Consider the following 72,089-nt stretch of genomic DNA (forward strand, 5'->3'; position numbering starts at 1 on the left):
ATTTGTATTGATTTCAAACGCTGCAAAGTTAGACCAGCAGCAACCGAAATTGAAATTTTACTTAAGGAACGAATGCATCTAGACGTTAATTATGTAAGTGAGATTCAATTCAACAAGACGTCTAACTCTGTGTACATTATGTTTAAACGTGAGAGAGATGCAACTGCATTCGCTTCGGTTAACAACGAGGTGCACAGTGTTGATCATGACAATGTTAAATATAAAATCCCTGTTTACATGGTGGACAATACCATAGAAGTACGCGTGCATGAACTTCCCCCGCAGACCAGCGATCTGTTCGTTCGGGAAAATATGTCGCCGTACGGTGAAGTTCTTTCCATCGAAAGAAAGAATGGCGGAATTTTTTCCCCGGTATCCGGAATGGCGTGCGAGGGGTACGTATGCAACTAGGTAAGGCAATTCCATCTTACATCATTTGTGGTCAAGGTGGAATAAATCCGTGTAGAACGCTGATTACCTATGAAAATTAGCTGATTACATGTCAGTTTTGTGAACAACTTACCCACTATGGCAAACCTTGCAGTGAAGCTTCGAAAAGGACATCTTCAACCAAAGACAAGGTCAACCGTTCAACGACGGAAACTAGTGAGCGCAGTACTCCTGTTTCACCATCAAACCAACCGGCAACCGCAATCAATTTACAACAAAGCGCATCTACAGCAACTAGCAACGAGCCCAAGGCAGCGAATAACAAGGATTTAATTCTTGATTTCTTGATAAATTGGTTCTGTATGGCTTTTTAGTATCTCGACCAGTATGAAACTATACTAGCAATAAAGTGATATGCTATGCGAAATGAAAAAATAGATACTAACTTAATTCATCGATCACCAAATGCACAGCCGAAAGGTCGAGCAATTTAGGAAATAAATTGTTGCCTCAAAAACAACAAATGGCATCTGTATTTTAGACACAAAAGGAGCATTTGATTCAGTTTCCATTGATGTTCTTTCAGACAAGGTCCTCCAACATCGATTTCCAGCGGTTATAACTAATTATTTGCACAACCTTTTGTCAGAGAAGTGCAAGTATTTTTCGGCCATATTCAGAATTAGCTACATGGGTCTCCCGCAAGGCTCATGTCTCAGTTCGCTCCCCAATAATTTTTACATGAATGACATTGACAGCTGTCTAGTAACCCCATGTACACTAAACTTACGTTGTGTACGTTTTGTTAGTTCTAGGTCAAAAAATTAATTTAGGATATATCGTTTATGAGTTCCCGGTACCGGAAGTACCGAAAATAATGATCGAAAATCTCCGTCATTCAGAGCGAGCTGTCTCAGCATGTATAATTTGAAGAAAACAAATTGATGGCGTGGAATCAGGCGCGTACCCAGTACACGCTGGTGTAAGATTCTTGTCTACAGAGGGGATGCAAGAAGCGAACATCGCACAAAAAGGAAAGCGCAGTGTCGAATAGACAGAATTTGAGTGTGTGCTTGTGGTTAAAGTAGCTGGTGCGAGTGAAATACAATACTACCCAAAAAATCACTAAAGAATAATTTAAGGTACATCTGAAACAATTGTGCAGCAAATCACCAACTTGCCCACGTTGCACTAGCAGTTATGAAAGCTCAGCAAAAATTTTCACATCGTCATGTAAAAACGAAGTAACTAAAACAATTGGTCAACTTATCAAAAATTTTCCAAATGACTGTCATAATTGTATTCGACTCAATATATGCCGAAATGGCTGTTTATCTCTTGTGAAGAAAAAAAATAGTGATATTATGCTCTTCGCAAGACAAAAAATGGTAAGCCGAATTGAAAACCTTGCAGAAAAAACAATTTTGCAGCCGAGTCCGCATAGTCTTGGTTGCCTCATGCAATATTAATTCAGTGTGTGTAGATTTCTTCATTTTTAGAAACACAATTCAAAACTTGCAAATAAGTTGTACCAGATTTATCTGCTTGAAATTAACGCAAAACTAACCGACATGAGAATATTATCATAAAAGTTCCAGAAATACAGCATTACATATGCAATGAAAACAAAAAACAATGAGATAATTTGTATCCGGTTTTTATCTCGCGAAAAAAATGAACAGACCTGAAATCACTTTTTAATGATATTGAAAGAAAAGTTAAGTTCATCATAGTTACTCTCCTATATATATAGTACCACTTGACCAATTTGTTTTTGCAACTAAAGCATACCTACAGTGCGTATCACAAAAGTCGGGTTCACAAAGATGAATGACTAAATTATATTGTTGTTTAAGTCAATTGGTTTGATGAATATAAAAACATCTATTTCGATAAAAATAAAAACAAAAATTTCTCTGGAAAAATTTGTAGCTTAAACTAATTTCAATAACTTTGATCCTTAAAGAAAACTCCAGTGAGCAAACACATCGGAATCACATCATACAGGCAAATCTATCGGAAGTCTTCTGCTCCGCATCGATCGAACCAATCCAATACAGGAGAATGTTTAGATGGTGTGCTTTTTGGGAGGATAGAAAAATTGCTCCGAAGCGTTCCTCCCAATTCTCCCGGTTCGCTGCGCACGTACGACGCCCAAAATGAGCGAATGCAGCCGAGAGCAGCAGCAGCAGCTGCGAGTCGAAACAAGTCAAGTCACTAAAATCGTTCAAAAACGTAGAGTGCCCGGGGATGTGTGAGTGATGTTTTTTTTCGTCCTGCCACCTTGTAGTTGTTTTTTATCGAACGTGTTGTTTCCGATCGTAGTTCGAATGGTGAAATACATAAATTTGTAACCCCAAATCCCGATCGATATTGCACTCGGAGGGGAGAAATGGTTCTGTGCATTTTTTTTTCGCTCGTGTTGCCAACTGCCAGACGCTTTCACCACGGCAGAACCAAGGCTGACTCGATGGACGTGATCCGGGGTGAAGATTCTACCTTAGCATAAGGGGTGTCAAGCGTGGTGCATCGAAGGGTGATTGGAAATCGGATTTGATGTGTTTTTTTTTTATTCCCTCATCATTGGGAAATTTGGGAAGGGATCGATTTTTTTCTCCGATTGTAAGCTTTGTGTCTTAAATAGAATATTGCGTAATCATTTTACAAGGTCTAGCAAATGATGAATGTGATTTTTGCTCGTCCAACAAAACTCAGACTGGACTCAGTTCGATGGCATTCGGTCTGGGCGAGCGAAGGCCTTGATGACAATTGCGTTTTATTTACTGAAAATGATACATCACATGGATTGAGTGTCGCAATCGTGGATGGGACGGAATAAATTTTAATTCCCAAGTTGAAAAGTACTCGCCTACTGTGTGCACTACGGCTTTCAATCCGACGCACCGCCGTTCGTCTCGGACAAAAGTAGGTTTCGCTAATATTATACGTACACACTTACGAAGTACAGTTAAAAATCGTGATATGACAAAATATGTCTTTTTTCCACCAGCCTGCTTTGTCACTGCGATGTGTGATGAGTAGCTTTGTATGACGAATGCGTTTTGACTTCTTTTGTCCCGGATTCTGACGGTCGGTTCTCATACACTAACACGGGGACACAGCTCAGGTAGGTATGCGGGTGGCGGGCCTGAAGCTATTCGTGGTAAATTGCCTTTGAAAATGAGAATTGGTAATTGGATTTGTTCGCTGACGGGCTAGTAAGCATACGAATTAAACGGATCCAAAGCTGCATACGAATCAAATGGATCCCACTGCTATAGGAAACAGTATGAAAATAAAAAAAACATTTCGAAAAAGTGCCCTATAGAAGAAAATCGATAACAAGGGAGCGAAAGTCTCATGAATCCAACGCATGAAGCATCGCAGACAAATTTTGATATCTTCAAGCTAAGATGAGATCTTAGTTGATTCAATTTGCATAATTTTCCAATTATCAGTAATCCCAAATACATTTTTGTCTATGATTTACAGATACAGAGACTTGTCACTGCTTTTTGGTCGTACCCTAATTTACAATGCAGGATAGTTTTCTGAATTACTTCAAACTCTAATAGAGTCTGAAAAAGTTAGAAATTAAATAACTTGAAAAATGTTATATTCATCAATTTAGGTTCAAATGTGAACTGCTAATATAATTTAAATAGATGTCTCTGCTGTTTTGTTTATTTGTAATAATGCTTCAAGAAAGGACTCTACCACAGTGACAAACACTTATGTTTATTTTAAGTTTTAATATTAATTCCTATATTATTTTTCGAAAGGATCTCAATTGTAATTGGAACTGTTATAACAGTCTTAGACTTGAAGATTGGTTTCAGATATATCTTTGTATTTAATATATCTAAATAAATGGTATAATTCTCAAAGAAGAATTACGTTGACTACAGACTGCTTTACATAAAATTTGGCCGCACAAAATGGGTGAAGACTGTCCCAGAAAGTTTGGACGCACTTTGATTTCGCTGTAAATAATTCACAGCTCCAGCGGGCTTTTCCCGGCTCCAAACAAATAAAATAAAATAAAAATAAAAAAAAATAAAAATTATAAAAAAAAAAAAAAAAAAAGTGTTATATATTCACATGAATGGTGCATGAATTGGTTTTCCACATTTCTTCTATTTTCGATTGAAAATTACTTAAAATTTTTCTCAGATTATTCGTTATCCCCCGTATGATACATCAAGAATAATCAAAACACTACAAATTAAGAAAGTATCGAAAGCCTGTTAAAATTAGTTTAAATACTACATTTAGTTTAAATACTACATTTGAATTTATGTTAGTGAAAATCAATTCAACCATAATTGAGAACATGAAGTTAGCTGCGCTTTGAAAATTTGGATCGCTATATTCGGAATTTTCGGTACCGAAAATGTGAGCTATGAACTGAAACAGTTGCAAAACTATTTAAAAAGAATTGTAGTTTTCTGCACCTTCGAATTAAATGGCGGTTTGATATAAATGACAAGTCCAGTATAACTAATTACAGTTCGTATAGCGATTAACCGACATGACCTACAAATTGAAACAGTTTGGAACACAACTTAGAATTAATGTTACAATTTTCTATGATGGTTTGAAATTTTGAAAACTATTCACCTTGTAATGTTAAAACCGGAAGTCCGACTTGAATATTTTTATGGGACTATCAGACCTGTTCATTTAAGTTTGATTTCATGAAAATCTGATATGAGTTTATTTGGCCCTAGACTATCTTGATCTGCAAACTAAAGTAATTTATCAGAAAATTTAAAAAAATTCACTGCTCTTCACATGATTGCTTATGAAAAAAACTACTGATTGATTTGATTAATGAATTGATTTTTACTTTATCTATCAGATAGCGGGTTCATAAGTTTGATTTAAATAAAAATCGGAATATTGTGTCTGAAGACCTCTCAGTTGGACTAATTCGTAAACTTAACGGCGAGACCTGATAGCTAAGGATATATTGTCATCAATTACTTTAAAATCAAGAACGAAACGCACACTTTCAATTGCATTATATTATTCTTAGTTCAATATTCTAGTACATTCTTCCCTGAATCAGGAATCAGATCTAATTGGCAAAAGTTGCACGTTTCCCTAGTTATTTTCCACACTTCTTGGTTTGCCAAAAACTAACTTAAAAAAATCTTTTTCAATTCCGGTACTTAACTGTTAACTGTACTTGAAAAAATCTATCTAATTACCCCGGAATTCGGGTCTACTATAAACTGGTTAATACTTTTTACACAACTTATCTATAGTTCCTGCCTCGGCACTACTGTTGGTATCCAAGGTTGGTTACGGTTTTATCCGGTCGCGCAGGGAGCAGCACTCTGCACAATTTAAGTATTGAAATTCTCCGATTAATTCGGAAAAGCTTCCTTCGATACCTACGATAGGCTGACTGTATCAAATTGTATATATCACAGATATGTGTGATACATACAATTTATATGACATTTTCTGCCTAACCCTTAAATGGGAAGAAGTTCATTCTCAATAGTCATAAAGCACGGCCTCCGAATGTGGCCTGAATTCATAACAGTACACATCTAGTCAAAAATATTTTTGAGAGATACGTTAAGAAGAACACATATTTCAACTATTTTGAGAAAAATTTAAGGGCGCTACACTAAGATGGTAAGAATCGGTTGAACAATCTTCGAAACGAGTTACTAACATTATTTTCACCTTTTTGGTGTATATTATGTTGTATCTCCGGAATCAGAAGTCTGATCCAAATGAGAAGCTTTATATTGGACTGTAAGACCTTTCACTTGATTCTAAGTTTGTGAAATTCGGTTCTTCCATCAATATCAGCTCAATTAGCTGATAGTATCCGTCTTTTTTGTTATGATTTTTGTTATTTCAACAGCTTACCAGCCAGAAATATTTCAAAATTTGTTACAACATATTTCTGAAATAAATTACTCCAGTTGTTATAATTCTGTTATTCCCATCTGATCGGGAATAGTGCCACATTATGGCATCATATAATCAAATGGTGAGATAGCTAAGTCCTCACAATTTCCCATCTCATGCCTCCCCGTGTGTCTATGATGACATTTGGTCAATAGAACGGCGTCGACTGGGTGCTATCTCCTTCTGCGTTATTAGCAGAATGAGAGGGTGCTAATTGACTCATAAGTTAAAGCCCATCCTAAAGTGCAATGTTTATCATAGTATATTACAACATATAATTCTGTTGTTTATTAGATCATGTATTATTACATGTTGATGGAATGCGTTGATGGCAGAATGAGAGTATGAGAAATGACATATAAATTCAAGTAATATAATATCATAGCATATCGCAACATATCATTTTATTCATTCTATTATTTATAATATATTTCATTGTACTGTATTTATTTTTTTTTTATTATTATTTTCATTATTATATTTATTGTTATTAGTATTAATTTGTCATCAATAATAATAACATATATTATTTTTATAGATGTGGATATTATTATTGTTATTAGAAGAGAAATATTCTACTTCCTGCAGTATTGCGAAGATAGAAGAGCATAACTGACACTCTACATTAACTGTTATTTTATATATTGTTTTATAATATATTATATTATATTGTATGACATTGTATTATATTATATTAAATTATATTATATTATGTTATATTATATTATTTTGTAATCTATTATATCGTTTTATGTTATATTGATTTCATTACTCTATGTTTCATTGTATTTATCAATATAAATCATTTATCACGGGGACGTAAAGGGGAGGGAGCATCAGGGCATCGGACGAATTGATGACTGGACGAGGGATTGTGGATAGCCAGCCCAAGTCACTTGAAGGAAACTTGTTTCCTTCTGAAGGTTTGAAATGAGTCTTACGCGCCCTTCTCAAACAAACCATCAGGCGGGTTCAAGCATGTATAGCGAAATGCTTCATCCATGGATATTATGGTTGGAAGAGCATCTATTATTCCCGCGGAATACGAGTAAGTGATTCTACTTACATATCCGCCCAACCCTTTTTGTTCGCTTTTCGGTAACAGCTATAGTAAGAAGGTGAATGGACGAGTCATATCGGAGCTACTGTAAGTCTACCCGCATCCACTGGCAAGTCCTTGAACTGATGGTGACTTCACTTCACACACATCACACATTATTGCATCATATAATCGTAAATTGGCATTTTAGTTGCTCTTAAGCCTACTAAAATGTCTAATAATTTATAATCCTTATTTGTGGCTAGTATGCATTCAGAATCAGCCCGGTTTGACGGTTCAATGCTTAGGGCACTGGTCTTATAAGCCAGATGTCGTATGTTCTCGAGCCCCGACCCGGAAGGATTTGCCGATAAGTTGCGTACACAATTTCGTGTCTCGGTCAACATGACAGTAGTTGTAGATATAATAGCCATGTGTTGTGCTTTCCCAGTAAAAAAATTTTGGAAGACGATATATTTGTAAAAATTTGATTTTTGAATCTCAGTAGATTATTTAAAAACGATTTCTCATCTCCAAGCACACAAACTTTGTGATGGACAGTAAGTGACAGTTACTTTGTCCAGCATCTTTCATACTGTCGTTATGAACGCATATCATTCAATTGCTTTTGATAGAACTACCGAAATACACCCAACCTCCATTTACGTTAACATTTTTTTACGTTGCCTATTTTTACGTAACAATTTTTACGAACCAAATCATAAATAACGTAATTTTTTTTACGAACCTATTTCGTAAAAAGAGGTTTTTGCATACAAAGAAAATCATTTTCGGTTCATTTACATTCCATGGAAATTACTACAATATGGGTATTTTCGGAACGGGTGTGATGAGTAGATGTTTGAAAAAGAATGTTTGAGGTGGTTCTGAATTCCAAGATGGCGACTTCCGGTTCATTGGTATTCCTTGGAAACCCTTACAATATGGGTATTTTCGGTACGGGTTTGATGTGTAGATGTCGGAAAACGTTATTTTAGGAGACTTCCGATTTATTGATATTTCATGAAACCCCTAAAAATATGAGTATTTTCGGAACGGGGTTAATGAGTGAATGTCGGGAAACGATATTAGAGGTGGTTCTTAAATCCAAGATGGCGACATCCGGTATATTGGCATTCCTCAAAACCTCTTACAATATTCCTCAAAACCCCTACAATAACAGGTTTGATGTATAGATGTCGGAAACGATGTTTGATGTGGCTCTAAATTCTGCTTCAGTTCAGTATATAGAATTTCGCTTTATTTGGGGCACTTGTTCAGCAGTTTCAACAGTCTATAATTTGATTATAATACACACTTTAAAAAATCCCTTTACATCTTATTAAATGCACATAAATGGAGCGTCGTTGTTCACGCAAATTTACGCCGAAGAACATTTAATATTGTGTCTAAGACTCCATGACATGAAATTCATTGAAATAAAAAAAGAATACTGATAGCAACCACCGCGACTTGATCCGAGAATCATTGGATCGCAAGTACGTCTGTTAATCGACTGAGCCACAGAAACATGCATCTGCATGGCTGGTGAAAGGTGCATTTAAATTTATACAGTCGAACCTGCTACACTCTTAGAAAAAATGAAATTTACGCTTGACGTAAATTAAAGCATGCCGTAATTTCGTCGGCGATGACAAAATATTACATCTCCTAACATGTAAAAATAAATTTTGCGTCTGTATCGATGTAAGCTTAAGAAGCTACATTAACTGTGAAGTTACTGATATGACTCATTTGTACATGCTTAGAATTATGAATGTAAGTGAATCGCGACGCTCCATTTATGTACATCTATAAAGATGTAAATTTTTCTTATTGTGTAGCAGAACGCAAGTTACAGTCGAAACCAGTAAAATTCAAGCTCATCTAACATTAGGCCATTACAAATAAAATTTTTCGTCATTTGACAAATTAGGTCTTTATGAATTACATCGTATGAGGGATTAAGTCATCTGTAAAATTCAAAATTTTTTTAGAATGTTGGCCCGGAGGGTCGAGTGTTATATATAATTCGAATCAGTTTGTTCGTTTTTCTCAGACTTAGATTCAAATGAAAGGTGATAAAATGCGATTCAGAATCCTGAATTTCATCCTAATACGACTTCCGATTCCGAAATAATAAGATGATTTGTGTAAAAATTTGGATTCTGAGGATGTTTTTTTATAAATTACCATAAATGAGCTGCAACTTCCTTGAAAATTGCCCATAAATTTCGCTAGTATGAAAATCTTGTTGGCAAATGTCCAAATAATCTAACTTTATGAATAGTGGTATAATATTTTCAAACTTGAAACTAAATTAATGGTCATATACAAAACTGGCGACTTCCAATTTCGGAATCACAAGGTTCAAGGCTTAAACCTTCAAACCGCCGACGCGGGAAATGGAAATCTTCTGAATTTGGCTCAACATACTATACAAATTGAAATGGTTGTTTTATGTTATGCCTGAATTAAGTTTCTTGATTTTACTAGGTGCATTCCACTACTAGTTGGATTAAAACAGGTTTTTGCTATTGATCTCCGAAAAGTGCAATTTTCTTTCAACGTAAACATTTAACTCAACGGCGTTCATCGAGTAAAATGAGTACAGCACAAATTTGCTTTGTTCAGTATACATTCAAAGGGTTTTGTACCGACCATTATTGAACACTGATATTTTGAATCATGCATTCGATTGCCACTCCGCGGAATAATTTCTTACCAAATTTTATTTTCACCATTTTAAAATATCAATAGAAGACTCTTTAGACTGCTAGACTATTAATTAAGACTTTTAATCAATTGAAAGGCTTGAGGAAAACTTTTCTTTTAGGTTCACAAAGTTTCGCATTTATCTACTCAAAGTTGCAGATTTAAATACGTTGCTGCAGTCGAATTTATTAGCTTCTTATCCACTAAGGAACGTTCAGTGGTATTAAACAGTGCATTAAAATTCATTTTCCTTGACTTGGACGATTTGTTTGAAGTCGCCATGGCTAACAGAACCTGAGAACCAAAATTTTTAATAATATGACCGATGTATTGAAGCCGTCTAGTTGTCCACGTGTTGTCCATCACCAAAGATGCCAGATAATATAAGAAGTTTAGCTAGCAAAAAGAAAAGATCGCGCCAATTTTCTAAAGTCTGTAATTTCTGAGGAATGTCAACTAAGTAATTTTATAATTTACAGACAAATTTGCAGACTTGGCTCCGCTGCATATCACTGACAATTTTTCGCGATTTGTCGAAGAAAATGAGATGCCGGCAACCGAAATCGGTAGACATTTAAAAAATGACGAGAAAAAGCTTTGGTTGCGAAAATTTTGATAGCATCAGGTATTAAATCACGAAATAGATCGATTTCACCTCATAAATATTCAATCCACTCACCTTTTTCCATTGATGCTTTTCAATTTATGATACTATAAATATAATTTGTGTTGACTTTCACGCAACTACTATTTGTTTTGAGCGCAGCAAAAAGTACAAGCGCCTATTTGCTTCGGTATTCGGCACAAAAAGGTCGTGTTGCTATTACACACACACATGACATTTGTCGGAATGACGCTATCTGCTCTCTGTTACAGTTAAGTTACAGTGGGGTGCCGGCAACCGAACATCTTCCCCTATGTTTTTGTGAATTTGAAATTTTTTATACAAAAAGACAAATGTATGCTGAGAAAGATATTGGGAACATGAACAGAAAATAAGGAAACACTGGAGTGTCTCCCTATTTTCAATTAAGTTCTATGAATTTGTTTAAGCCTTCAATCTTAAATGAATGGAATTTAAAATAAAATGTTGTTTTAGATACCAAACAAAGTTGACTTGAAGTAAGGAAACATTGAGAACATTAGCTGAAAATTCAATTCTATTCTTTCGAAAAAAAAAGTGATGTAACCTAACCTAACACGCACTGCTCTGCCAAAATCAAGCAGAATTTTAATAATACACCCAAATCTCCATTCGAAAGGTCTTTTTTACGAATTATACAGTTAACGTAACTCGTTTTTCGAACCAAATCCCAAATAATGTTATCTTTTTCTACGAAGAAAATTCCAAACAACATAATTTCTGTTTCATGAACCTACTTCGTAAAAAGATGTTTTTGCATAATATGTTATGAAAAAAAATTTCAATGACAATGTTCGTATCTCATATTTTTAAAATTGATCTATTGAGCTAACCGTTGACGGGGAATAATATTTGAGATCATTGCAAAGTCCTAAATAACGGAAACTTTTTTCACGAAGTAAACTCCAAATATACTACATGAAGTTTGGAAAACCGAAGCTCCAAACAGAACATGCAACGTCAATTTCTGCACTGCTCGTAGTTGACAGAGGCGCTTAATATTACCACTCCATAAGTCTGTCCATAAGTGATTTTAAACAGAACTCCAAGATCGTCAACCTCTTCTACCCACGACTTTGTGTGATCTTTCGATGCTTCACGGAAACCCCGCCCAAATTAACGGAACTTCTGTTTCACAGATCACCGCACAGAAGCTGACATACTGGTGTCAAATCCGAAACTGCTCCCACCCTCTTAAACAATCGGAAATAACAGCAACGAGGGCTTTCTTCTCCTGACAGTCACCGGTCCACGTCGTGCAATGAGAGAACGAGTTAATTAATTAAAGCAAAAGTAAAGCCGCGAAAAAACAACAAACGGAAAAAGGGGGACTGGCCGAGCTGGTATCTCATCCGAGTTCTGCGAGAGTAAACTGTTTTAATTAGTGCTAAAACGGGGTCTCTCAGTTTTAGCAGCGTTTCAAGTAATGGGACTGGTGCTCTCTCAAGCGCTTCTCAATTAGTGCTTCTGCCGACTTGTTTCCGTACAGAGACAGGGTGCTTTCCATCCAATGAAAACCGAATGCACTGGCGGATGCCGGTTGAGTCTGACGCTGGTCCACCAATGTGTCTCTTCTGCAAACTCTGCTCGAGTGTATTATGTTCATCCCTTTCTGACCCACTGTTTCAGCTCAACGATCGACTATTTGTGATGAACTTTGTGTATGTAGCTGGGGGGGAGATAATTACTCTCATTTCGGTCTCCCCAGTCAGTCCCAATTCCGACCGAACATGCCACCGTCACGGCAGTTGGTATGTTTTTCATTTGCAGCTTTTCATCTCTCTTTTCCGCAAATTAAAACAACGGCTGCCGAGAGTACACTGTGCTCTGCTGGGCGGAAAAGCTTCTCCCTTCAAATCATCCAGTGGAACGTGGAAACGCTCGGGTGCAACAAAAACCAACAAAAACGAAATTATGCTTTGACGGAAGACTCGTGGAAAAGGTTTTTTATGCTTCGAGGAAAGAAATAGTAGGCTATATATCAGAATGACATCGAAGCTAGCAATCCTTTGGCGGGAAACGAACACTAGTTCGGGTCTCATTAGGACATGGCTATCGTAGCAGGTCGGCCTGGGAGTGTTGTGTTGTTTTTGTTTCGTTTCGTTGCGCATCCTGGACCTTGGCCAAGGCCATCTTGATTAAGTTGGGCACTTTTCATTAATAAAAATTCCACTGCCCGTCGGTTGGTACATAAGTAAGCGAACTGCTTTTCCCCTTCTCGGTCAGCTGGTTCCTCATTCAAAGGTAGTTGGTTCGGTACGAAGTTAATGAATGAAACAAAGAGGGTTTCGGACGGGAGAAGAAAAACGAGAACTGTTTCTTTTCTTTTCTTTTGTTGTTGTTGGATTGATGGTCCCGAGCTCGAATTAGTTCGTGCCGAACGAAGCAACAACAAGTAAATTCTGGCTGAACACGGAAGTGTGAAACATTAAAATGCCCGACCGGACCCGTGTAAACATTAACGCCTAATTAATTATGTTGTTCGCGTTACTTTTTTGGATTGCCTTTATTGCCCGGACTGACGTTATCAGCAATTGCTGTCGTGTAGTTTATTAGGCTGACGTTTATAGGGTTACCAGCGGGATGTTGGACGTATGGCACATTTTATACATTAACGTTTGTTGAAATTTGGAAGGAAAGGTTAGTGTTTGATACTGCACGAGTTCTGTAATCTTTACAATTAATCATTGTAAAGCACGATACTGCATAGTTCTGTAATCATTCTTATTCTGAATAAGTGCGTACCTAATCCCAGCCGGATTGTTCATAACGTTAGTCTATTCATCAAGCCACTGCATTTAAATCTTTCCTATACTATGCTATTCCATTTTTTTTTTCACTCGAATTCAAAATTCAAAAGCGTTAAACGAAGCATATAAAATTTACAGCTCAGATCCAATTCACAGCTCAGAAACAATTCGATAGTCCCACGACAAAAGGGCCTAACTGCAAATGAGAGCCTCTCTTTTGATTATTACGGAGCCATTATTGCAAATTCTTTAAAGTTTCCAATATAAAGTCAGTTCGGTAAATCGTGAAAGAAAAAGTAAACAAAGAGAAACTGTCATTTGCAGTTAGGCCCTTTTGTCGTAGGACGGTCGAATTGAGAAATTTTGCTTCAAAGTCATAGTTTTGCATCGAATCATTACTGACGATGAAAATTGGATTGGTTCAAGAATCCTAGACGGAAAACCATTGGTCATTCCGAAACAACCCTCAAGTGCAACTGCAAATCCAGCAAAACGATTCTATTTTGCGTGGTCTATTTTGATCTTCTAAATCTGGTGAAACTGTTAATACTAATCGCGACAGACATCAAAAATGATCAATTCGAACCATGAATTCGATAAACGCCCAGAATGAATCAGAATACATGACTAATAAATTTTGTCATACGACAATGCACCTGCACACAAAGCAATCCCGGTTCAGGACACAATGAAAGCACTTGACTAGGAGCTTCCGCCGCATTCACCAAGCTTGATTCCCTCAGACTACTATTTGTTTTCATCGATGGGCCCCGCAATAACTGCGCACCATTTCGATTCTTACGAAGAATTCGAAAATTGGGTGTCTGATTATTTTACTACAAAAGACCATAAATTGTCAGAAAAGTGGTCAAGATGTGTAAAAACCAATTGTCAATACTTTGAATTTATTTTAATTTTTCCATTCAAAATTAATTCAAAATAACAATAAAACGTCCACTTCATACCGGTAATTCTGATAAAAGATAACGAAAAACGAAAAAGGAAAAGGAATGAAAATAACAAAAATATCGCTAGAAGATTCTGCCAAGAATTTTTTTTCCAATCTTGAATAAAATCATGAATTTGGGTATGAACTAACAAAAAAAGCCTTGGTATTACATTCCTGTAGTGAAATTTGACCTTCTGTTTCAACGGACTTCACAGCCGATTTAGAGTGTACAGAACCATGGAATGGCTGATACTACCATCCTACGCTGAACTAACCTTTTCAATTTGTAAACAGTTATGTCAAGTTAATAAGATTTTTTGCCTTTCTCATTTCAACTGCAATTACTTGGAAAACCGACTAGTAAAAATTGGCCCGGAGGGCCAAGTGTCACATACCATTCCACTCAGTTCATCGAACTGAGCAATGCCATGTATGTGTGTGTATGTGTCAAATAATCTCACTAGGTTTTCTCGGAGATGGCTGAACTGATTTTGACAAACATAGATAAAAATCCCATACGGAATTCCTGAAATTCATCCGGATCCGACTTCCGGTTCCGGAGTTATAGGGTAAAGTGTGTTCAATATTGTATACCGTCACTTAAACCGGCGAAACAAAAGACGAAAAAAAAATTCTAAACTGGTCTCAAAACTACACAAATCGATAGTCATTATCAGTACGCAACTGAAAAAACCGATTCCGGCAATCCTGATTCCCGATATCCGGTTCCGAAAGTACCAGAAATAGTGGTCATATATACCAAAATGGATCTCACTCACTTTTCTCAGCGATGGTTTGGCCGATTTCCACAAACTTAGATTCTAATGAAAGGTCTCACGGTCCCATACGGAATTCCAGAATTTTATCCGGATACGACTAGTCTCAAAATTACACAAATCGATATTCATTAGATTCAATTTAAAGGTCCTGTGGTACCATACGGAAATCTCTCAACTTCATCCGAATAGAAATATAGGGTAAAGTGTGTTAAAAATTTTATACCATCACTGAAAAGGGCGAAAAACCGTACAAATTTTCTAAATCGACCTCAAATCTTCTCCAATTGATAGTTTTTCTCAGTAGACGATCAAACAAACCGATTTCGGTTATTCTTTCAAAAATCGAAGAAAACTATTTTAAAGAATACCGCAGTACTATATATGATAGTATGATTGATATGAGAAAGGCATCATTTCACCACTAGGTGGATTAAAACAGGTTTTTTTTTATTTGCATCGTCGCACTAAATGATTAAACACACTTTACTCCATAGATCTGAAACCGGAAGTCGGACCACGATGAAACTAAACAGCAACCTATGAGACTATCGGAATTTTTATTTAGGCCTGTTTGTGGAAATCGATCAAATCATCTCTGAGAAAATTGAGTGAGTCTCGTTTTAGAGTTTTTGACCACTATTTCCGGTATTTCTGGAACCGGGAACTTGGAACCAGTATAGCCGAAGTCAGTTCGTTTAGTTAGAAACTAATATAGCCTACAAATTAAATATGTTTTGAGCCAAATCTAGGAGAAGTTACACTTTTTTGCATCGTCACTCTAAATGATGTGCAGTTTTAAACATATTTTATCCTATGAAACCATGATAAAATTCAATTGCAACCTGTGGGACTATGAGATTTTTTCAATGAGTGACATTATTTAACACATACATACACACACAGGCATTGCTCAGCTCGATGAACTGAGTCAAATGATACAGAACACTTGGCCCTTCGGGTTAATTTTTACTAGTCAATTATTCAAGTGATTGCATAAAGTTTCTATAGTTTTATAGAAAAGCATCGTTATCATGATTTTGTGATAATACTAACAAATTGAATATAAGATTTACAGACTTACATATTTTTCATCTGAAAAATACAGATTTGAAGATGGCAACCCTGCACGCTATACGAAATTAAACAAAGCACGCTGCGAACGGAGCAAAGCCACACATACCGACGCGTATCAGTTTTGCATCGTCATTTTGAATGACGATTTAAATGTTTTGACACTCATAGGGCGATTCGGAATTTCGGAACCGGAAGTCGGATCTGAATTAAATTGCACAGTATATTTAAAGACAATGAGAGCTTTGAAATATGATTCATGCAAATCGGTTTAACCGTTGCTGAGAAATCGAAGAAGGTTTCTTTTTTGAGCTTTTCTTCACTATTAACACGGAAGCGGAAACCGGGGACTAGTAGTCCCAAAGTAGTTTTATATATTTACTAATGTCGTTTTCGCTTGATGCCAAACCTAACCCAGTTTCCACTATAACTGCTGTCAAACCGTTTGTTTAAAGCCAGTTTCGAACCTAGTTTGAACGTTGTTGAACTGAAAATCAAGTCAGTTTCAAACCTGGTTTTTATATCAGGTTTGCCCAAGCCCCCGTTGCTAAGTGCGAAATCAACACAGTTTCGTGGAAAGTGTTTGTTTGATGAAACTACCCAGGGTCAGTTTCAGTTTTCTCAAACAAAAACGACATAACTAACACGATTTACCAACTAGATGTATGTAGCAGTAAATTGGGAAAAAATACTTATGAAATTGAAAATTTTCATTTATCGCTCTGTAATATTGGAAACCGGATCTGGATTAAATTTTTGGGTACTTTTTGAAGAATTCCAAGACCTTTTATTTGCATCTTAGTTGGTGAAAATCGTTTAAGAAATTTCCGAGAAAATCGAGTGCGCATTTTTTTATAAATTTTCACCGGAAGTCGAATCCACATGAAATTCACGAAAATTGTATGAGGCCATAAGACCTTCCATTTGAATCTAAGTTTGTGAAAATCGGTTCAGCTATCTCTGAGAAAATTTAGTGACATTGTTTGTCACATACACACATACACACAGACGTTTGTGATCTCGACGAACTGAGTCGAATGGTATATGACACTCGGTCCTCCGGGTTTTGGTTGTGAAGTCGGCTTTCACAGCGATTGCATAGCCTTTCTATATGAGAAAGGCAAAACAATAGAAAAAAATGATAAAGGAAATAGTGAAAGGAAAAGTAAAAAAAATATTTTCATTGAAAATGAAATATAAGTAAAAGAGAAGATAATAGAATAATGAAGATAAGAAACAATAGAATGGTTATGAGCAAACAAGAAGAGGACAAAGAAAAGGTAAAAGAAAGGAATAGGAAAAAGGAAAAAAGAAAAAGAAAACCAAAAACGAAACAAAACGAAGAATAAAACAGAAAACTAGGAGGAATTGAAAAAAGAAAAAGGGTAAGGAAAATGAAAAGGAAGAAGAAAATAAATAGGAAAAGGAAAAAGAAAAGAGGGAAAATAAAAGAAGGAAAAGGCAAGAGAAAAGGAAAATTAAAATTAAAAGAAAAAGAGAGAGAATAAGATCACGTACGCAGTGGTAGCGTGTCATATTTGGTTATGGTTAATGATTGAATCTTTTGGTCGGTGCTTTATTTTCTGCGTAAGCCTGCAAATCGGAATAAGTATTCCAGTTTATTATTTCTATATTAAATATGGGAGCATCTTTCAAACTAACTATTCGCCCTCCGAGCTTTGTAAACAAACTGCGTTTTAGAAACGTATTCTAATGTTCCCTTGAAAAAACCCTATAAAGTGTTCCTTACTAACGAATTTCTATACCGATCCATCGATCAGCCGCGCTTCAATGCAATTTATGCATCAAATGAATTCAAACATTGATGAGATACATTCGATATTCGACGGTGTTCAAATTATTGATGCCTATTCAGTTTTTTCATTTCTAGAAAATCTCATTCATACCTGTATCTCTCAAAACTAGTTACCTGTAAATCATCAACGTAATATTCAAATTGCGTAATCTAAATATCATTCTGATAGATGATTCTTTATAAATAACTACACGGAAAGACCGATATCAGCATTTTGGCGAAAAAATTAGTTGTTTTTCTGATTTTAGTTAGTTATTTTTTGAGACAACTAAAAAAATCTTACTTTTGCTAATTTAGATTTTTCAATTCTAATTTCCTTGATAATAATAAAATATTTATTGAAATGGCTATTTTTTTAGTTGAATTCACCAATTGTCATTTCTTAGCTAAGGCACACTTCATATCCATTCAACTAATTTTTTAGTTGAATTAGAGAAATAAATCGTTGTTTTCAACCAACATAAATGGTTGAATTGGTTTCTGCAATTTGCAGCTATATGGCGCTCTGTCGCCGAAATAACGCACCGTAATGACTACTAGCCACTAGATGGCACACTACTACCGAAAAAAATTTCAGTCGCGGTTGTCTTTTCTATATTGGCAGGTATAAATACGATGTTGTATTGGAGAAAAAGACATAAGCGAAACATAAACTTCTTTTTGAACATTTTTCTTCTAAATCGCTGTTTTCTTCATTCGACTTCGCGAAATCGACTCTCTCACTGAAAACTTTGAGCACTCTTAAAATAAAAACCGAATACAAGTAGTACATCTAACGGCGTGGCCCGGAAGGTTGGAAGATACAAAAAAACATCATTTGACATGTACAATTAGAGTGCAACATTCGAAACTCAATTCACTGTTCCGCGTAAAAACATTATTACGCACAATCGCTTCAAATGCGCACGAATTCTGAATAAATACACTTTCCACTAACAGTTTACGTCATTTTTACATACCGGTTTAGAAATTTATATATGGATATATCGTAACACATGCGTAAAACATCTAAACAATTTGCAAGCAGTTTCAACAAGACTGTCCCTTTTAGCTTTTTATTGGATTGTTTTGTTTTGACACTTCTCATGAATTTTGTGGCTAATAAACTGGTGATAGATAAATAGAAACAAATTTTCTGATTTTAAAAACAAAATTAGTTGTCAATGAGAATTTCGTGTTGGATTGAGATATTGCTGGTTTGTGTCCAGAATATTCGCCAACTAAACACATTCTCTAAAAATAAGAGTTTTTTTCAGCAAATAAATTCTCAATTTTAACTAATTTTATAGTTATTTTGGAAATTTTGTTGTTAAAATCAACTAATTCAAAAACAGTAATACGAATTAGGCGCAGAGCTAATTTCGGTCGTTCCGTGTAATCATATTAACATGAAGGGTTCTTATCCCATAAGCGATACTGTATTCATAAATGATGCAAGCAATGATACAGACCGTCTAATCAACTGGATGGGTAAATTTACGGCCTAAATTGACAGTGTTATTCATGATTTTATGATCAAAATGATCTACGAGAAATTCTATAAATTCTATATATAAGTGATATCGATTCATTCAACACAAACTGGTTACTGGAACGAACTCGAAAGAGTAAAATAAAGAGACGGGAGGATAATATCAGAGACATAACTGGATGACGTGAATGCGAATAAAACTGACGTGCTTTTTCCACACATCCGAATATCGATAACCGCACTTACTAGATGATTGATTGTGTGAATTTTGCATTCTAATGGTACAATTATAAGGCGAAACACACGATAGCGATCGTAATTACGGAGTTGTGTAGGGAACAAGACCGATTAAATAAAAAATTAAATGTTCAAATTCATTCAAAAATTGAAAAATCCACAACAATGCGTTTTTAGCCATTCAGGATTTCTAAATTTTAATTAGGAATTATTATGATACTAAGTTCAATAACTTGCTTGTCAAACCCGTCTCGAGAATACAAATTGTATAGCGATTTGAAAGAATATTCACAAACCGAAAGCCGTACTTTTGGATTTGGATTCTACGAATTCTGAAACTATAAATGGTTGATATTTACTCGCCAAGCGTGGACAAAAAGTATCCATAATTTCTTTAAAAACTTGTGAGAAATGGTAGCATATTTTTAGTGAACATTTTACATGCTAGTTGTAAACCCATTTAAAAAGGATCTTTTTCGAGTATTATTGAGTTCTTGTATAAAATGGTACATAATTGGAAACAGTTAGGTGAAGAGTTGTCTTCATGCCAAATATTTTGTCTGGTCACTGAAAATATTCTGTATTTCTATGTATGGGCCTTGCGCGATAAGCGATGATTCGTTCAAATTCATGCGGTTGAAAATTTTGCACGCCTTTTTTTGGAACTGAATTTCGTTTTTGAGCTCGTTTATACCAAACATTTAAGAAAACTTCATGTTTGAGTTATTTGTTAGTCCGATGATATGGAAAAAATACTGCGTTGAATACAAGAGTTAAGTTCTGCCCATTTAGGGAGGGTGAATGGGTAAATTTTAAGAAGGCACCCCATAGTAAAGTAAGTAGTTTTCACGACATAAATTCTTAAAGCAGACGAAAATAGATTAAAATTTTTCCAACCTATATAATAATTACGTGCGGGATCAAACCCTAAAAGTTGAAAAATTTCGACATGAAATATTTTTGATAAAACTCGTTTTACACACATTGCATTTTCACGCAAGTCAAGATTGAATTTTTATTTGATTTTCAAATATTTGTACGAAAAAAATCTACTATGCTTGCTCTGAGAACTATTTTCTAAGGGTTTCCAACAAGCCACAAAGGTGTCAAGTAATCCAGGATTACTCTGATTTTTTGCGAGTAATCCAGTAATCGGTGGATTACATTAGGAATCCAAAAGTAATCATTAATAATTCTAATCACTTATTTTTTTTACTTTAATCAGGAAAAATCTCAAAATTATCTAGTAATCATAAAGTAATCCGTTTTGCCTTTCTCTATAGAAAGGTAACAGAATTGCTGGACAACCAAATTTTTGATCGAAGTTTTGGAGGCCCCTAATATTATATACCATTCGACTCAACTCGACGAGATCAGCACATGTCGGTGCGTGTGTTTTCATCGATCGATTTTGATTTTGATCGATATTTCTATACGCTCATTTTTCTCGGAGATGATTGAGCCGATTTCAATGTTCATTGTTCAAATTTGAAAAGCAAATAGTTGTCACGTCCGATTCCGACAATATAACCGCAGAAAAATGATACTTTCAATGACAAGAAAACTTACTAGGTGGATAAAGAAGTGTTTTTCGTTGTTTTTAATTCAACATGTCTTTAATGAAAGTTTGTGGAAAGCTCTCAATATAAATATTACCGGATGTTTTTACTGGTGGCTTAATATGACCCGCATATTTTTCGATGAACACTGGTTTTTGAGCGATAGAGCGTGCCAACTGATTATCTTCTAATTTAAACCAGCTACATACTACAACTAATCTTCTTTGGATATCAGAATTTTGAATTTTTCGTGACGTTAGGTATTGAAAACACAAAACCTATCCAACTATCAGGTTTTTAAACTTCCAAAATGCACACCACTCACCAATAGTTTTTGAATTGAAGATACCTGTTTCGAACATTGGTTCTTAAACTTGGTGCATGCTGCTTCTTATATATCTTAGATTCCTAACAGCACTTACCCTCACGGGCTGCATACGAAATACTGAGATCAAACGAGATATTTCAACGATAATAATTTCGCCATCATTTTAACATTATTTTTTTAATTTTTTTTCCTTACCGTATTCATAGGTGCAGTTTTTCAGATCAACATCAAAATTAGCATCTGGGAAAAGATCTTTGATGTCAACAACCATTTCGTCGGTTATACTTTCTTTACAATCTGCCTGCATATACGAAGCGCCGTTGTCATGTTCTAATGTAGTATGTATTACATCGACTAGTTTCGTTAGTTTGATTTATTTTACATTTTAAATCTGATTTGAAATGTACCCCCACATCATTTAGATCTTTAATGACTTCTAATTTGGCTGATTCGATGATGTTTTTTTTTGAGATGTTTTACTGGGCATTGATTCAGAAACATACAAATTGCTAGGTCTGACATCTGTATTCTGTGTATCTTTCAGTATAGCCTCAGATTCAAAAATAAATTCCGAATGCCGGCATGAAATCTCAAACACGCTCAATCCTACAGATCCGGAATCGGATGTTGGATCCGAACAAAATTCAATAAAAGACCGTAAGACCTATGCATGTCATTTCAAATAAATTTCAATCCATTGAAATTCATTCAGTCTTTCGGCCTCACCTCTCGTATTTCCTGAATTTTTCTTATCCACAGTACCGTACTAAACCAAAATTACTCACTGATAACAATCATTCGTACCTGCACCGTAAATCTCTTTTTCAACGCGTGCACTTGCGTGCTCGATACCAATGCACTCGGTTGAGGTTTCGAATCCGAGCTTTGGTTTTCGTTTCCCTTACCGCGTGCACAAAATCGACCACAGCTTGCTGTGTGCATTGTTCGAAACAGCGGTGTTGTGCTCTCTTCATCGGCATGAGCACATGTTCGTACAGGTGCGCTTTATATGACGATTTGAAAATGTTGACTCATCACATTGTAATTCGGCTGCCGGAGCTCTTATTTCGATGAAATTAAGGATTTTCGTATGAGATCAGGAAACCTTTCGTTTAAACCTAAGTCTTCGAAAATAGTTCAAGCTATGACTGAGGAAAGTGTGTTCAATTTTAAAGTTTTGACCACTATTTGCGATGCTTTCGGAAGCGGAAACCGGGAAACCAGGAGTCGGTTTGTGTGGGCTTCAACCGACAAAGCTTATTGATTAGAATTGATTTGTGTGCTGCTCCCAATAAAATGAAAGAAAAAATAAAATAAAAGAAAAAGCTTCAAAATTTATTCCGTGTTTTGAATCACAACTGTTTGAAATTTCTCTTCGTCCAGTAATTCTGCAACCGAAAGTCGGATCTGTGATGAGTGAGAGAATGAAACTTAGTACACGAATTGTTCCTCTGAGGAAATCGAGTAAATAATTCGAAATTGAATTTATTTTCACTTGTCACAATTGTTACAGAAGCAGGATCCGGATAAAATTCAAGAACTTTGTATGGGACCAGAAATCTAGGTTTGTGAAAATCGGTCAACTCCGAAACAAGTTAGTGCAATAAAACGTTACATACACACATACACAGACATATATTTTACGTACTCGAAGAATTGAGTCGAATGGTATATGTGACTTGCGTTTATTTTCACAGTAATTACTAAGCCTTTCTAGTTAAGAATAATTGGAATAGTTTGTGAAATTCAACAGACTGAATACCTCAGGCCTCTCTCAAAATCTAATAAAGTTTTGTATTTTAGTCTTCAAAGTCTTCTAACTAAAAACACGAACAAACAAGAGAGGGTATATTTATGTCAGAGTTGAGCAGGAATCAGAGCTAATTTGCTCAAGTGTCACGTTCCCCTGCACAAAATCCAACAAAAAGGTGGTTCAAGGTGGATTATTGCGACCCTATATTAAATAAATCGTTCTATATGACACCAACACGGAACCGATGTTGGGCGATTCTAAAAGTAATTTTTTGTTGTTCCTACTGGGTTGTGGTACCTTTTGATACACCGAACAAAATAGAAACAATCGCACTATACGAAAATGATAAATTTCGTTTTATGAGCTTCTTGGAAAAATCCTTTTCTGAAACATTGTATATTGAAAGTAATCCAGTAATCCAGAAGAGATATTACCATAAACAAGAAGTAATCACGAGTAATTCAGAGTAATTCAGAGTAATTCAGAGTAATTCAGAGTAATTAGATAATTTCTGTTATTCAGTAATTCAGAAGTAATTAGGGTAATAATGTAAATAATCGAAGTAATCCATTTCGAGACAGGTAAGTAATCCAAGCTGTTGGAAATCATTGCTATTTTATAAATAGTAATTCGTTGTGTTTTGAGAGTGCATCTTCAAAATCGAAATATTAAAATGATTCCGACTCATTGATTTCAAATTCATCTCTAGGGAAAATATTTACGAAGGCTTAAAATTAAAAAATCGCGTTTTATAACAGAGATATGCCATTAGTGTGAGGTACGTTATGCTTAAGCTCCAAAAAAAATCGTCAACATAGTATTATCATCGTATTAGTAGTGTTATCATAACATGAAAATTCACTATTTCCCCGGAATCATGGAACATTTTTCCCATTTCATAATTCATCGGTAATATCAAATAACCATCACTTGAATCACTTTTAATATGTGCATGAAAAAAGGAAATTTCAAGTAAATAAAAGCCCATTCGATTCGGTTTAATGTGGATTTCACTAGACGTGTTCCTGACAATCACTTCGAAAAATAAAAAGATAAAAACTTATAATCACAAACAAACAACCATCTGAAAATCAAAACAATCCGTGACTTCACCGCTGGTCACCTCGATTGTCGACCTCCGGTGTTGTTCCTCAAGTGTCGTTGTAACATTCCACTATTTCCCTAATGTTGTGCCCCAGCAATTAAATCTCTCGCATTCCACGCTTTGTCATGCTTGGCCATTCCAATTCGTTCTACACTCTTCCCCAAACCCTGCACCGAATTCTTTTTTTTTTCGATGCTCATTTTGACGGTGGAATGTTTCTAATAAAGTGACCGCACATCTAGCAATCACGTAAATTAAGGGACAATGTCGCTTCTCCGGTCGGTCGGTTTTCTGGTCACAGGAAACCGAAATCAGGGCGTGAGTGCATGGATTTATGTCGTCAGTCGTGTCGCGCTCAACTGGTGGTTGGCCGTAAATAGATTTTAATTGATCTTGATTGAATTACGCTCAATGACCACATCAATAACAGTGGCCCGTTTGAAAGGCCGACCGGGAAACAGAAGGGGAAGGGGAGACAAGTTCAGTATATTTTGATTTCGAAAAAAGAACTTGAATTGATGATGGCGATGACGGTCGGTGATCGTTCGTGCTTGACGTACATTATTCGATTTGATTGTGCGGAGATGCGGGTGTGCTAGAATGGAATAACGGATGGTTGCTTAGAACGGTGACGCCGTAAAACAGTGGCGACTGTCTGTCGACTAGCATAACAACAAATTTTGCAGTGTATAATGGGACGAATAAATCACCGATGAGATTTACGGAATGCGACGATTATAATGGAAAAACTGGGCATGGTGGGAGCCTCCAATCAGTCAGCAATTATCGCTAATGACGACTATGAACCGTCGGACCGTCGATCATCCGACACATTTTGGCTGCCGTCATTCTGCCTGGATAAATAAACCGGGAAATTATTGCCAGTCACGCTAATTTACCTCTACCGCGGCCAAACTCCCGGTCGTTTATTCGAAGGCTGAAAATTAAACTCATTTCAGTTGAAGTTTTTCTTCGCCAGACTTACCTGCTCGGGCAAAGTAAGCGAATACAACGTTGGATAAAACCAAGGAAAAAAAAAGCGCCCTCATGGGGAACGCATTCACCCTTACATTGTACTTTGCAGCCAGGAAAAAGTTAGGAAACCATAGAAAAATATGCCATCAATAAAATAATCCGCATGTGGGTGCTCAGTTCGATTCTGCAGCCAGTCGAATACTGAAATCAAGTTGGCCATGCCATCACGACCAACTGCGACCGGACCAGATCAGGACCATAATAGAGATGGGCAATTCGCTCCTGAGCTGTTCCAGTGAATCGAATCATTGAAGTGAGCTGACAGCTCACAGCTCTTTTCAAAAGAACCGCAGCTCACCAGCTCACTCATTTGCTACCCAGTTCACTGCATTATGACGAAGGGAACACGCTACGAGCTGATCGGATCTTCGGCTCTTTAAGAGATTCAATTTAGTCGACATCAATTAAAGATAAGTTAATTCGCATTGCATTCATTGCAAATCAATGATTCAATTTCGATCATGCATATGAAAGAAAACCGGTGCATAAGAAAAACGGCGCACAAAATGAACCTTAAGTTTAAACCAAAAGAGCTGATGAGCTGATACATCGAATCGATTCACTTTGGTGAGCTGATCGGTTCGGAGCTGTTCACCAAAATGAGCTGTTTTGCACACCTCTAGACCATAATGGAAGAAAGAGTTTGCGTGCTTCTGATGTTTCCACCGAAACAGCGCAGACCGAATACATAAACGAGATAGACAAATCGAGAATAAGAGCATCGTTTATATTGCCAAGTATTATATTTATGTACAGTGACGATGCAGCTGAAAATGGAGCAAAGCTTTTTGGGGCCGCTCCAACGACCACTTTGAAATGTCACGCGTGAATGTAAGTGTGACGGCGTTCGTTGCCGTCAACAACTAAGCAGTTGGGAGTGGGTGGCCTGCCGGGATGGCGACCTGCAATTCGACGGTGGTGCGACGTTGCGTGACTTTACTAAAACTGGTTGCATTGATTTTAATGGCTTCTTTATCATTTTAGCCGCCATCCATAATAATTATTGTGATTGTTGCTTGTTGGTGTAATGAAGGATTTATGGGAATTGGAGAACAGCTTGTTTAACTCAAATAGCAGTCTTTGTTCCGCTTTTCACTTCATTGGTATTGGTAAATAATGAAATAGGAAACAGAAAACGATCTTTTATAATTTTGTTCTCTCTATTTTTCAGATTTCTCGTTCGAAATCAGTAGAAAAGCTGGTTTTGATCACTAGTTTTGTTAGTTGCATATTTGAACTATGAAGTACAAGCAATTTCAACATTTACGGACATCATCAAATTTTAACATATTTTGAAAGTAAACATTTGTACTGTTCACCAATTCTGAGACATTTGGTTTCATATATGTGTAATATGCTTTCCAATTGGACGTTATGCAAGCGTTATTCAAACACTTTCGAGCCCCTTTGCTGAGTGTGCTTAAAGCGAATGTAAGCATAGCAGGGCATTGATTTGAAATATTTCACTCGAAAAGCTTCACACAGACGAAAGCATACTCAACATGTAACATAAAACAGTGCTCGACTCAGCAAAACTTCATCTTCGCAAGTTTCGATTGAAGCGGCTTTTAACACCACCCGTTCGAATTTTACGTACAGTGCAAATCGTTTTCCGAAGTTATCGCTCTTTTGACCACCTGAAAGTGAAGGTTGTATCAAATGGATTCAAAAGCTAAGAATCTGCTCAAAGTAGATAAATAGCAGTAGCTATTTAGCGTATTATCCGTCACCCAGTGAAAATTTATAAATTCGTTTCTTCAATATGAAAATTTATTTTCAATGGATACAATGCGAGTTCGCCGCAACGAAGTTTCGAACTTAACTAAATGATTGCTTCTTGCTGTGCCACATTCATAGAATGCTACAATTTGTTTGAAACGTTTTGATTGCCCTTTGTATTCAAACTATAAACAATTTATTTATAACATCTGTTAATAAAACGAAATATCAATCGAAACAATAAGTTTTTTGCTAGAAGATCGCAAATAAAAAACCTAAGATAAATATTATGAGATACAGCAAAGAATATAATCAATACGAGAAACATACACACAGAAAAAGTAAGAGCATAACCAATCAAAAAATTTTCGAGTTCCATGTAATCAAGACAATTTACATTTAACAAATGTTGCTTTCAAATCCGTATGTACTGCATCAATTTATACCTTTTTTCCAAACGCGAAATATAGATTTGGTAGAATCTAACCAACGTATCTTCGAATTAAACAGAGTAGTAAGACATATTAGATGGTAATGAATATTCCACAGGAACATGATTGCTAATTGAACTGTGTAACACCTGTTGATGCAGATATAAGTACCGAGGTTTTTGTTCAATTTAGCAGTGATTTATTTAAAAGGGGCTGAGGTCTACTAGAAGATTGATAGTACCTATTATCTTTCTCCGGATAGTACCAGCCTAGATGCCGTGTGGAATCCGGCAGAAAAAAATGAGCCCAGAATAGATCCCCTGGGATCCTGCTTCCATGTCGTAAAAGCAGGAGTTTTTTTTCCTTTCAGTTCTCAGATATTCCCAACGTTTCACTTCTGATTACTCTATTTTACTAAATTCTCGCTTCATTCAACTTCATTCAACTTATCAATTTGCGGCTAGCTTCGGAGAAAAGTTTTATTGGGTATGTTTCTTCTTCCATGTTATTGCTTGTCTTTCATTATTATAAATTGAGGGGGACGGGTATAGCGTGATGGGTAAGTCGATACCTTTAACGCAGCCCGCCTGGGTTCGATTCCCAATCCCGTACATAGGGTCAGAAAGTTTTATCTGGTCCGAAGAGGCGAATGACCTTAAGGTTAAAACATCTATAATCTAGTCTGTGTAGAACGTGTCTAAATAGCCATGGCAAGTGGCCTTGTCGATCATGGACCGGTTGCGAAATTGATGGGTGTCGTCAGAAACATAATACTCTCCTACATTCTTCACTTCCTCCCGTTCGTAGTGTGAGTGTTTCTGCTAGTCATGTCTCGTCTGATGAGTTCAATTGGCCACTGTTTAGAGTGGTACCTGTGATTCTCTACGGACGAAAACGCTCTCGACTTGTTTTCGGATTTATAGATGAAGGTTTATCGTACACTCTACTAGATCAATCTATCGCGCAGTTATTTGATGTCTCCGGTTCAAATGAACCGCTCACTCTACAGTGGACTGGTAACGTCAGTCGAGATGAGTCCGAATCTCAACGTGTACAACTAGATACCTCCGGTAAAACCGGAAACCAACGGTACCGTTTAAACAATGTCCGGACTGTCCGTCGCTTGCTTCTCCCCTCTCAAACTCTCCGGTATCATGATCTAGCGCGCCGTTTTCCGCATTTACAAGGTCTACCATTAGACAATTATGAGCTTGTCCAACCTCAGTTGCTAATCGGTTTAGACAATCTTCGACTGCATGTTCCGCTTAAACTTCGCGAAGGAGGCCCTAGAGATCCAATCGGTGCTAAATGCCGTTTGGGTTGGAGCATTTATGGGTGTATTCCCAGGGCAGTCTAGTAGAACTGCAATCGTTAACTTTCACCTCGGAACTGTTTCTGATTCTGATCGTGAAATGAATGAACAACTTCGAAACTATTTCGCGCTGGAAAATTTCGGTGTAACAGTGCCCAGTGCCATCCTAGAATCATCAGACGAAAAACGAGCAAAGCAAATCCTGAAAGAGACTACACGACGTACACAATCGGGAATCGGTTTTGAAACGGGACTTCTGTGGAACACCGACAACCCGGAGTCTCCCGATAGTTATCTCATGGCGGTCCGCCGCATGGAATCCCTGGAACGGAGACTTGAAAGAGAGCCAGTACTACGAGAGAACGTGCGAAAGCAAATTGCGGACTACGTGCAGAAGGCTACGCACATAAGGCGTCTCTAATCGAGTTAACTTCTGTTAATGTGTGTCGTACGTGGTATTTACCACTGGGTGTCGTGACTAATCCGAACAAACCCGGTAAGATACGATTGATCTGGGATGCAGCGGCCAAGGTGGGCGGAACATCGTTTAATTCGAAGCTCCTGAAAGGACCCGATCTACTGTCTCCTCTTCCACAAGTGTTGAGTCAATTCCGTCAGTTCCCGGTAGCAGTGTGTGGAGACATAATGGAAATGTTCCACCAGATCAAGATTCGCTTTCCTGATTGTCAATCACAACGTTTCCTGTTTCGAGATCATGCTACAGACGACGACAGGAAGACGTTTTTGTATACTCTATTAACATGCGGAGCGATATAAAACAAATTCTCGACGATGAACACATTCCCACCAAGCGCGAAGTGCTTAGAGTGATCATGAGTTTATTCGATCCTCTCGGATTTATTGCGTTTTTCCTGGATCATTGAAAAATATTAATGCAGGATATTTGGGCTAGAGGAATCGAATGGGACGAACAAATTACACCGGATATCTACGTTCGTTGGTGGCAATGGACGAACCTGTTTCCGGAATTCGGTGCTTTACGCATTCCCCGGTGTTATTTTCACTCACCCTTTCCAAAAAACTTGGACAACCTAGAGGTTCACATTTTTGTGGATGCCAGCGAGATGGCATACTCGGGCGTGGCGTACTTTCGTGTAGAAGAAGCTAGACAAGTTCAAGTGGCATTCGTCGGTGCCAAGACCAAAGTCGCACCTTTAAAAACTCTATCCATAGCTGGAGCTGATGGCAGCTTCGCTTGGAACACGAATGTTGAACATGATCAAATCCTACCACTCGTTTCCCATCGTCCGTCAGTTTATGTGGACTGATTCAACGGTAACACTCGCTTGGATCAAATCAAAGGATCATCGCCGATATCAACAATTTGTTGCTGTTCGCGTGGGTGAAATATTGATGTCAACTAAGTCGAAGGATTGCAGACACGTTTCTTCTAAGCTCAACTTAGCGGATATTGCTACAAAATGGAAACAAGGAATACAACTCTCGATGAACAATCCGTGGTTTCGGGCTGAAGAAATTCTGCAAAACCTTGAAGATATGTGGCCTGAAGATAGTCCCATCCCGGAAACACGAAAAGAAATGCGTTCTAACTGCACAAACTTTGGACATTTCGCTCCGATCATTGATATTTATCGGTTCAGTTCGTGGGCCAGACTCCATCGTGCAATAGCATACGTTCTACGCTATCTCGATAATCTACGAGGTCTGTTCAAAAAGTTCCCGGAATTTTTTAATTGCGCGCGTCTGGAGAGTCCTGTGGTCAAAGTTTTTTTTATTGTGTTGGTACATATGTCCCTAATGTATGGTGAAATTTTCAGCTGTATTCATTGTTTACATTCTGTCTTGTAGCGGCTGGTGTAGACGTGTTTTTTTGAGCTCGGCGATTTTTGTTAGTTTAAAGTTAGTTTAGAGTCAAAGAATTTGTATTAAATTTTGCGTGAAAAATGAAATAAAGTGTAAACAAGTGTGCGAAATGTTACAGAGAGCCTACGGTGAGTCTGCTATGAAAAAACAAGTGTTTAGGAGTGGTATAAGCGTTTCCAAGATGGCCGCGAAGACGTTGAAGACGACGAACGCTCCGGTCGACCCAGCACGTCAATAATCGATGAAAATGTGGGAAAAGTGGAAAAAATGATTATGGATGATCGCCGAATCACTATTAGAGAAGTTGCTGATGAAGTTGGCATATCAGTTGGCTCATGCCATCATATTTTTTCAAATGTTTTACGCATGAAACGAGTGGCAGCAAAATTCGTTCCAAAACTGCTGAATTATTCGTGATTTTTTGGCTAAAAACTAGACTTTAATCATGCCCCAACCTCCTTATTCACCAGATATCACTCCGTGTGATTTTTTCCTGTTCCCAAAGTTGAAGAGACCCATGAAAGGACAGCGTTTTTCATCGATTGAAGAGATAAAGGCAGAATCGCTGAGAGTGCTACAGAGCATTACAAAAAGTGACTATCAGGTGTGTTTCGAAGACTGGAAAAAACGCTGGCATAAGTGTATTATATCTAGGGGGGATTACTTTGAAGGGAACCATATAGATGTAGACGAATAAATAAATATTTTTTTAGAAAAATGAGAATTCCGAGTACTTTTTGAACAGACCTCGTACAACGTCGGAGCAAGGGACAACCTCTAAAACTTGGATTGCTGGGCCAGAATGAGTTGCAAAGGGCCGAATATGCGCTTTGGCGGATGGCGCAAAGCGATGCCTTTCCGAACGAAATTTCTACGTTGACCAAATCCCAAGGTCCCCCAACAAACCGGCACCGCATCGTCGCCAAGTCTAGTCCGATTTTCAGAACGTGGCCGTTCTTAGACGAAAACAGTGTTTTACGTATGCGTGGACGCATAGGTGCTGCGCCGTTTGCGCCCTACAAGGCTAAGTTTCCCGCAATTCTCCCTAACACACATCTAATCACATTCCTCATTGTAGACTGGTACCATCGCCGTTTTCGTCATGCCAACCGTGAAGTCATCGTGAATGAAATTCGTCAACGCTTCGAGATTGGTAAACTCCGATCGCTCGTTATGAAAGTGGCAAAAAAATGCACCTGGTGTCATGTAATGAAAGCAGTTCCCAGATCACCAGCCATGGCTCCGCTCCCAGAGATGCGACTATCAGCATTCGTACGACCGTTTACATATGTCGGCTTGGATTATTTTGGCCCTGTACTGGTCAAGGTCGGCAGAAACAACATCAAGCGCTGGGTGGCGCTCTTCACTTGCCTGACACTGAGAGCTGTACATATGGAAGTTGTACATTCTCTGAGCACCGTGTCCTGTATTATGGCAGTACGACGATTCGTGTCACGCCGAGGACCACCACGTGAGGTATGGACAGACAACGCGACTTGTTTTCACGGGGCGAGCAACGAACTTAAGTCGTAAATTGAAACCACTACACGCGCTCTTGCCCTTACTTTCACTAGCGCTCAAACAAGCTGGAAATTTATTCCACCGGCATCCCCACACATGGGTGGTGCGTGGGAGAGACTTGTACGCTCGGTGAAAGAAGCTGTCGGTACGATCTGGGAGGCACCTCGTAAACCGGACGACGAAACGTTTGAAACCATTCTTTACGAGGCGGAAGCCATGATAAACTCGAGACCATTAACATACATACCGTTAGAGTCGGCTGACCAAGAAGCGTTGACACCCAACCACTTTTTACTAGGCAGCTCCACAGGTGTCAAAATCCTTCCTACTGAACGCGTAGATTATCGAGCGACCCTTCGCAACAGCTGGAAGTTAGCACAACATATTACGGACCAGTTCTGGGTGCGGTGACTGAAGGAGTATCTGCCGATCATCACGCGGAGATGCAAATGGTTCGAAGAAGTCAAAGACCTGGAAGTTGGCGATCTGGTGCTGGTGGCTGGCGAAACTGCGAGGAACCAGTGAATTCGGGGACGAATAGCGGAAGTAATCCTGGGACGGGATGGTCGAGTTCGGCAGGCACTAGTACGGACATCGTCGGGAACCTTACGAAGACCAGCTACAAGATTGGCTGTTTTGGATGTCGTGAAGTGTCGTGAACCTGATCCAGGTGTTCCAGCAGATCCAGTTGCTCATCATGGTTCACGGGTGGGGGAATGTAACGACTAGGTCCCTCGTCGATTCAACATAACCCTACGCGGCGCCTCATCGGTCATCGTAGGTGGCGCGTCAACTGTCAACCAGATCATCAATCGTCGTCAAATGTCAACAGTAGGAAAAGTGCAACTCATTTTTATAAGCTTTCGGTAGTTTAGGTGAATTAGAATTAGCAGCACTCCATATTACTTATTTCGGATACTGTAAGTAAGCATAGTATATTTAAAATGTAAAATTAATGCTATGAAAACTGTATTAGGTTGCATCAAGGGTAATACACACCGGCCGACCCACTTCCACTTACCGTTTTGGCACCAAAAATTCTTGAAGCTGACTGGAAATATTATTCGTCTGCTATCAGGAGTTTGGCTTGCCATTCGAAAATCCACCTCAACAACTAATCAATTGTGCTAATATAAACTGATATCAATCCAATAAAAAATTAAATATCCAACTCTAAATTTTAAATTTTTTAAATTTATTCCATACTGGTCCATACTTTCTGAAACAGTCTTCGATTGGCAAAGCGACTTCTCCGGATAAAAAAAGTTACGGGTGCAGGTCCTGCTTCTGCGGTATTTTATTCGCAAATTTCCATTTATACTATTCTCTTCGTTAGTCTATTTACAATCTGTTGTTTCTTAAGGGGCTGATAAAATTTATTATGTTGATTAAAGAAGCATTCATCGAGCTTTTAGGTATTGTCATTGAATAATTTCTGGGTAAGTATTTCAATAATTACCAACAAAATATTGTTTTATTTAATCAATTTCAAACGAAATTAAATTTTTTTCGGTAGCTGGCTGCATAATTCAAACATACCCGCTTGTCCTCCATTCTCCTACATTGTGACCAAATTTATTACTTGAATTATAAACCTATAACTATCGAAATGTGAGAAAATGCTTCCCTTTTTAATTTACAGTGACTGAAAAATATTGGTATTCATCATCAAAATGAATGGAAAGAAGTACGACAAAAATGGAAGAAGTTCAATAACGTAAGATACAGGGAGCATGCACAATGAAAAACAGAACGTGTGCTTCTATAGTGAGGTTACTCGGCCACCCATGGAAATTGACATTTGATGTCAGATTCCTATTCCAAGTAGCTCAAATAGCTGTGTAGTGTCGGTAACGGATGTCAACAGCCAAGCTACTTTCAAGACGCCCTGTTTGAATGATTTCTCGTTCTAGTGATCGAATTTTCAACACAAATCAAAGACCTCAGCATTTCAAATACTGTTTTTTTCACGGATACTTGGTCATTCTAGTGTTATTAGAAATAAATAGGCTGATGAGTTAGCTAGAGCTCGTACAACGAATGATTTCGTTGGGCTAGAATCTGTTTTACCACCTTTGGATAAGGCACCAGATTCGGTCTTCATCCATATATGCCAGTTATTGGCGAAGCGGGCAAAACTTGCGCTCAGACAAAAGCAATTTTACCAGATTCGACTATAGAAATGTCAAAAAACCGTGACATTTTTTCAAACTTCACTGAAATATTTGCAAATAAAATTCATATGGTTTGTGTGTATGGCATTACCGTATATCATACCACCTAATATATAACTACCTGAAATTGACGCAGCTACGTATCCGGGTTTTTGGTTCTCCAAACATAGTTGAATCTATGTATGGGAAGATAAACCTCAAAGATGAATGAAAGCTGAAGTAACTGGTTTGTGCAAAAAACAAATATTCAACTTCATTTTCTTCTCGTTTCGCCTACGGCTCATCAGTTCTTAAAGCAGTTCAAATTGAACTGCCATATCCACCTAGCAGTTCAATTTAAACCGTAGCATTCTATCGTTTCTTACTCAATGTGGTAAGGAGCTATATTCAAAGGAGTCCATCGTACTTTCTGGAGTGAATGAATCCTTGGTGTGCTGACCCAGATTGTTTTGGATCGCCCATGGGATACCGAATTTACTATACATCGTTAGTATTGCGAATCATTCTGCATCCTTTGGTGCCGCCTATGTAAAATCTCAAATGCCTTTCGGCGGTTTACTGAATGTGCATTTTTTTACCAACAAATCGTTTAGCATACTTTTGTGGATGCAGAACAATTTGTTCCTGTTTTTACCTCACCCACTACATGAGTCTTTTCCATGATTATTTCCATCCATGAAAAGCCATGGCTAGACACTTATCCTCGAGAACCAGGGAAACGTGCCACTTGTGCCATTTTTTTGTGATTTCCAGCCGATATAATGTACTATTTGTCCCCTAGCTGGATACTAAAATGAAAGGTTTTTATATTTTTCCTTGCCGCTTGGTTGTCTGAAAATTGTTTAGATTTGAATGCTTCTATTTGTTCTCAGTCAATGTTCGTATGCCACAATAAAGACTGCCCCAGAAAGTATGGACGCAATCAAAAACCGCTGCCATTTCAGAATCTGTCAATTTTTATGGCTGCGTCCTGTTGTTTACACTCTTCTTTAACCACTTATGCAGTTGTTTATTCGTTTGCGTGGACTTTCAGCAGAGCAACGTCGAAAAATTGTGTACAAATGGTGCACAGAACAAATAGTGACTGTCACTGAGAAAGATAGCAAAAATGGAAGGAGTAGGTGAAAAAGCCGTGCGAAATGCAATCAGGAAGTTCGGTGAGGATAACACCTTTGAAGATAAACCGAAAACGGGTCGAAAACAAGGTCCTGCTAACCCTCAGTCGGATAAACGTATACTGAAGGCGTTCGAGCAAAAGAAGGAGGTTTCAGTTCGGGATGTGACCAAAAAAGTGGGCACTTGAAAGTCAAATGTTCTTCGTGCTAAAGAACGTTTGAATCTTCGAACCTATAAGAAGCAGAAATAACCAAAACGTAGTCCGAAACAAGAAGCATCGATCAGGCCGAAGGTTTGAAAGCTGTACAATACGATTCTTGCTGGAAATTTGAACTGCATAATCATGGACGACGAAACCTACGAGAAACTCGATTACAAATCCTTGCCGGGACCACAATATTATACGATGCGAGAAGGGCAAGTGTTAAACCAGCGCGAGACATCGATTGAAGTCGAAAAGTTTGGTAAGAAAGCTATGGTCTGGCAAGCAATTTGTAGCTGCGGTAAGATTTTGAAACTCTTCATGACCACTGCTTCAATGGACAGCGAAATATACATCAAGGAATGTTTACAAAAACGACTTCTACCCATGAAGGATCCTGTTGTGTTCTGGCGAGATCTTGCTTCTTGCCACTACTCGAAATCAACGGTAGAATGGTATACTACCAAAAATGTATACCGAAGGCACATCTTAGGAAACATGCCTCGACAGCCGAAAACATTCAACAGTTCGAAAAAGATTGGAAAAAAAGTGTCAAAACTTGTCGCCAAGAAGTCTGTACGGAATTTAATGAGGAACGTTCGCAAGAAGGTGCACCAGCTAGTCTACAATGGCTAAGTAGCAAATGTTGAGAGTAATATTCTGTTGTTGTAGTCTAATATTATCAGTATATCGAATAAAATTTGAATATCTAACACTTGTGAATTATTTACAGCGAAATCAAAGTGCGTCCATACTTTCTGGGATAGTCTTTATGAAACATTCACCGAATGGCTCAGATCATATCTTGTTGGTCGTTCACTTTCTGCTAAACTTGGAAATTGTGAATCAAATAGTTTCTCGAATCTGTCGGGTGTCTCTCGATCTGAAGAGGATTGTACTGTCTTACAACGACAAGTTGATGATTTCTGTGACTGGTGTACGCGCAGCCGATTGACGCTTAGTATATCGAAATGCTCAATTATTTCATTCACATGTAGGAACGAATCTATTCTCTGGAGATACACTATTTCTAGAGAATTCCTTGAGAGAGTATCAATTGTAAGGCCCTTGTTATAGTACTTGATTATCAAGCTAATCGGAATCTTGGATTTATCTTTTAAATAGCCAAAGCATTCACTGACCTTTATTGTTTCAGATCACTGTATTTCATCCTTCTCCGATGTGTTCTTGATGCTTCATCTGTAATTTGGTGTCCTTACGCAGGCGTTTGGACTACCCAAATTGAATCAATACAAGCTACAATCCTGCGTTATGACATCAGATCTTCACCTTGGACACACTTTCAAAAAGGAGAAATATATCGGAACTTGCATTTATAGGAAAACTATTCATGGGCCAAATTGATGCTTCTATAATATTCTCTCTTAAGTAAATGTTAATGTGTCACCTAGCACTAAAAAATCGTGGAACTTTTTAAGACTTGACAATCAACATACTGACTATGGACAAAACAAACCCATTAGGGAAATGAGTAATAGTTTTAACTATGTCTTTGAATGTTTGATTTTTCCATTTCGTGTGATGTTTTTAAAGATAAATCAAGGAGATTAATGTAATATATAAGTTTAAGAGAACACAGTGTAACATGAAAATGCGTGTATAATTGTAGTATTGTCACCTATCAGAAACGATGAAGGGGTTTTTACGCCCAATTGACGATTGGATTATCCTCAATGGTGCTTTTCCCCTTCCAATGCTCCATGGAGACTATAACAGGTCAGATGAAGGAATAACAATAATATAAAATAAAAATTAAAATGTTCTAAATGTCGAAACACTTTTCTCTAACTCGTAACCGATACGAACATAGTTAATACCAATGGCATGCTAATTGCCTTTTAAACCACTACATTCTTTAAACAAATGTCCGAATTTCTAACATGATTTTCTTTTGGACTGAAAAAATGACTTGATATAAACAAAACGAAACGACAAATAGGCAGAACCGTGCCAATTGCTGAATGAACTCGTTATAAATACTGTCACAGCTCTAGCAACGTATTCTTTTTTTAACAACTGAAAATTACCCTCTTACCGCAATTTCTATGCCGATAGAAAAGGGTTTACTCAAAAAATTGTATCTTTAGAATTAGAAGTAAACGTATTGAGATAGCGCGCAACGACGATACCGGTCCGAGATACAATCTCGGAAACCTGTCCCACTAGTGATGCACCATTCACTTGCCAAAGCGGCCAATGTCTCAAGCTGCTCCTTCAACCGAATCTTGGTCCACGATCATCGGTTTGATGAATGACGGGTTCTGGGGTGGCGAAGGAGGACGGGGGGTAGCTGGTAGACGAAGACGCGCGATAGCACGCATCTCCCCTCCGATGGCCTAAAAGACACACCACGATCACATCATTCAAGCAAGTAGCGGCACGAAGCTAGGGAAATGTTATTGAACACTGTATACACACTTCAAGCAAGAAAATTCCTAACGAATTTCATTTCCCCGAATCGGCCACCAAAAAAGGGACGAGGATACCCGCCGTGGAAGATCAGTCTCAATGAGATTTACGATCGGTGTTGGCACATAAAATTGTTTACATCATCATCGTACTGAGCTCTGCCGGTCGGCGTCCCAGCGTCCCGAAGAAGAGCGCGCACGCGACGCCCAAACATTTCCCACTGATAGCCGCCGCGCATCATTCGCAAAACGAACGCCGCTCTACTCAAGTGCATCGCGTTCGATTCATTAGCACTTTGCCTACCGACCCGTGAACCATCATCATTAATCTCGTAAATTGCACCCAGTAGGTGATGGTTTTCCGGGAAACTGCAGTTACTGCATCCATCAGTAAAAAATTTGGACTTTGCCAAAAAACCAAATGAAATGAACTCTCGGCCTACTTCTGAGATGACGCTTTGTCAGCGTCAAAACAAAGCCTTGAGTCACGGTCACTTTGACAAGGCGTAGCAAGTCTAGAATCAGTAAGCCGTTGTTGTTCCTAAGTGAATAAAAAAAAGTGTGAAGCGATTTTCCGGTCGCGTGATCATTCATCGGCTCATCGCACTTTTCTCACCTGTCTGTCGTTTATTTGCATTTAGCTACGAAATGCACGGAAAGATCTAACAGCGTATAGTTGGCAGGTTCGCAGCCATTACAAACGTGCCGAAACGATCGATGGGACAGCTACAAATGTGTGTATTCTTAGGTTTTACGATATCTTAACTTGTATCGTTTCTACGTTACCACCTACAAACATATCATTTTTGGCTGACCAACGAGAAATATCTGCTCACGGCTGTCGGGTGCGTAAAAACGTTTCGGGTGATGTACTGACAGATGGATGACTTTGACCTGTAAGCTGTCACTCGCAGTGGAAGGTAAATTAGAGCTACAACGTTGCTAATTTCATGTTGACGCAATCCTGTCATTAATACTCGGTTAACAAAATTGACTGTAGAAACTGCCAAACGTTGAAACAGTGAAACAGTGAAACAGTGAAACAGTGAAACAGTGAAACAGTGAAACAGTGAAACAGTGAAACAGTGAAACAGTGAAACAGTGAAACAGTGAAACAGTGAAACAGTGAAACAGTGAAACAGTGAAACAGTGAAACAGTGAAACAGTGAAACAGTGAAACAGTGAAACAGTGAAACAGTGAAACAGTGAAACAGTGAAACAGTGAAACAGTGAAACAGTGAAACAGTGAAACAGTGAAACAGTGAAACAGTGAAACAGTGAAACAGTGAAACAGTGAAACAGTGAAACAGTGAAACAGTGAAACAGTGAAACAGTGAAACAGTGAAACAGTGAAACAGTGAAACAGTGAAACAGTGAAACAGTAAAACAGTAAAACAGTAAAACAGTAAAAAAGTAGAACAGTAAAGTGAGACGTCAAAAACAAACAGACAAGAAAACATAGAGAGATTACAAATGATAATTTGAACACAATTTGCAGTTGTGTGAATTATGTCAATCTTGCATGGTTGCACAGCAAATATCGCACAGACATAGTAAATCATAACATAACCAGTCACCGCTCCGGATCAGTAGAATACAACTGCCGACTTTCCATCAAAATTAATCACGTTGACAGAGCTATTTTTAGGGGTTCGCCATTCGTTGGCAGCACCATTGGCAAAAATTACGCCATAATTAATGCCAACTGCCGCCAGCTGCCCAGATGCTACCAGCGATGACTGAATTAGAGTTATTTTGCTACCAGAATTTCCGCTAAGGGAAATATTTTGCTCGAATTCCATTCGCAGCAGCAACGGCAAGATGCGGATCGTAAATATTTAACCGCCTACTGTCAAGTACGAAGATGGAACGTCAAATATGAAATATTGAAAAACTAATGTCACGTGGACTGGCAGCAATGCCTAGTAGGTTGTATTCTCCGGCGATCACGCACCGGGGTAATAAATTTTCTGGTTCGGGTTGAAATTTTACCCACTCACGTGTTGACGATCGTTTTCGCTCATTTTCGTGAGACGGATGCACAGATTCGCTTGGTTTTCTCGAACAGGTGTTTCTCGGCGAATTACACCGAAGACGATTCAAATACCGCACGCGGAAAAGGTTGGACGATGTCCGGGGTCAGAGCGGATGATGAGTGAAATCTGCTACGTAACACTAATTAGTTTGCAGCGTTGATTTGATCATTTTGTTTATTTCAGCAGAATAAGTTGATCGAAGCCAATTAGGAAATAGATGAAGTATTGAACTTATGAAATTTTTTTAAATGGAATTCAAGGATAAAACAGGGCAACATGGAATCGATGTTTTACTGACAAAACTAAACCTCAGTTAAAGCATTTTAATCTTCGTAATAGGTCGAAAGCTCATTTCACCAACAGGCGATTCAAAATATGGCAAACTTTCACAAGACAAATTTATTTCAATTAGCTACTAATTTGACAAATCTAGACCAGCCTAAACAATTAGCTTAATGAGTTGAGTACTACTGGCAAGATTTCTGACGGTTTTTTCGTGTGAAATTATTTATTCACGCTCGAATTATTTCTTCGTTACAGTTGCCAGCAAAACCACTGAGTTAGCTCGTATAACGTTTAAATCTACAAGCTGAATCACTTTTATTGGCACAACAAAACCATTTGAACCCAGTGAACTTTATTACCTGACCCAGTAATGTTAATCAACCAATAAAGTTTTATTCCGGTTATAAATGTCAAAATTCTTCTACACAACCACTTCAAAAAAATAATAAAAATAACTATTTTATATCTACATACTTCCCTAGGATCGCAACTCGAAACCGATACTCTTCTGTGAACAAAGTTTTAAAACATTTGAAAATCCGGGCTAAAATTCCGTTTCCGTTCAAGCGTTACGCCGCTCGTCGACCGGAATATTGTTTACTGACGCCATTCTGCTCAAGTTTTTGTTTTCATTCGACTTTGAATACACTCGAAGCAGCCAGATGCCCGGATAATTCGTTCGTTTGAGACAGCCATGTGTGCGGACGAGTGAAATTGTAACCGCACTGCCTACGGCTTCCGTTTCGTTGCGGATCGGATAGTTTGAAAGTCGTCGCCTACTTTGTATCCATCGTCCATTGCATTGCTTCTGTTGTAGAGCTTCCGAATGATTATTTATTTATTCGAACTTTGATATAAATACAGCACCGATGATGTTTTGTTTTGAATAAGAAGATGTGCACACAGTAAACGGTAGTTTACTTGTGCCTTTATCTTTAGACTTGGTTACAAACAAATTGAACTGGAACTAGATAGTTCTTGATGATGATGATGATGATAATGTGTGCGGCACCGGAAGTCGGATTCGAATCAAATTTAGGAACTTTGTGTGGGGTTACAAGACCTTTCATTTTAATTTTAGTTCATAAAAATCGGTTCAGCCATCTCTGAGAAAAGTTACAGGTACGGGTTTGGAAAAGCAATAAACCTCGGGTTCAGGTCGAGTGCGGGTAAAAGCTAGACCTTTGCAACGGCAGTCGCGACTCGCGAGCTCCAGAATGGAGGAACTAGAAGCTATCACGTAGGTAACTAGAATTCGAAAAGCATGACCAGTGCGGTAAAATTACATTTTCAATCGAATGATGTCAGATGAAAATGAAATTTATGGCCACTTATGGCTCCCAGAGTTCATCGTCAGTTGAATAATCGTACCTAGTCATTTGAAGTTTTGCTTGCTCATTTTCAAGTGCCAAGTAGTAAAGCACCTTCATTGTCTTCGCTTCTGGTAGTGGGCTCGTTCGAATGAATAGAATTATAAATGGAGTAAAGTATTAAAAATGAAAACTGAAGGAGGAAACTATTAATTAACGTGTTTATTTTTGTTTTTTTTTTCCTTTATGGGCTGCTCTGGCCGAGGGAGGTGGTTACAATGATCCGCACTTTCCATACCGGACGAACTAGGCTATGGTGCCCAAATGAACACTAGTTACGAAGGAGGAAATCCTCCAGCATGTAACCCAAGCGACAGATTCCTTTACGGTTATCAATTTACAACGAAAGATGCGAATATCTTCTATTGCAAGTTCGCCAGAGAATTTGTCACTTGGGTAGGAAGTGTGTGCTTCACCCTGTAACCAGTCAATCATTGAGTCGTGCGTCTGTATCGTATTGGTATTTTGTCATCCTATCAACTGCTTCTGTGTCTTAAATGTCCTCGTCGGTGAAGCTTTACAAAATTTCGCACTGTATCCGCTTCGGTCTTGGCCCTGCTTTCCTATATAGTCTTTTATGTCTGAAACGGTACTTGCGATTATTACTTTAAAGTTCCCAAATCAATGTAGATATGTTTGGTCTACTAACACTATCCAATCTAATCTATTCTGATTGTTTCTATCTTTGTCGATGTTACGTTACGTTTCCTTTTGCCCCATTCCATTGCTTTTTACTATACCGGAGAAACCTGTGAATATCACAAGCTTATAGATTATCAAGAATAAAGGAATTATAATAAGATTGATAATAATAATAATAATAATAATAATAATAATAATAATAATAATAATAATAATAATAATAATAATAATAATAATAATATTAATAATAATAATAATAATAATAATAATAATAATAATAATAATAATAATAATAATAATAATAATAATAATAATAATAATAATAATAATAATAATAACAATAATAATAATAATAATAATAATAATAACAATAATAATAAAAGTGATTGTAAAAATAGTATTGCACTCACCTTTTTCTTCCAGCATACCACAACTTACCAAAAGTTAGGTTATTACATAAAATACTCAACCTTCATCACTATCCTGGGACATTCTAGGGGTCTTCTTCCTCACATCTTCTTAGCCTTGAATCTTCGATGACAATCCTCTAGTTCAACAGTCTCATTTAATTTAGTTTTTTTATCATGGAATTAAAATAAAATAAAATCAGATGTGAGTGATTTCGTTAAATTATTTAATATAAGGGTGCGCATTTAACACTAGATTGCCCAGGAAAGTCGCACTATGTACACAATGGATGGATTTCTTAAAATTCTGTGATCTTTATTTAACTCTTAATTTAACGCTATAAGCACTAAGGCACTCTGCACTAGCTTTTAGTTATTCTGTCACCGTTTTTTGACTTTCTTTCTTTCAATCATTTTGCCTGGTTTTGAGCAATTTAGGTCTATACAAAGTTTTGGGCCATCTAGTGTTGAGCACGCATCCAGGAAACAAAAACTACTACATGTATTTCGTGAAGAAATACTAGGTGTGATTGTATGAAATGGTCCACGTGAACCGTTCTCTTCCGGAAACACACATCTCACACTCTTAGTTAGAAGGTGACATCTGTGTCCAAGTACATTCAAACCTTTCCCGATTTGAGAGTGTAATCACACCTGATCAATCAGTTTCGCCGTCATTGCAATTTGTAAACATTACCGATACCGAACCAGATCGGAAAGGTTTGTAAGTTCCTAAGCGGTTTATAAGATATCAATTTACTCCTATTCCTGATAACACCAGTCCTCCTTTTTGAATTAGGTTCGCCAAGTTCAGGACGAATATGACATAACAGATCGGCTGAAAAGTTCGTATCGTTTCTATGAGAGGGCGCCACTAGAATTAAATGCATACCATTTTCAGTTAGTACCAACCTTCAAACGATACGTGTATAAATTTGACAGCTGTCTGATTATTAGTTTGTGAGATATTGCATTTTGAGTGAAGCTACTTTTGTTATTGTGAAAAAAATGGAAAAAAGGAATTTCGTGTGTTGATGAAACACTACTTTTTGATGAAAAAAAGTGCCGCCGATACCAAAAAATGGCTTGATGAGTGTTATCCAGACTCTGCACCGGGCGAAGCAACAATTCGTAAGTGGTTTGCAAAATTTCGTACTGGTCATATGAGCACCGAAAACGATGAACGCAGTGGACGTCCAAAAGAGGCTGTTACCGATGGAAACGTGAAAAAATCCACAAAATGATTTTCAATGACCGTAAAGTGAAGTTGATCGAGATATCAGACACCCTAAAGATATCAAAGGAACGTGTTGGACATATTATTCACGAATATTTGGATATGAGAAAGCTTTGTGCAAAATGGGTGCCGCGAGAGCTCACAATCGATCAAAAACAACAACGAATTCGGGGGACGGGTATAGTGTGATGGGTAAGTCGACGCCTTTCACGCAGCCCGCCTGGGTTCGGTTCCCAACCCCGCACATAGGGTCAGAAAGTTTTTCTGGCCCGAAGAGGCGAATGACCTTAAGGTTAAAACCTCTATAATCGAAACAAAAAAAAAAAAAAAAACAACGAATTGATGATTTTGAGCAGTGTTTGGAGCTGTTATATCGAAATAAAACCGATTTTTTCGTCGATATATAACAGTGGACGAAACATGGCTCCATCACTTCACTCCGGAGTCCAATCGACAGTCAGCTGAGTGGACTGCACGCGATGAACCGAACCCAAAGCGTGGAAAGACTCAACAATCGGCCGGTAAGGTTATGGCGTCTGTATTTTGTGATTCGCATGGTATAATTTTCATCGACTACCTTGAAAAGGGAAAAACCATCAACAGTGACTATTATATAGCGTTATTTGAGCGTTTGAAGGACGAAATTAAAAAAAACGGCCTCATTTGAAGAAGAAAAAAGTTTTGTTTCATCAAGACAATGCACCGTGTCACAAGTCGATGAAAACCATGCTGAAATTGAACGAATTGGGCTTCGAATTGCTCCCTTATCCACCGTATTCTCCAGATTTGGCCCCCAGTGACTTTTTCCTGTTCTCAGACCTCAAGAGAATGCTCGTTGGTAAAAAATTTAGAAGCAATGAAGAGGTAATCGCTGAAACTGAGGCCTATTTTGAGGCAAAGGACAAATCGTACTACAAAAATGGTATCGAAAAGTTGGAAGATCGCTATAATCGCTGTATCGCCTCTGATGGCAATTATGTTGAGTAATAAAAACGAATTTTGGCAAAAAAATGTGTGTTTCTATTAAACGATACGAACTTTTCAGCCGAACATTGATCCCAACTGGATCCAGATAATTCAAATTGGTGACCAATTCCAAGCATAAGAATGCTCGAAACCACCTAATGACCTATTGTCAATTTCAAACATTACTAGTACTGTCCACTCCGTGATCGATCCAGACAACATAATAATTTTCATCTTTTACATTTATAAGCGAACGATCGATCTCGGTATGATCCGACTTTGTCAATACGCGAAGTGTAAATTGACTCCCACCCCCATCCGCCAAAGGGGGTACGCGCCCTGTAGCCAAAGCCTAGGGTGTTTATTTTGTTTATTGTTGTTTATTTGTGTAATTGACATTCAGCTACCTGATTTGTCTTTCATCTATTAGTTTGAACCAATTCGAATGTTTACATAAACCTCATTTGAAGGCCGTTCTCACCCTATTGAAAGAGATATTTTTTTTTACTTCAAGAGATCAACTGACGGTGGTTAAACTGAGCAGTGAATCGATTGAAAAACTGAATGCAGCCGGTTCGGCACGTCAGCGAGCGATGTGTTTCAGAGTGTGAAGTTTACTGCAGTTGAGAGATCGTCAGTGTGTTTCACATTCGGCTTTAAGTGAATTGAATGAAATTTTACTGCACTGAGCATGACAGCAAACGTTCGAGCGTCGAGCAACCAGAGCCAGCAAAATAGTATCGATTACGTGGAGAAAACTGAAAGAACTGCGTGAAAATAATATCCCACTACAACGGAAGTCATGACTGTTATATTGTATGCAGGTTGAATACAAGGAATCACCTCACCCATGCTGCGCAGACGCCTTCAACCCCACACAGTAAGGAAAATCAACCCTCCTGACCGCTATTCAACACAGAATGATGCTTTCCATTTATTTCCTTAGCCTTTTCGAATCCGTTTTGCATCGCTAGAGCAGAAACTCGAAATCAGATCTCTTTATCGAGTTGGTCGACTTTTTGTTCCACTGATGGAAAATAATGACTTAATGAACTGAGCATTTTCTACGGTTATTGGAATTTTTTCCAACGTTTTTGAGATCCTCCTACAGAAGCGAATTGGATTTCCTCGTGGACGGATGTTACAAATGACAATTAGTACTGAAGTGTACTAGATTTTGCTGCGGAATTTTTAATAACATAAAAAGCGAACACTCTCACTTTTGTCTTTTTTGCGAAATCATATAATATCAACAAAATATGCCATTGGAAAACCTAAAATTATTCTCCATTCAAATTCGATTCAGTTAGAAATCAAAACAAAAGTAATTCACGATGCTCATCTGTCTTCTGTCAGATATTGTTTGATACTGTCGGCAATCCGAAAGCGTTCGTAAATTGATTCGAGTTCAAACAATAAACATCAATAACAATGATTTCATTGCCCTATTTGAAAGCAGCATTAGTATGAATACGAAGTCTTCTAAAACCCAGTCTAGGAAACTGAATTCACTTTTGACTCAGGTGGCAAAAATCTATGCATAATATATGCGATTGTGAAATCGCAATGTTGTATTTGAGCTCTGCACACCGCACATTCCTAACCTAAATCTATTTTCAGCCAGATTGTGCCAGTGATGGACTCCGATTTCGTAACCGGATACAGTGGCCTGCAGGGAAAATCAAAGCATGCGCGTTATGCTGCTACAGGTAATATTCATGGAATCGACTGTCAAAGAGATGTTGACATTTTTTGAAAATGTTCGTCACAATTTTTATTCATCTGTATACCAGACCACTATAGAAACAGAACCCTTGAATGATGATTTGGATTGAAGTAGTTAAAAGTACGTATTATACAATCATTCTACAATGCAGCAACAAAATCTACAACATTTGATTAACTTCTGTAATTACATGTAATTAAATCCAATAAAATGAGCAAACTGCATTGAATAAGTTTTATATGTCGCCAACATTACGTAGCAACGTCACCTGAAAACCATGGAAGACCCATCCCTCCAGCCACTACATAATCCTAGTTCAAATAATTATAAGAAACTGCCCTTGGCATCATAAAGCTAATCGCATTGTGCCTTAATAAATACATCGCGGGAAAACAAAATATGTATATGTCGCCAAAAGAGAATGTAGATATGATGTGTGTTGGTAAATAAAGATTATCAATCGTTACAGTATTCATATCACTTTATGAACAAAGATTTTTCTGTCTCCAACGCAGAAGAGAATTGAATTTCCTAGCGAGGAGCAAAAATTAAACTTTTCTAAAATATTTAGTATAAACGAGTATCAAAGAGGATAATTCATAAGGCGCGTTTGCCTTTCTCGTATTTTTAAAGCTCATAGCTCAGTGAAAGGATTTATATAATTTAACTACCAATAGAATCGAAATTTTTCAACTTAAACGTGTATATCAACAGCTTTGAAGTATTTGACCCATGTCAACACCAGCCAATCAGAACTAGTTCTGAGGAAGAGAACAAAATATCTGCCGCTGTACAACAAATCGTTCTAGAAAAATGTTCCGAAAAGTGGTGAGTATCGTAGTGAGTTCCTCAATTTGGTCCTTCTAAATGCTAGAAACGAATCCCTACAGCATATTGCTAGTTTCTTTCAATGAAATGCAAATCCAAAATGAAATAATAGAAATTAAAATTCTATATGCGGCTGTTTTTATAGCCGTGAGGACCGCCCATTAGTAAAAAAGCTACAAACGAAATCACGTAAAAAGAAACCACTTAACAAAAATTGGATTAGTTTGGATTCTATCGCCATTGCGAGCAGATGTGTGTCGTTTGCAAAGCCAGTTTCGCTTCCGACAAGAGCGATTACGTTACAGCCGCCAGTGGTTTGCATTGGTGAAAAAACAACGAAAAGAGGACAACGATGGAGAGCATCACACAAAATCAGCCGTTCTAATGGCTCTAAAAGTTTTCTACAGAACTATTAGGATTTCTTGCTAGCAAATCGAAGGTAAATATCCCCAGTTTAGTGCAAATCTAGAACAGTTTGATTAGATTTGTGCACTTTTCGCTGTGTGAAATTCACAGTCATCGAGATCAAGTGAAGCCTTCTTTGTTTTTGTGAAAAATGTGAAAAAGAGGAATGCTTGCATTATTCGTACAATTGATCAACTAATTGATATTTGGAGGTGCTAAGGAACATGTCAGTTGTTATCGTATTCAGGAAATCCAGTTATGTCTCGGGCATTACGCTTTTTTTTAAATGCGAACAAACAAATTGAAGAGCACAATTCCTATAAAAATCGTGAACACGATACTGGCGTTTCTTTTAGGAAAATCCATGATAATGGTCTTGACAACAGACAAAATTAGACGTTTCTCGTTATTAATTGAAATTTCGTCCATCAATTATTTGAAATTTGAAATAAAATAAGTAGATTAATTTACTCGAATCGATTCATAGGCATATTTTCAAGCAGTAGGTGAAATGATTTCGAAAACCGGTTCAACCACTATTTTTTGTATGATTTTATTTTCCGTATTTTGAATTCGCACCCCTATAAAGAGTACAAAGACATCCAAATCCGACTTCCGATTAAGAAATTACAGGGTGATGAGTATAAAAAATGTTAGGAATCAACTGGTGTCAAGATATCTCAAACTTGTTCGGCCCTGTTGGTTTATGCAAAAAAACTTATTCGTTTAGTATTCATAACTACCTACGTAAAATAAACTAAGAGAGAAGATGTACGAATTAATTTGCGAAACAACGGATATTTTGGGATGTTTGAAATGGTCTGAGCGAGATTTGTGATACGAGGTCAGATGCAGATAATGATACAAAATAGCATTCAACAGGCACGTACAAAGTATCATGCACTTGTTTTGCACTACTTATTCAGGTTGCCTTCTGGAACGTCTCCACGGTAAAGAAAAAGTTGTGGGCTCGAACCTGTTACTGTTTCCCGTTGCCAGTGATGAAAAGTAAGAGCTGAGTTTAACACAGTATTCAAGTGTCTGCACAAAGCCCAAACAAAAACGAACTTAATACACCTAGCAGTGAGATATGCCTTTTCTTTATCAATCCGCATGTGATTTTTTGTATGAATATTCTTCGTTGTGTTTAGTTTCATGAAATAATTTTGATGTTCGTCGTTTCAAATGACAGTTGGAAATTTCAGTCACTCATTACCCTGTAATTTTGGTACTGCAAGTCGAATCGAAAAGAAAAAATGGGTTTCATAAAATTAATTCTGTAAATCTAAACGTGTGTTTCAACCAGTGCTGTAAAACTTCATTCAATTCAATTGAAACTGAATGTGGAACACATTGACGATCTCTCTAATGCAGTAAACTTCACTCTCTGACACACACAATGTTTGCTGACGGCCCGAACGGGCAGCATTCAGTCATCACTCGTTTCTCTTCAATCGAGGCTCAGTTTAACCACCGTCAGTTGATCTCTTGAAGTAACAAAATATCTCTTTCAATAGTGTGAGAGCGGCCTTCAAATGAGGTTCATGTAAACATTCGAATTGGTTCAAGATAATAGATGAAAGACTAATCAGATAGCTGAAATATCAATCACAGAATACACATAAATTAATTGTTTCCTCCTTAAGTTTTCATTTTTAACACTTTACTCCATTTATAATTCTATTCGATCGAAATTGCTTACTACCAGGAGCGAAGACTATGAAGCAGCTAGACTACTTGGCACTTGAAACTGAGTAAGCGAAACTTCGAATGACTAGGTACGATTATTCAACTGACGATGAATGCTGGGAGCTTCACTTGGAATTGGCAGCATAAGTCAAATGAATTAGAAAGGATATGCTGACGGTCAGTGGCCATAAATTTCATTTTCATCTTATATTATTCGATTGAAAATGAAATTTTACCGCACTGGTTTCAACAGACTTCGCAAACGATTCTTAACGTACAAAATCATTGAATGGCTAGTACTACGATATAAGAATTCCTTCAGTCACGGTAAAGCGGTTCGTATGCCCATGAATTAAAACGTCGACTAAATTGGAATAGCTTTGAGCTGAATGACGGTTTAAATTTTTGAAAAAACTCATCACTTCGTAAATCCAGAAATGGCAGTCGGAATCGGACAAAACTCATCAATTTTGTATGGGGCCATTAGTATTTTATTAGGATTTTTTGTTTATGAAATTCGATGTGGTCTTCTTTGAGAAAACGATTGAGCTATTTCTCAAGCTTTTGGTACCGGGATTCGAAAATCTGTCTAGCCGAGATCAGTTAATTTCGCATTGAGAACTACGATTTCTAAATAAAAATGTGGGGTACATTCCAAGATCGAAAATTGAATACTGGTAAAACATAAATAAGTTTATTTGGTCATCGACTATTAAAATCTGCAACCCCGATAAACCCAACAAATTTACGCGAAATTTATGTTTTACACTAATCACCCTGTATCTCCGGAACCAGAAGTAGGAAACAGTGTTGGTGATTGCCGAAAATTTGACAGAAGCTGTTATATTGCTATCTATATTGTATACAGCATTTTCAATCCGGTAGAAGGTGTTACAAGAAATCGTGTCTCTCAATGCATGAATCGTGAGAGAATTTTTCTACATTTCTTCGCTCCGCTTCATACTCTGAGTATTTCACACCCTTAAAAAAATTTACAGTCTGACAATTATCGCAGAAAATCGAATCGATGATTCGACTTGATGATTCTCATACTAGGTTGTAATATTTCAAAACCCTTGTGTGGAGCATTCACATACATTTTCATAGACACAACTAATACAAAGGTTATATACACATAGCTAGAATAACTGGCAATAGTTAAATGATTCTATCGCTATTATCAACTGCCTGTATAGAATCGGATCGCAAAACGAGAATAAGCGACCGTTTGTTGCTTCAGAGAGGATTCCCACAGCAGCGTGCTAACCTATAATTCTCAGAAATGTCATCGAGAGAAATTCGCTCTCTCACTGGTGTCTATTCTATGTTAAATGAGCCATGCCGGGTTTTTGTTGCTGCGATGATATCCGCCTCTCTTTGATGGCACTGATTCAATCGTGCGAAGAGTTGCCAGTGAGCGTTCTTTGACACGATAAAAGCCATCCTTGATAGGAAATACTGCCATCTTTCTAATACATACACACTTCGAAAAATGTACATCTAAATATGCACATAAAAGGAGCGTCACGATTCACATACATTCACAATTCAAAGCATGTAAAAAAAAGTCATATCTTCAACTTCATAGTTAATTTAGCTGAAGTTTACATCGATACAGACGCAAAATTTATTTTCACATGTTAGTAGATTTAATATTATGGCTTCACCGAAGAAATTACGACATGCTTGAGTTTACGTCAAGCGTAAATTAAATTTTTTCTAAGAGTGTATGTCATCTTCGACCGATTATGTTGTCAAAACCGAACCGAGCTAAAATCGAAACGATGCATAAGGATGCTTAGAAACAATGGCATAGACCATTGCATAATCTTGTTTCGCTTTGCTTCCAACCATCGTATTATCATATTGCTGGTATAGGAAGAAAAGTCGCTTGAGCAACAATATCGATATCTCCGTTAAAAATGGAAGTATTTTAACAATCTATGGTTTTTTGAATATCTATTATCGAGTGAAATGTATGTCTCAAAACATATTTTGATTACAAGGACTATTATGAGAACAATTGCCAACAAACTAGCAATTTTTAGATAAAACTTCGTATAACTCAAAAAGTAAACATCCTCATTAAACATTCAATAGCGTTCAGGTCAATGGAGACCGTTTATTAGCGACTAGCTGGATTAAAATTGGTCCAGCCATCTCTGAGATCTCGACCTTATTTGATTTTTTTCGCGCATTTTACCCCTTTACTGTAGAACCCCAAGTCGGATCCGGATAAAGATCGATAGGAAGGCATTTTATTTTCATTTGAATTTAATCGGTTAAGCAGTCTGATAAAGTTTGCAACCAGTCCGATCAGCCATCTCTGAGATCTACGCCTCTTTATTCTGTACACACATACAGACAGACACACATAGACATTTGCTCAGTTCGTCGAGCTGAATCGATTGGTATATGATACTCGAACATTTTTTCCAGAGTTCAAGCGAATTCTATACCTATTTTTTATGTATATAAAAAAGGTAAAACTTTTCATGTGTGCATTTAGGAGTTAAAATAAAAACCTTTGGAGAATAACACTCCTATGAGAATTGAGTCATTACTCAACGGGGAGAAATAAATTAGATTTTTCTATGTAAAGTTCGATTCACTTGTTTACTTGGTATATTAAAGTACGGCTAATTTGATTGAACGTTCCTATTGATGTTCCTACATCTTATAGTTTGAAGAAGCACGATTCTTCGAGTGATTTAAACTTCGTTATGTTACATTAGGATTTTAAAATGGAAGATTAACACTCCAAATACCAAGCCCGGAAATAAGTTGGAACGGTAACAACTGTTTTTCAACGGATCTCAAGAAATTTTACACCCTCGAATTTTGTACAGTTCGCAGATTATTTTAAGTATGTCATTATTGACAATCGGTTAGGAAAAATCAATAAAAATGTGATTTTTCTCGTTCCAAGTTTCTTTTCACGCACAAAATATGCCCTATCTGCATTTATGCGGCACCAGCATTGTGAATAGAATTTTGAGAACTTCAACTTTCTCGCGTCATAACTTTGTTGTTAGTCAACCGATCTTCGAAATTTGTTCACCATTGGAATGGTACTAGTTCCAGAAATAAAATGCACTAAAACATACGTAAAATATAGTTGTCTACCTAAAGTTATAGAGAAAACTGTAAACAGAAGACCACAAAAAAGGTGGGATTTTTTACAATGATCGTAAATATCTCTGAATTCAAAGCGATGACCTATATGTTTTTATACATTATTCGATTGCTAGTCAATCCAGCTACAATATATGCTAAGCTGACGTTTTTGCACCATCAAAAACAACCTGAAAATATACAGTGTAAATGTTAATATTGACAAATATTGCAAAAAAAACTATTTTTAACACATAAATCAAAAATGAAAGCGATGACTTGTACATTTTTTGCTCTGAATTTTTAGAATCATTATCATAAAGATTGTTTTGATGAATAAAATAATATATATATATATATATATATATATATATATATATATATATATATATATATATATATATATATATATATATATATATATATATATATATATATGTATACATATATATATATATATATATATATATATATATATATATATATATATATATATATATATATATATATATATATATATATATATATATATATATATATATATATATATATATATATATATATATATATATATATATATATATATATATATATATATATATATATATATATATATATATATATGTTTACAGTTTTCTCTATAACTTTAGATAGACAACTCTATTTTACGTATGTTTTAGTGCATTTTATTTCTGAAACTAGTACCATTCCAATGGTGAACAAATTTTGAAAATCGGTTGGCTATCAACAACCAGTCGCGATGTCCAGTATCATTTCTGTTGCATTTGACTACACTAGACTAGACTAGACTAGATAGGCTTATTTTTATTTAACCATGAATATTCGATATGCAAGCATAAAACATTATGCTTTCCCTTTATTTTGCGAGAAGGAAGCACAGTGTAGTAAAAATCCAGAGAAATCCCTTGTTTGTGACTAAATTAGACACGATCAGAAATGCAGGTCTCAAGATCGCATGTGCCATTCTGTCTTTTATCATACGTTTTTCTCAGAGTATTTTTCCTGTTCTGTCATAATTGAACGAATGTTACTCAGTGTGTGACAGTTCGACGGCCGAGCAATGATAGTACAAACGTAATTTCGACTGTAAAAACTCTACGCACATGCGTAGAGAATCCTTAAAGTGAAAACATTTGTTTGAAAACGAAAATAGCTTGCTTCGATCTAAATGCCTTTCAAATTATCCAACGTGAGCTTCATCAAAAAGCTGCAGAAAAAGGGGGACGAGTTTCGAAACTAGACATCATTTGTATTTTCCTACAACAGTTCAATGAGGAAAAGCTGTGCTTCGTTCGGCGAAACAAAAAAAAATTTTTTTTTTGGTCTACCAGAAAGTTCCAGTCCAATGCAAAAGCTAAACGTGATCTGCTTAAAAAAACAAACTCGGCGGGATTCCAGCGCTAAATTAAAACGTCACCAGATGTCAAACTGCGGCATTTCAATGAAACATGACACTTTCTGCTGTATCCATCCTCAGAATCTGGTTATTGGGGTTTGCTGCAGTCAAAAAACGGGAACACCGAAGATACATTAGAGCAGAGGAGACAAAACGGCACTCAGTTCCAGCGAACTTTTGGCTTGGACGACTTGGTGGTAGGTTTCTTCACAGGGAAAGGGCAGCTCCCCCTCCTAATCACTTGGTCTCGTTCTGGGGGGATTGATTTGATCGGTGTTGATTGATTTGGTTCAGGATCCCAATATGAACGTTGTAATTTGATATCAATATACTTGTTGATATTTGCTTTGGGTGAAGATTTTTGGAACTCATAAATCAATAAAGAATTATGATTTTGAATCAAATATAAAGCTTAACTTTTGGAGGAAGATTAATTAACTGTCGTTAAAACCAAACCAAATAAATGAGAAGTGCCGATTGTTGTCCTACTGAACAGGATGACGATTGGTAATTGAACATATTTTTGGCTCCCTTTACACTAGAGAACTCGCCGTTCAGGAAGTTCCAAATGTAATTCACTTCTGGATGTTCCTCGTAAAGGGTTATTCGATATAACATCTAGTAGAAACATGGTTTATGGAAATTGAGCATAGATCCCAATTGTATGCAAGCCCTACATGAACTTTAGAGCTGCAAGTTGAACTTAAAAAGCATTCAGCCAAAAAGCTTCTTCCTAAGCTCTCACACATTTGTACCGCTCGAGTCTCGGAAAAAGAAATCCGTAATCCATAAAAGATTATGCATGCGGCGGTACTAGGAGGGAGAGATCAGATAAGTTTCAAACGATTCCCTCCGGTATTGCCCTCTCCCCATCGGCATTCTGAATCCAACGCTGATGCTATAAAACGTGTGTGCTCTCAGTTCGTTTCGAAGCAGTAAGCCGTGAGAATGGGACGGCGCGAGAGCAATGTTTTATGACATCGAAGGATGCTGTGCCGTGAACCTGCGCGCGGCTACTGCGGAAAACACCTTTTTTGTTCATTTCTGGATCTTGTAGTTTATTTTTCTTCTTCTGCTGTTATTTGTGACGCTTCTTTTTTTTTATTATTTTATGCTGCCCGCTCTATGCAGTACATAGATATAGGTACAAACGGTATTACATTGCCGTGCTACCGACGACCGACGGCCTGTTGGATGATAAGGGACGATTCCTGTGGCTTTGCTGGAACACATTCGAGCCACTTGGACTTGGCACTGCATTGCGACGCATCGATCGAAGCGAGTTGCGAGTGAGTGACCTTGCTGCATTGCAGGTTTTCTGATCGTGCGTTTCCTGATTGGTACTGGAGGTGTTTCGCTAGTCTATTCTGTTTGTAGTTTTTAAATTGAATTTATTTCGTTGCTCGCTATGATTAGTATTTTCAACGTAGCAACCGCTACCTACTTACAAAGATTTTCGATTCGTTATGAGTTTGCATTATTTCAGTTGATTCGAAATAGACAGTAATAGGCTCTCAGAAAAATTGATTTTTTTAAGTTTCATGGTTACCTTACCCGTTAATATGAAAAACTCATTCCTCAGCTACCTAGTGGTGTGATAATATCTTTCTCTTTCATCGACATAGTCTCATTAAAATATTTTTTGGCTTTTTTTAAAATAATTTCTGACACTAATTTCAGCTCAATTTGACACTAATTTATTCAGATTGATTGGGGTAGTTCACGAAAGCATGATTCAGTGTTTATGTCAAATGATCTTCGAAATTGATTAACGTCCCAATTTTCCAAACGTTGAAATCGTTTCAGCTATATCTGAGAAAATTGGGCGGTAAAAAACAACGCGTTTCGTCAGCGGTAAAAACAACGAGTATTTACGTCATATCTCCGGAACAGAGATGCCAGGTAAAATTTTCAAATATCTTCAGACAGGGTTGCAAAAGTCTGTATCTCCGAAAAAAATCTGCAGTCAGCAAATATGTCTTGCTGGTAGCAATTTCTCTCTAAAGTAAGTCGCGACTATTTCCAATTTCCAAAGTCTGCGAAAACCTCGATTTTCGAAAATCTACAAAAGCCTGCACAACAAAAAATGTCTTCAACACTATGTACAGGGTGGCAAGTGAATAGCCGATTTCAATTTCCCGGTTCTCCCGGTTATTTTTAGATAAAAATTTCTGGTTTTTTTAATAGGCTCAAATCGCCCCTGTTTAGTTTTTTTAAACATTTTTTTTAATCCGAACTTTAAACAGATATCCCATGTCCAAAAAGGATCATTGTAATAGGCCCGGTAATTGAGGATTCAAATACTTTCCAGGCATTTTGATGTATAAATAGAAAATATTAATTATAAAATGTGCATATAAGAAAAGCATAAAGCCTTTTTCAAGTCATTCAGGGGTTTTGGGTATACGTAACCGATTTATTCCAAATGCATATGACTGTTTTTATTAATTTTTGGGATACATTTGATTGAAAATAAATCAATAAAGAACAACAATCCCAAAAACTAACGCTTGCCACTCGGAAATAACAACAATCTATGCTTGCAACTTCAAACCTTTTTGCACAGAGCTTCTTTGCTCCTTTCGGAAGTGAAAGTGGAAATCTCATTTCGGCTGGAAAATTATAAGTGGCATGATAGTCAAGGATGGCTTTTATCGTATCAAAGAACGCTCTCTACTTACTCTTCACACGATTCAATGAGTGTCATCAAAGAGAGACGGATATCATCTCAGCAACAAAACACCGCCATGGTTCATATAACATAGAATGGACACCAGTGAGAAAGCGAATTTCTCTCGATGACCTGTCTGAGCATCACGGGTTAGCACGCTGCTGTTGGGGATTCTCTCTGAAGCAACAAACTGTCGCTTATACTCGTTTTGTGATCCGATTCTATACAGGCAGTTGATAATTGCGATAGAATAATTTCACTATTGCCACTTATTCTAGCTATGTGTATATAACCTTTGTATAATTTGTGTTTATGAAAATGTATGTGAATACTCTACACAAGGGTTTTGAAATATTGCAACCTAGTATGAGAATCATCAAGTTGAATCATCGATTCGATTTTCTGCGATAATTGTCAACTTGCGATTCTCTCTTAGTAAGGTAACAGCGCCGATCATTGCCGAACTGTATATATATTGTTAAGATAATAATATCGTCATTGCCAGGGCTTCATCCATGGTACAATAAATTGTTATATGGACATATACTGTTTAAATTATGGCGCTTGCAAGCACATATGTTCAATGAACGATACTCTCAGATGAATGCTGTGATTGTGATGAAAACCATAAAACCAATTATTAACAAAGTCCTGTCAGACCAAAAATTGAAAATTTTCATGTAATAGAATTGAATTTAAAATCATTAGATGTACGTATACCTAAGATTTCGGAAAACCGTTCAGCTGCCACAACTTGCTCTTTTAAAACACCAATTTTTTTCTAATGTATCTGTTAGGAAATAAACAATGTTTACGATTTCAATGCGTTGATGGGGAAATAAATCAAATGATAGCTGTTAAAATGCACAATATATCGATCTGGTTTTTCCTAATAGGATTCTAAATGCTCGTAGAGTAATCAGAAAAATAATCAGAAAGTACGAGTTCTTCATGATGAACTCTCCGCTGGCTTTAAACCAGTTTTATTTCCAATAGTTTAACTAATTTATCTTATATGAGAAATCTTTCTACAATTGATCTGATTCTAGCAGATCAATCAATAACATTCAGGGTCTCATATTAAGCAATGAATAGTTCAATTAGTTATATATCCTACCAGCTTAGAACTAATCGACTAGAATACTATCGAATGTAAACCCTGAAATTGTTTTGGAAAATATAGATATAGCCGTATATAATTTAAATCATTACTTTATTGAAGTTCTAAAAGCTCAAACTAAATTCAATTCACCTTCATCAACATTCTTCCCAAGTAGCGCACGTTATTACACTTCAATGACAGTAACTTATGTGACACAAATTGAAACAAGTTAAAAACTTTGCAACGTGCATTATTACTGCTATGTAACCTGCAAAGCGTAAGAGGCGGAGCTTGTGCGACTCAGCAAGGGTTGCCAAACAACTTCTCAGTAAAGAATATTTGATTTGATTCAGCGCGCACTTCAGTCACAATGAAAAAGAAAATATAAGTTTGTGTCAAGTTACAATTTGTTGATGTTTTTCCCATTCAACATTTACGGCCAAAAATTGGCATCTGATAGTGAGAGCTGAAATATAGAATTCAATCTTCTTTAAACTCACTATATCTACTTATAATCTAAGTGCTATTCGATATTTATGGTGAAGTTGATCATTGTACTTATTGAAAATGTGCGCGCCTTCGATATTTTGGGTTTCAGAACATCGACATACAAAATAATATTCATATTTTAATTCCTGTCATATAAAATTTACAGCTACAATGCGAAATGTGTTCAGATAGAGTTTTTTGAGATTAATATTAGTTTTTCATATACCAAAGTTAAAACAGTTGACCAATCGCAATAATTCAAAATTGCACTTTTTTTTTAATTTAATGAATATTTCATTCCCTGGTCATAATGGTAGCCATTGGCATAAGTTTTTCCATGCATACACTGCCGTGACAATGTGTCGAAATATTCTCTCTGTTAATGCGAATGTACTTCCCAAAACGAAACAAGTTTGCTTCGCATATGTACCGGCAAAAAATTTGCGAATAAACGCAGATTTAACTTTAACCAATTTTCTAAATTGGAAAGAATACTTATTCTACTTATTGATTTAATATTACTGTCCGGGATAATGTACGGAAGCTTTCAACCGACACTGTATTTGTATTTCTTTGTTGCATCACAACGAATACGGTAACCAATATGAAATCATTACTAAACTTCATCTTATAGTGTGTCACTTTTTCATTGTCACATTTTGTTACGGTGACCAGTTGACGACTAAAAACAGTCAATGCGAGCACGTCGTAAGAGTTAGATTACCAAAAAGTTACGTTGGAACTTATTGTAACTTAGTATGATGAGATGTCAATTCGTAACATTATTTTGACTCCATTGTCACCATCATAATACGACTTGTTTCGTTGTGTTTGTCATGCGACCATTATGCAGCATCTGTTTTGTTTTTATTTTTTATAAACAAGTTACATGTGCTACTTGGGTTGTGATCCTACTATGAAATAGTTGAGAACCTGTAAAAAAATTAAACATAGATTCACTGAACAAATCAATCCATTTCCTAAATCTTTTTAAGACTGTATACTGGTCCTCAGAAACCAGTTTCAACTCTCAAAAAAGGAACTCAAATACTTCCTGTAAATGGTGAATAAGGTCAATGTCGACAACTCTTCCAATTTTGTGAGTCCTTTTGACATCTCACAGATATATAAGCTTAACACAAGCATTGTCTCAAGATGACATTACTGAGACAAATTATGATGAAACAAGGGTAATCATTAGCAAACTTAAAAACATGAAGGCTCCTATTTTATTAAAAACTAGCTGACCCGTCGAACTTCGTCTCGCCCGTTTTAATTTATGTTTTCGGACAGAAGAATTGTCAAACGTTATGCTGTTAATGTATCTTTCCATTATTTTACTGATTACTTGGCTGCGATGAATTCATAAAAAAATTGTGAATATGTTAAAAGCTTTTGTTACGCAAAAATAAAGCGAATGCACCGCGAATCATCTTTTGAGTCAGTGCATCGAATAGCGATTGTTGATCTCTCTCAGACTATGGTTTCGACATATGGAATAAAACGTGAAGCAAAAATAACTGAGATGACTACTTTAAATTGATTAGAACAAATTTACAAAAGCTGCCCTCGCGACTTGTAGTTCGTCACTTCTCGCTAGTCTGGTGATATAATTTAATCGTGTTTGATGAATGTTCGTAGCGTGACAATCACAGGAAAAAAAATCCATTAACAATTTAGCGATAAAACTTTATTTTTACTTTTAATGTATGACTTCTGGTCAGTCAGTAACTATTTAGTAAATTTTTTGGTGTGGGGGAGTGTGGTGGGCAAAACAAAAAAAAATTTTTACATATCAGAGACTCGGATGTTTCGCATCGCTAAGTTCGACTCCTCTGGTAGACGGTAAAAGTTTAGATGCGAGAAATCTTCTTCTTACTTAAATGAACCTTGTTACGTCGAATTTTCCGCACTTTATCTTCAAATCCTTACTCCTTCTTGAGTACTATGGTTAGTTTGATATTGTTAAAAAATCGAATGATAAAATGAGTAATTCTTGGACATTCGAAAGTTCAAGTTACCATTCATTTAAATATTGTATCCATTAACTTTTACATGAACACTGCATTCGTTTAATAGTTTTATCAATAGTCATCTCATTAGTCAACACCACATAATTTTGTTTAGTACCCCACCTACAATTAATGAATGGTGGAGTTCGGCACTGAGAATCTATATCAGAAAGTTTAATATGAAAATAATGTGCAGTTCTTCTGTTATAGAGGAGTGAAGATGAGGAGTGATTGTACCAGTATGCAGCTTATCGTTCGAGTCAATGCATAAAATCTCACAACTAATGGTTTTCAATCCACCAGAATTTACCCGACGCGAACGAACTTCAGCATGCTAAATTCAAAGCAAACCTCTATGATTGATCTCATTATTTAAACAGCAGCATCTTATAATTGATTCGTACAAAAATCGTGATTTGTTCTACTCACGCCTACGATGGCCAACAATAAACATTTACATTGGACACAATGCATCTTCTGGTAAACAGTATCAGAACTTTTGATAATGTTTACGGTATAGCTAGAACACTCATATGCGTTCCATCATTGAATCATTTGGCAATCAATAATGTTGATACCCAATTAAGCACGTGGCTCGAAATGACGAACCACATGAATTCACACAAAACAACTCGTTGCGCGCCAAATGATTCTTTCAACGATCTAGTATTCCTTCCTTCGACGGCCAAACACTTATGCAACTCGTTATGCGCCAAACACCTATCGATGATCTAGCAATCATTGGCGAGTTTTTCAGTGGAAACTTCCATTGTCTATACAAAATAACTTTATTGGTTTTTCCCACTTTACCGGTAAGTTTTCCTAATTTTTTTGATGTACGAACCCGGTGGGGGTAAAAACTGATCAAACAAAAAAAAACATCTCAATCCGTCCATCCGTTCTTACGTGATGCGATTACAAAGAATGATCTCTGCATATATATATATATATATATATATATATATATATATATATATATATATATATATATATATATATATATATATATATATATATATATATATATATATATATATATATATATATATATATATATATATATAAAGGGTGATTTTTTAAGAGCTTGAGAACTTTTTTAAACAATAAAACGCATAAAATTTGCAAAATCTCATCGGTTCTTTATTTTAAACGTTAGATTGGTACATGACATTTACTTTTTGAAGATAATTTCATTTAAATGTTGACCGCGGCTGCGTCTTAGGTGGTCCATTCGGAAAGTCCAATTTTGGGCAACTTTTTCGAGCATTTCGGCCGGAATAGCCCGAATTTCTTCGGAAATGTTGTCTTCCAAAGCTGGAATAGTTACTGGCTTATTTCTGTACACTTTAGACTTGACGTAGCCCCACAAAAAATAGTCTAAAGGCGTCAAATCGCATGATCTTGGTGGCCAACTTACCGGTCCATTTCTTGAGATGAATTGTTCTCCGAAGTTTTCCCTCAAAATGGCCATAGAATCGCGAGCTGTGTGGCATGTAGCGCCATCTTGTTGAAACCACATGTCAACCAAGTTCAGTTCTTCCATTTTTGGCAACAAAAAGTTTGTTAGCATCGAACGATAGCGATCGCCATTCACTGTAACGTTGCGTCCAACAGCATCTTTGAAAAAATACGGTCCAATGATTCCACCAGCGTACAAACCACACCAAACAGTGCATTTTTCGGGATGCATGGGCAGTTCTTGAACGGCTTCTGGTTGCTCTTCACTCCAAATGCGGCAATTTTGCTTATTTACGTAGCCATTCAACCAGAAATGAGCCTCATCGCTGAACAAAATTTGTCGATAAAAAAGCGGATTTTCCGAATGGACCACCTAAGACGCAGCCGCGGTCAACATTTAAATGAAATTATCTTCAAAAAGTAAATGTCATGTACCAATCTAACGTTTAAAATAAAGAACCGATGAGATTTTGCAAATTTTATGCGTTTTATTGTTTAAAAAAGTTCTCAAGCTCTTAAAAAATCACCCATTATATATATATATATATATATATATATATATATATATATATATATATATATATATATATATATATATATATATATATATATATATATATATATATATATATATATATATATATATATATAGATTTAACCTTGAGATTTTGCCATAAATTTTGCAGGTGTGTTGAATACTTATTTAAAAATTTAATAAACATCCGCTTCTGTTGGATCGAAATTATCCTTATTTTTGAAAATGAGCTTTCATTATGCTGTTATTGATAACAACTAAAAAAAACTCTGATGCTCCATGTTTGATTTAAAATTGCCTGCGAGCCTCTGAACGAGACATGGGGTGTTGGCCCAATTTCCAATGAACAATAAGTTATTTCAACACTTGTACTGTACATTTCGCTCAAACGCAAAATTGGGTATTGTCTCCTACTTTTCAATCGTAGAAAAAAAATATGCTAACAACTGTTACTTATATATCAGCTAAGAATATTTTTCCCGGTTTTTCACTAAAATTTTCGAATTTTTCCCGGTGAAATCAAATTCCCAACTTTTTCCCGGTTTTCCCGATTTTCCCGGTCACTTGCCACCCTGTATGTACCAAACCTGCAGATTTACAGACAAATCTGCAATCTTGGCATCTCTGCTCCGGAAGCAGAAGTCACAGCCATTTGATCTTCGAGCTAGATCAATAGCTTCAAAGTGGGCCTAATTTATTGAAATCGGTTCAGCCACCTTCTGGAAAATTAAACACCAAAAAATTTGTTGAAAGGTGCACACACATACACACACGCACACATACACACAGCTATTTTCCAATCTCGTCGAACGGAGTCGAATGGTATATAACATTATACATTACATACAAAAAATATATGACGATGACGTAAACTACAACTAAATCCATAAAACACAAACATGAACACACATTATAACAATGCCATACAATCTGTTTGAATCAGCACAAAAAATACAATGACCAAGTGGGCCCCATAGCCTATGAACGTCTGAAGAATAGAGCAAATCTGATCAAGGCTCCAGTGTAGAACTAACAAAAAAAAGTTTATCAGTTCAAGAACAACCAAGTAAATTAGTATGGCCAAAAGATAAAAAGACCTTCACATATAAAGTATTTAATAATAATAACCTACACTCTTGCAGCTACATTTATGTGTAAATCTACGTCTTCTGAGACCGACATACGACGACGAGCGTCAAAAATGATTAATTTTCACAGTAGATCTAACACATATTCAATACGTCAAGACATACTGTCAAGTGATGAAACATGTAAAATTATACGTTTGCTTCAAAGACGGGATGCGCTTGACACATATTCAAATCATTCTTGTAAAACTCAGTCTTTTTACGAATTACGTCCTTATGATTTGACTCATATGTGAACTTGCGTCACCTATAAATTTCATATTTTTCTGATGTGTATACTGCCCATACTCGCATATCAGTCCCATATCGATTTTTGCCAATTTTTAATTAGCTTGAGGAATGAAATCTATTCTTAATACGAGGTCTGTTCAAACAGTTCCCGGAATTTTTTAATTGCGCGCGTCTGGAGAGTCCGGTGGTCAAAATTTTTTTTTATTGTGTTGGTACATATGTCCCTAATGTATGGTGAAATTTTCAGCTGTATTCATTGTTTACATTCTGTCTTGTAGCGGCTGATGTAGACGTGTTTTTTTTTGAGCTCGGCGATTTTTGTTAGTTTAAACAATGGAAGAATTGAAGAGTCAAAGAATTTATATTAAATTTTGCGTGAAAATGAAATAAAGTGTAACCAAGTGTGCGAAATGTTACAGAGAGCCTACGGCGAGTCTGCTATGAAAAAAAACAAGTGTTTACGAGTGGTATAAGCGTTTCCAAGATGGCCGCGAAGACGTTGAAGACGACGAACGCTCCGGTCGACCCAGCACGTCAATAATCGATGAAAATGTGGGAAAAGTGGAAAAAATGATTATGGATGATCGCCGAATCACTATTAGAGAAGTTGCTGATGAAGTTGGCATATCAGTTGGCTCATGCCATCATATTTTTTCAAATGTTTTGGGCATGAAACGAGTGGCAGCAAAAGTCGTTCCAAAACTGCTGAATTATTCGTGATTTTTTGGCTAAAAACAAAACTTTAATCATGCCCCAACCTCCTTATTCACCAGATATCGCTCCGTGTGATTTTTTCCCTTTTCCCAAAGTTGAAGAGACCCATGAAAGGACAGCGTTTTTCATCGATTGAAGAGATAAAGGCAGAATCGCTGAGAGTGCTACAGAGCATTACAAAAAGTGACTATCAGAGGTGTTTCGAAGACTGGAAAAAACGCTGGCATAAGTATATTATATATAGGGGGGATTACTTTGAAGGGGACCATATAGATGTAGACGAATAAATAAATATTGTTTTAGAAAAATGAGAATTCCGGGTACTTTTTGAACAGAACTCGTATACTCACAGAAAGTTGAGGGTTTATTTAGTAAAATGTGTAAAATATATCAACTCATGTCTGTCCCATATGCAAAGTACATGCATACCAATCCCACTCAGTGTAAATTTCAATAATTTCATTTGTTGCAATATTCGAATAGCGAAAGTGTATTACCGATATTTCATGTAATAATACCATGATTTAGCATTAGGTAGCACAGTAAATCAAAAATTTCGAAAATTAAATTTTGATCGTCTTTTTCTCGACATGCCGATTTTCCATATGGGACTGATATGTAAGTATGGTCAGTATATATTTTATCAGTTCAAAAAAGTAAGTTCATATTTTGCTGATGTGTATATATTTTATCAGTTAAAAGATTTTTTGCGTATTTTGCATCGTTATTTTAAACAAAAGTTTGAATTTTTCAAATCTTTTCACTCTATAATTTCGGAAACACCGACTGAAATTTCAAAGTAACCTGTGGAGCCATAGGGCCTATGTTTTAGAAAACCCGGCTTAACTATTCCTGAGAAATCGGGGTGAGTTCCGTTTATTATGAGTTTTTTTATCACTATTTCCGGTATGTACGGAATCGGGAACCGGGAACCAGTATAGCCAAAGCCGACTCATTTGGCTATCAATTAGCTGTTTATATTGGAAATGTTTTAAGTAGAGCGTCTTCAATCTTTGGATCGTCACTTAAGTCGTCTTTTACTACACTTACCAGGGTGCATTTTCAAAATTCCACAACACGAAAGTGTAGACAACATAAGGTGCAAGATTGTTATTAATGTCACGTTAATTGCGTAAATGTTATTTAAATAGTGAAAACCTGTTTTAATTCACCTAGTGATGTAATGATGCCTTTTTAATATCAATCATACACTGTGGTCTCTTTTTACGCGGTTTCTTTTTACACGGATTTCCGAAGTTACGCGGTTGTTTTTTTACGCGGATTTCCGAAGTTACGCCTTTTTTACACGGGTTTCCGAAGTTACGCGTTTTTCTTTGCGCAGATTTCTGAAGTTACGCGATCTCAAATTTTCTAAGGCGATTTTGACAAAAAATTTTTTTTTGAGATTACACCAGATCTGGACGTTTCATGCATTTTTAAGATATTTGGCATCAAAAATTTTTTTTCTTTAGTTTTGAGGTTTTTTTTACGCGGTTTTCCGAAGTTACGCGTTTTTTTTTGCTCTTTTTTTTGACGCGATACGTATCCCCTGCGTAAAAAGATACCTCAGTGTACTATCATATCTAATACTGTAGTATTCTTCGAAATGCCGGCGAACAACCGCAGCTAAGGTAAAGCCGGGTATAAATAAACGATATAAATTAATTAAATTCTTTTCTTCGATTCTTGAAAAAATAGCCGGAAATGGGTCGTTGGCCGTCTACTGATGAAACTACTACCGATTGGGGTAGTTTTGAGGTCGATTTAAACAATTTTTTTACGTTTTTTGTTTCACTCCTTCAAGTGTTGGTATACAATTTTTAACACAGATTACTCTATGCTTCCGGAACCAAAAATCGGATCAAGATAAAATTCTGAAGTTTTAATAAGACGATAAGACCATTCATTTAAATCTAAGTATGTAATGTCTAAGTATGTGACAGTAATTTGAAATAGGAATTTTTACACCAATCACTTTATAATTCCAGAACCGGAATTCAGATCCAGATGAAGTTAGGAAATTTTGTAAAAGATCATTAGACCTTTTATTTGAATCTAAGTTTGTTAAAATCGGTCGGGCCATCTCTGAGGAAAGTTAGTTCACATACCTCGATATCTCCGAAACCAGAAGTCAGATAAAAAAAAACCTCCACCATAAAAACTTTCATTTGAATCTGAGTTTGTGAAAATCGGTTCAGACATCTCCGAAAAAAATGGTGCACTGATTTTCACATTTTTTTGCACATTTTACCCTATAATTCCGGAACCGGAAGTCGTATCCAAACAATATTCAGGATATTTGTATGGGACCCCAAGATCTTTTTTTTGAAATTTGTGAAAATCGGTTCAGCCATCTGCGAGAAAAGTTAGTACGAAAAAACGTTACATACACACATATACACACATACATTTTTCGTACTCGACGAACTGAGTCGAATGAAAACTGAAACGCTTGGAATAGATTACCTCTACTTATTCATTGAGTATCTCAACATAAAGGCTTATATCATAAATATACCGTGATGAAATCTAGATAATTTAGTATATAAATGATACGATACGATTAGTACATAAAAAACATATACACTAAGGTCTCTTTTCACACGGTTTTTCTTCGCACGGTTTTTTTATACACTACTTTTTTTACACGGATTCCGGAATTTACACGGTTTTTATTTACACGGTTTTCGCAATTAACACGGTTTCTGATGAGAGTTTCAAAAGAACTGTCTTGAATGATATAGCTCTAGTAGTATTATGATTATTAGGCTGTTTATATGTGTGTCTTAGGATAGTTTAATAGGCAAAACGATTTAGGCGTATTTGGCTTGCTACGGGTTCGAGTCCCATCTCTGCGGTGGCTTTTTCGCGGTTTTCATTACTTAGTTGTATTCGCATGTTTTCCTCGTAAGATGCTGACCAAATTTATTTGCTTTTGTTATTTTTCACTATTTTTAGAAAAAAGAGTACTGTAAAATGTACTGTATTTTCAAAGTCGATGTACTATATTTTCTTGATTTTTACGCCAAATGTATTGCTTTTCGTAAAAAGAATATACGAGCGTTACACAAAGCCATTAAGATTAATTTGCTTGTCGTACAACGCGTTTTCTAAGTGTTCTAATTCTAATTTATCATCCAATGTGTTTTATCAAGTATGACCCTTCTCGTAACATCTGGCTGTTTTTTAGATATCCGTTTTTATTGTGAAACAACAGTTACATTTTCACAGTTATGTGCACCTTGTATAAATTTGGGAGTTAAAAAATAAGCTTTTTTCCCCTTCAATTTATCAAAAGTTACATTTTATCCAAAACAAAACTAACAAATAATCAAATCTACGGTTTTTGGAATTATAACGTCAAATTTTCCAAGCGGTTTTTTTTTTTGCACGGTTTCCGCAATTAACACGGTTTTCTTGTACACAGATTTTTTTTAACACGGTACGTATCCCCCGTGTAAAAAGAGACCTTAGTGTATGTTGTAGCGATGAAAATTAGGTCATATTTTTCTGTGAATCACAAGAAAGGAGAAAGAAATTAAATCGATGTTGCCAAACACACAAATGCAAAGGGAATTTAGGGAGTCACGTGGTCGAACCAAAACCTATACACGATCCACTGTATCAGGTCTTGAACAACTGTTGGAAATTTTTAATAATTTTAAAATTATAATTCCGGAACCGGTAGTCGGATCGGAATAAAACTTCATTGCTATTTCAGGCCTTAAATGACGGTTGGAAATTTTTAACAAATTTCAAATTTAAATTTCCATTTTTTAAGTTTTTTTTCCAATTTTTTGAGTTTTTTATCACGTTAGAAGTGGGAATCCGGGGACCGATATAACCGAAATAAGTTTGTTTAGCCATCAACTAACAAGATCTTCAAACTGAAGAAAAGTGAAAATCAGTTTTTATGAAGCCGCCTCATTTACATGGTCACTTATGAAAACACATAAAATTGAATTATTTTCAACAATCACTCTCTCTAGAACTTATACACAGATTTCGATTTTCGTCAAAAACAAACTTTATATCTTTACGTTTCATGCATTTCTAAAACAAATAGCATAAAAAAAATCGATTTCGGACATATCAAAACTTTTTTAAATCCCATTGATATTTTTCAAAACTTTGTATAACAGTAGCTATCTAGGAAAAAAATCCAAGTAGCTCTTCTTGCTTGGGTTGCGCTGGGTATTTTACCTGACAAACGAATATATGTGAATAGCACAGAGGATGAAACCCTTTTCTTAATATTCGTTGCTTCAATTTGCAAGCCCTGCTTCTTAATCGCGATACTATTAATTTAAAACAAATTGGCTCAGCTACCACGTTCCCTTAATTATCTGGAGATTTGTGCCTTCGAGACTATTAGTTAAGAATAAAATGGTGAGAATATCAGTTATATTTGCAATTGTCAGAATATAAATATGAGTTTTATGAGTAAGTCGAGGTTTGTGGATTGGAGTCATGTCTCTCGAGGATATATTGATAAACATTTGTACGATCGATTCATGTGTAAACACCACTTCAATTTAATATGCTTTTTCAATTCAATACATAACCAAAGTGATTTGTTTCAAGATTCACTAAGATACGAGATTGTTTTTGATTATTTTTCACTTAGCATTCATGTGTATTTCCTTTGGATGTAATGTGTTTTGCTATTAAATCGGACTGCATGTGTTAAACACTTCATTTTCTAGTGGGAATGAGTACAACCGGAACCGGAAGTAGTTTAAACACCAAATTTAGGAATTCGGTATAAAACTGTAAGACTTTTCCTTTGAACCTATAAGTTTGTAAAAATCAATTTGGCCATCTTGAAGAAAAGTGAGTGAGATCCTTTTTGCAGGTTTTAATCACCATTTCCAATTCTTCCGAAACCGGATTCAGATGACCGGAACAGCCGAAGTTGTTTCGTTTGCCAGCAACAAATTAGAACAGCTTTGAAACTAGTTAAACCTAAGCTTACTATCTCGAAATGAAATCAAGCAAACGAAGCGAACCTGCGTTTCTGTTACTTCTGCATATGTAAGTCAAACTAAACAGCATGAATCAGCAGCATAAAACATGTTGTTACAACAAACACTACACCCAAACCTCCGTTTACGTAATTTTTTTTACGTCACCTCTTTTTACAAACAAAACCCCAAATAACGTAATCATTTTTTACGAACCAAATCCCAAATAACGAACTTTTTTTACGAATCTACTTCGTAAAAAGAGGTTTTGGCATACAAGGAAAATCATTCCCGGCTCATTTACATTCCATGAAAATTACTACAATAAGGGTATTTTCGGAACGGGTTGGAATGAAAAGAAAAACTTTCTTAAGATCTCCTTTCCGAATTTAATCCCACATTATTGTATGAAACCTCCAGTTTTATACTTCATCAATAGGTGATTCGTCAATGTCACCAAGAGGCTTCCAAAGAAGAAAATATTGATTAAAAAAAACGAACACTACTCCCGGTTCCCACGGAAACCGTCGAACACTGCAAGAGTAATTAGGAACCCCACCGAAAGAAGGACAGCCAGCACTAATTACCATCGTTTGTTGGCGGCCGTCGTTCAGAATGATCGATTTTGTGATTTTCTAGGCCAGTTCGACGATTGTCGCTTCGAACCGACGATTATCACTCACGCGGCACGGTTTAATTTCACAACTCTACGATGCAGCCCAGGTCGAGAAAGGTTATCAGTGCAAACATAATCAGAGCGGAGTCTGTTGGAATTAGGTTCATGTGATGAAGAGCAATTGCCCAAGCTCAGCAGAAAACGAGACCAACAAGGTTATGAATTCGAATACCACTTCCGCGATTTTTCTGAATTTACTCAACTTGTTATCAACTTGCTTGAATAGGCAACTTTCAGACACAGTGACCCAGTTTCTTTCCCTTGTCTTATCTGCAGTTCAGGGCACATGAATCAGAAAGCAAAAGTTGTGACCGGCATTAAATGTGTGAATATTATTTAATGTACGCAGTGCGATAAAACGATTAAACATACCACAAAAGAACCTGTTGATCTTAAAAGTATACGAGCCAAGTTCCATCAGCGATATCTTGTCCTGTTTTTCAGTTTTTCCTTCTAAAGTCGCGGACGTTTATTGACGAAACTTGATATGATTTATCGGATTTCTTGTAAATTATGCAGACCCACTGGCCAGAGAGTTGGGGTCGGTCATGGTTTACCATAATTTGCATGGAATAAAAGGGATAATTTTAAATTAGAATTTCTTGTTTTTTGTTTAACTGAGAATATCGCTGTAACATGGAAAAGACATATATTCAACCATAAAACAGTACTCGAAACCCGTGCTTTTCGAACAAAAAGTTTCGATTGATGATTCGAAACAAAAGTCATAGCATCAAACAAACGAATCACTCGAAAAACTCAGAGGCTCAGATTCCATCATGTTTTCCACTGATCGACCAATTAGAGTTTCACAAGCACAGACATTTTTGTAATCATATCATACAAGCTCGAATCGGATATTTCAACAGTATTTTGAATAAAAGAAAATGAACGTTTACCTGATGGAAGGACAACGACTTATCAGAGACGTCCAATGGCGTTTTCGTTTTTAAATCGCAGCGGAACCGGCAGAGATTCCAGGTAAAAATTAAAAGATGCGTTGAAAAGGTCTGTAAAGTCTGCCGAATGAACAATTATGCACAGTGATTGGTTAGGCGTGCAAAAAAGAAGACCGCAGCGATTGAAACACATGATTTTAAAAAGTCTGCAATAAAAACACTTCTGCAGTTTGTTTTAAAAACCTGCAGATCCTGGCATCTCTGTACACCAGTGTAGTGAAGGTTGCACTTAAGCCGTTCGTTTTTACCGATTGCAGTTCATCAGTGCTAATTTTATCTGCACCAATACCACTGATGTAGCACTCATAAAAGTTCGATGTAGCCATTTATAAACGAAAACGCCATAAGATTCACGCTAAGCAAGCAATACAACCCCATAATCTAATTGTCACGCTAACTCAGCTAGGTACTGAAAATATACAAATTCAAAACAGAAAGATTTGGAAAAAACTCACCGGCAGAAAACACGTTTGTTTTGTCACTGTATGCATTCAATTTCATCAACTTTCCGGCTGTCTCCATACAAAGATTTTTTTTATTCCAAATTTCAAACCACTAATGAAGTGAGCAAATTCACATACAGAAAATATACTCTCGGTACACAGTTCACCTTCTTCGAACGATAGCTTCGAGACGCTAAGCACAGAAAACTATTCTATTTCACAACATCGATCCGATTGATTGATCC

At 36.7% G+C, this 72,089-nt stretch overlaps 1 protein-coding gene and 2 long non-coding RNA genes across 5 annotated transcripts; all 3 read left to right on the top strand.

Moving 5' to 3' along the window:
- Positions 1–2,626: 2,626 nt before the first annotated feature.
- LOC131435066 (uncharacterized) lies at positions 2,627–30,893 on the top strand. Of its 3 annotated transcripts, XR_009230438.1 has the most exons (4): positions 2,627–3,315; positions 3,401–3,517; positions 26,556–26,680; positions 26,743–30,893. It is a non-coding gene; the product is annotated as an uncharacterized LOC131435066 (long non-coding RNA). The 3 variants fall into 3 exon arrangements; XR_009230437.1 differs by lacking the exons at positions 2,627–3,315; positions 3,401–3,517 and adding an exon at positions 25,061–26,496; XR_009230436.1 differs by lacking the exons at positions 2,627–3,315; positions 3,401–3,517 and adding an exon at positions 25,065–26,489.
- An 822-nt stretch (positions 30,894–31,715) lies between these two features.
- LOC131438888 (uncharacterized) lies at positions 31,716–33,058 on the top strand. Its single transcript, XM_058609262.1, has 4 exons — positions 31,716–31,857; positions 31,957–32,407; positions 32,453–32,647; positions 32,740–33,058. Exons 1-4 carry the CDS (start codon positions 31,716–31,718, stop codon positions 33,056–33,058), a joined length of 1,107 nt encoding a protein of 368 aa, XP_058465245.1.
- Positions 33,059–39,008: 5,950 nt separating this feature from the next.
- On the top strand, positions 39,009–47,411 carry LOC131435067 (uncharacterized). The gene is made up of 3 exons (XR_009230439.1): positions 39,009–39,240; positions 46,884–46,972; positions 47,057–47,411. It is a non-coding gene; the product is annotated as an uncharacterized LOC131435067 (long non-coding RNA).
- The last annotated feature ends 24,678 nt before the right edge of the window (positions 47,412–72,089 follow it).

Source organism: Malaya genurostris, chromosome 3, assembly GCF_030247185.1.
Source record: "Malaya genurostris strain Urasoe2022 chromosome 3, Malgen_1.1, whole genome shotgun sequence".
Classification (NCBI taxonomy): Eukaryota; Metazoa; Arthropoda; class Insecta; order Diptera; family Culicidae; genus Malaya; species Malaya genurostris.

Coding starts and splice junctions, on each gene's coding strand:
- LOC131438888 (XM_058609262.1), top strand. CDS start 31,716: ATGGCGCAAAGCGATGCCTTTCCGAACGAAATTTCTACGTTGACCAAA. Junction 31,858..31,956: donor AGACGAAAACAGTGTTTTAC/GTATGCGTGGAC, acceptor TCCTCATTGTAG/ACTGGTACCATCGCCGTTTT. Junction 32,648..32,739: donor AGACCATTAACATACATACC/GTTAGAGTCGGC, acceptor CTGAACGCGTAG/ATTATCGAGCGACCCTTCGC.